This window comes from Xenopus laevis, chromosome 1S, assembly GCF_017654675.1.
Source record: "Xenopus laevis strain J_2021 chromosome 1S, Xenopus_laevis_v10.1, whole genome shotgun sequence".
Classification (NCBI taxonomy): Eukaryota; Metazoa; Chordata; class Amphibia; order Anura; family Pipidae; genus Xenopus; species Xenopus laevis.
The window spans coordinates 103,790,243-103,862,331 of record NC_054372.1 but is presented as its reverse complement, the minus strand read 5'-3'; the positions used below and the strand labels follow the sequence as shown (position 1 = coordinate 103,862,331).

The 72,089-nt window shown below is 39.6% G+C and overlaps 1 protein-coding gene across 10 annotated transcripts; it reads right to left on the bottom strand.

The window, feature by feature from the left end:
• Window positions 1-24,644: 24,644 nt before the first annotated feature.
• On the bottom strand, window positions 24,645-54,599 carry tle1.S (transducin like enhancer of split 1 S homeolog). Of its 10 annotated transcripts, none has more exons than XM_018239842.2 (21): window positions 54,443-54,599; window positions 51,014-51,081; window positions 46,651-46,769; window positions 44,540-44,603; window positions 42,546-42,590; window positions 38,285-38,347; window positions 38,022-38,126; window positions 36,391-36,580; window positions 35,910-35,926; window positions 34,861-34,965; window positions 34,691-34,735; window positions 34,351-34,503; window positions 34,126-34,267; window positions 33,880-34,049; window positions 33,131-33,201; window positions 30,980-31,229; window positions 27,597-27,844; window positions 26,854-27,001; window positions 26,364-26,514; window positions 25,442-25,518; window positions 24,645-24,902 (listed from the first exon to the last, which is right to left on the bottom strand). In XM_018239842.2, exons 2-21 carry the CDS (start codon window positions 51,035-51,037, stop codon window positions 24,795-24,797), a joined length of 2,295 nt encoding a protein of 764 aa, XP_018095331.1. In that variant the 5' UTR covers window positions 51,038-51,081; window positions 54,443-54,599; the 3' UTR covers window positions 24,645-24,794.
• Between the last annotated feature and the right edge of the window lie 17,490 nt (window positions 54,600-72,089).

The following is a 72,089-nucleotide window of genomic DNA, read 5'->3' as shown; positions in this document are numbered from 1 at the left end:
CCTTGAGGAACTCCAACAGAAAGAGGTAGGGGAGAAGATGATACTCCATTGTAGGAGACACTGAAGGAACGATTGGTGATGTAAGAAGAGAACCAGGACAGGGCTGTGTCACGAAAGCCAAGAGACTGGAGGGACTGGAGGAGGAGAGGGTGATCTACAGTGTCAAATGCAGCTGAGAGGTCAAGCAGTATTAGTAGTGAGAAATGATTGTTGGCTTTAGCGGTTAAAAGGTCATTAGTTAGTCGAGTCAGGGCAGTTTCCGTGGAGTGTTGTGGCTTAAAACCAGATTGTAGGGGGTCCAGCAGGTTATTGTCAGAGAGGAATGAGGTAAGTCGGTTGTAGACTAGGCGCTCAAGTAGTTTAGAGATGAAAGGTAGCAGAGAGATAGGTCGGAGGTTGTCAAGATTGGAGGGATCAAGAGAGGGTTTTTTCAGAATGGGGGTGACAAGAGCATGTTTTAGTTGAGAAGGAAACAGTCCAGTTGAGAGCGAAAGATTAAATAGGTGAGTTAAGGCTTTGATTAGACAAGGATTGGTATTGCGGAGAAGTTTCGAGGGAATTGGATCAAGCGGGCAGGTGGTAAGGTGAGAAGAGGCCAGAAGCTTTGAGACTTCCTCATCAGTGACAGGGGTGAAGGAGCACAGGAGAGACTGGGCAGTGTGCAGGGAGGGTGGTGGAAGTCTAGGGGGGTTGAGTAGTGTAATGTCCCTTCTGATAGTGTCAATTTTGTTTTTGAAGTGCTCAGCAATATCTTGAGCAGAGACAGATGTGCATGGAGGGGGTGGAGAAGGGGAAAGGAGAGTGTTAAAGGTGGAGAAAAGTTGTGCTGGTTTTTTAGAAAGGGAGTTAATGAGTGAAGTAAAGTATGTTTGTTTGGCTTGGAAGAGGCTGGTGTTAAAGGAGCGCAGGGCGGATTTGTAGCTAAAATAGTACCTGGCATTTCAGGTACACAGAGGCCCAATCAGCCCACGCAGAGGCCCAAACAGCCCCCACCAGCCCACTAAATACTGACTTTCTATGGGACCTTATAGCAGCCCCTCTGGCATTTGCCAGAACCCACAGATTGCCAGTCCGGGCCTGGCTACCATGCTCTCAGAACTGCAGGGATCAAACTGCCTTTCGCAGCTTGCCAAAGTTTCCCCGTTAAAGGAATAGGAAATACACTGCCTATTTCAGACACAGCATCCCCCCCCTTTTTTGAGGAAAACTATGTCAGGTATGGGAAAGGCATTTGTTGCACCATCACCCTTCCTAAAGTATCTCAGCGGTCAAATTTATGCTGGGTCATAGAAATAAAAAGAAAAGCAGATAAATACTTAAATTCCACTGGAGCAGTAAGATATTGTGTTAGGATACATTTAGTTTACTCTAGTGTTGTCAAAGTGGTGGCCCTCCAAGGATATTCTCTGGCACCTAGTCTGCTTAAATCTCCATTGACTTCTAAGTATGACATTGCTATTTTAATATGAAGTGACCCTCTAAACATGCAATGAGACAAATAACTGGCTTTACTAAATTTTAGAAGAACATCCCTCTTAAAGGGGCCATAGACATCTATATTTTCAGCATGCATCAAATATATCAAATATATAGAACTTATGCAGAAAATACATTCTACCAATTCATGTAATTGTAAAATACATATGCCCAATAAGCAAAAGTTTGCTGTGTAGTGAGAATATCTGTGCACTGGTAACCTTATTATCTAGCTCACAAGCACCAAACATGGAGTAGCTTCGGTTTCCCTGTTTGCCCTGTATAGCTCAAGAAATAACAGAAAACATATTTTTTTTCATGATTAAAACAACAGGCACAAAGTAAGTCCAGCGCAAGTCCTATTCAATGAAATCATGTTGAACAAAAGGTTATACTGTCAATACTGTCTACGATGCTTATTAAAAAAAACATTTCAAGGGTTTCTCTATTTCCACTGCAACCTTGCAGGATTATTATTTAATAAGGGACTTGCATTGATCCCTTTGCTCTTTTTTTGCTATACTGGCCTACACATAGAGGAATATATATTATATTTATATATCATTACTTGTGTAACATGTGCATACAAAGCTGAATATTGTATTTAATATATTCAATAAATGTATCATACACAACACGGAAAGATGAAGGGAACAGTACAAATTAGTGATTTAATCTAATATAAACTGCCAGATGTTCTTCGTGACATCAATACTCTTGACCCTTAGAGCTTACAATCAAAGTGGGTGGATAACATACATTCATAGACAGAAAGTATAAGAACTGTGCCAGTGCCCAGGTATTTCATTTATTTATTTTGTTTTTTACAGCGGAAGAGTGGGACAAGTATGAGTAAGGAGTAGCAAGAGATTGATTTTAAAATTTGATAGTTTGCAATACAAGTGTAACCTTGAGCCAGGCAATCTATGCACTGCAAATATCACTCTTGATACCTTCTTTTAATACATGCTATACTGGGGGCATACTAAGAGTTTTCTGAGGATTTTAAATGCTATCTGTATGGCCCTATATGGTTTAACCTATTGGTAATCCATCGAAATGTAATTGAAATGGCAAATTATTACCACATACTTTTTTATTTCATGAGTGACATAATCTTGTCATCAGATGTATATTCTGGGCCATTCATCACCATTGTTCAAGGTCAGTGTCAGACTGGGACTCCAGGGGCCCACCCAAAAAGCTTAGACCAGAGGCCCACCAAAAAACCTTAGACAAGGGGCCCACTCTCAGTACTACTATTTTTCCTCTCCTCACTCAACCTCTATTCTCCTAGTCTATTTTATTTATATACTATACTATAGTACTATAATCTATTATTCCATCTATTTAGCCTCTTTGTTCTCAATGAAATTGAGAATGACCATGAAATAGGCCAGATGTTTAACAGCATGAGGGTCCACTGACACCTGGGCCCACCGGGAGTTTTCCTGGTATCCCTGTGGGCCAGTCTGACACTATTCAAGGTAGACTGTTCTCATACAATAATGCCAAGTATTAGGACTGGATGACTGGTAATCCATTAGTACTTGTAACGTTCTACTGACATTTCATTTACATGAACTAACTGCTGGTGGTTGTTCCTGGCTGGACCTTTGTTGGTCAAAACACCTCAAATATACAGTAAGTGATACCTTTTACTGGCTGATTTAGTAGATTATAAAATTCAATCTTTTGGGACAACTTAAGTCTCTGCTTCAGGCATTGGTATGAAATCGTGAAATGGATACAAATTAGCAAAGGGTAAAAAAAAGTGACATATGTGTAAAATCCATTCCCGTACAGATATTGATCAGCTCCTCTCAGCTGTGATCCCTCTGCAGAGGTTAATATAATTAACACATAGTTGTGAGGTGACAGCAGTCCTGAGGCAAGTGTCTTCAGAAATGTAAAAAACTCTTTTGTAAGGCTAATGTCAGGAGGGCTGATCTTGGCCTGCAGATAAATACAAGCTGAGAATCAGCCCCTACATTGGCATCAGCCTCTCCCTGTGCTTGCAGCTGGAGCCATTGCATTGGCATAGGTGCAGGCACACGGAGTGGATTTCAATGCTGAAATACAAACTCATGCATTTCAAATCCAAAATCCACTACATGTGTCTGCATCCATGCCAAAGCAATGACTACAGATGCAATCACAGGGAGAGGCTGATGCCAGAGTAGAGGATGGTCCTGCAGGCCATAAATCAGCCCCTTCTGGCATTAATAAAATATGTCCACTAAGCGCAGAACTCAAATCCCCCCCCCCTTGCAGCATTAGTGTTATCATCAGCAATATTCATTGCTGGACATAAAGCTTCTGTCTCTGCTAAGGCTGCATTGTGGGGTATTGAATTTCTGCATGAATTTATATTCTCACTCCTCTTTAAGTTGCATATTAGTATTGATACTGTGGTCACTCGTGTGTAATGTTTTTACACAAATGACACTGGATCTGTGGAAAGACCAGGGGGAAAGTAATTATAATTAGTCTGCCCCTCATACAGTCATGCACAAATCACTTACTGCTTTAGGTTGTGCATGTAATTGTCACAGAGGACTCCCCCATAGTGTAACATTAATGCTGCACTGCTTATCCTTTGTTATTAACACTAAATGTGTTTCAAAGAAAAACTGACTCCTGTGCTTATTATATCCTTTCAGTACTTGAGAAGAAAAGTTGCTTTAACAAATTTCCCTGATTTAACATCATTTTTTCATGGTCACCTAAATTTAAAATGGGGGTTCTACTGTACTAGAAAAGCATATTTTTCTGAAAATGTTTTATTTAGATAAAGTGGTGTTGGACAAAAGGGCTGTTCTATGCCATACATTTTTATAGAGACCTGCAATGTTTAGGGCTATAGTTTCCCTTTAATAATAGGGGCAGGACTGTATACAATATGCTGGGTGAGTTTAGTAGGTTGGCTCGTATGAAAGGGTAGATAATGACAGCTGTTCATAGCAACATAGGCAACGGGCAAAGGCAAGTCCTATAAACAGACTATGTCAGCATGCATAAGGCAAAGCCCAACGTACAGGCCAGAGGTCAAACCAGGGAATCTAATGAAGAAAACAGGAACAAGGCAAAGGGAACACACAGGAACTAGGATATGAGAACAAAGCATGCACAAAACAATGATAAAGTAACTGACTAATCTCAAAGAAGCTGTATGATCATTGGCATTCATGAATACTTCAGAAGAATTAGAAATACTGATATGCATTTCATTGGTAAATGCAAATACAAATGTTTCTGTTTATATAATATAATTATATTATATTGTTAGATTGTAAGCTCTATGGGACAGGGATCTCCTTCCTCATGTATCGATAATACTTAGCTCTTGATCTTTAATGCAACTGTACTTTGCATTTATTTATTTGTGTGTATTTGTAATTATTGTAATGACCCCATCTTTTCTATTAATTTACTGTTTTCTGTATTGTGCTGCTATATAAATAAAATATACATAAATACATATATTGTGGAATTGGGGTCTGGAAAACTTTCTTGTGTTTTCTAACATATTTTGCAAGTGTGAGTTTATTTAGTAATGCTTTGTGCAAATATATTTCATGATATTTCCACCAAAGGTACATGGGGAATTTTTGAACTTTTTTAAGTGATCTCTGTCAAACATTTTCCTTTCATACTGAATATAAATGAATCCTAGACATACAACCATGCAAAGTATGCACATGCAAAAGGACTTTATGTACAAATGCAAGGAACCATAGCTCAGCTGCTCTGTATCCAGAAATCGGATGTTGTGTTTGGCCTACTTGTTCAAACAAAACTGTAATTAGGAAACAAAAAGAGAAAAAACTAACATTACTTAACCAACACATGCATTATTAATTTAGTCAAAGCATGTAAAAGTTGCAAAATTCAGGAAGCTTTAAGGAATATTGCATCTCAAAAGGATTGCATGAAAATGGGCAGAAAAGTTGAAATTTCCCTTTCCTTTTAGTCAATGAGATTTCCTCCCTCCCCCTAATTAGGACAGTAGGACCAATAGCCAAGCTTTAGAAGCCATAAGAACCCTTCCATCGTGTCTTTGCAAGTAATACAACACCAAATGCAGAAATTATTTAATAGGGTGGGTTTACTTGTGCTGCTGATTGGACTAAAAGGAAAGGGAAATTCGTGTAAGTAAAATTTCAACTTTCCTTAACGTCCAACAGCAGCACACACTGAGACATGGCAAGTAACAAAGAAAAAAAGGGGGGATTAGGTTCCAGATTCCTTCACCATTGATTGAAGACTAGATCTCCCAAAGGCCGCATCCTGGGAAGCATTGATGTCCAGTCTATAATGACTAGCAAAAGTATGTGGACTTGCCCACAAGGCTGCTCTACCACCGGTCCTAGGAACTTTTCTGCCCAAGATGCTGCTGTCGCTCTAGTAGAGTGTGCTTTTACAAATATAGTGGAGATCTGTTATCCGCAATATAGCATGTCTGAATAGTATCCTTTATCCATCTGGCTAAAGTCAACCTTGAAGCCCCTTGTCCCTTGTTCTTCCCAAAAGAAACGAAGAGCTTCTTCTTTTAGAACCCTTGTCACGTCCAACAGATGAAGTCTTTTTCTTCTGAAGTTTTTGGTTGAGGAAAAAAAGCAGGAAGACAGATCTCCTGATTAATATTAGCCCAAGAACCTTGGGTCTAAAAAAAGGTACCGTCCTAAGTACCACTTGTTCTTGAAAAAATCTTATGTAAGGCTCTCTAACTGATAGTGCGTGAAGGTCACTTACTCTCTTTGCAGAGGTGATGGCCGTTAGAAACAATGATTTAAAGGAAAGATGTTTAATATCTGTACTCTCCATAAGTTCAAAGGGGGCATCACAGAGTTTTTCCAATACAATATTCAGATCCCACTGTGGACAAGGCTCCAGTACAGTTGGGGACAAATGTATCAAGGGTCGAATATCGAGGGTTAATTAACCGTCGATATTCGACTGGGGAATTAAAATCCTTCGAATATCGAAGTCGAAGGATTTTGCGCAAATAGTTTGATCGAACGATCGAAGGAATAATCATTCGATCGAACGATTAAATCCTTCGAATCGAACGATTCAAAGGATTTTAATCCATCGATCGAAGGATTATCCTTCGACCAAAAAAAGATAGCCAAGCCTATGGGGACCTTCCCCATAGGCTAACATTGACTTCGGTAGCTTTTAGGTGGCGAACTAGGGGGTCGAAGTTTTTTCTTAAAGAGACAGTACTTCGACTATCGAATGGTCGAATAGTCGAACGATTTTTAGTTCGAATCATTCGATTCGAAGTCGTAATAGAAGGTCAAAGTAGCCCATTCGATGGTCGAAGTAGCCAAAAAAACACTTCGAAATTCGAAGTTTTTTTTCTTCTATTCCTTCACTCGAACTTAATGAATGGGCCCCTAGATCTTAATTTGAAGCCATAAGAACCCTTCCATTGTGTCTTTGCAAGTAATACAACAACACCAAATGCAGAAATTATTTAATAGGGTGGGTTTACTTGTGCTGCTGATTGGACTAAAAGGAAAGGGAAATTCGTGTAAGTAAAATTTCAACTTTCCTTAACGTCCAACAGCAGCACACACTGAGACATGGCAAGTAACAAAGAAAAAAAGGGGGGATTAGGTTCCAGATTCCTTAGGTTCCAGACTCTATGTCTCTGTCCCATCTGGAGAGTAATTCCTGCTGTAGAGGCCTCATATGGCCCATTGTACCGACTCTATAGAGGCTGACATTAGGCCCAAAATTTTCATCTTCTGACGAAGAGATATTGCCCCAAAATTCTCTAGAGCTGTAATCTGGTTTTGAAGAGACAAAACTCTCTCCTGAGTTAGAAAAATCTTCATCTTGACTGTATCCAGCCTGTTCCCCAGAAACTGTTTCTGTCTGGATGGGAAGAGGGAAGATTTTTCTTTGTTGACTATACAACCAAGTTTTCCCAGAATCTCCAGAGTCTGAATCTGTTTTACTAGAAGAGAGGCTGAGACTGCTTTCAATAACCAATCGTCCAGATAAGGGACTATGTGTATTCCTTCTCTTCTTAGCACTGCTACCACGGCTACCACCACCTTGGTGAAGACTCGTGGTGCAGAAGTTATCCCAAAAGGCAATGCCTTGAACTGAAAATGATATATCTTCTTTAGAATAACAAATGCTATCCTCAGAAATTTTCTGTGATGATGAAAGATGGGTAGATGTAAATAGGCATCCTATAGATCTAATGTCGCCAGATAATCTCCTTCTTCGAGAATCTGAATAACTGACCTTATTGATTCCATCCGGAAATGCTTTCTCCTTATAAATTTATTCACCAATCTCAGATCAATTATCATGTTAAATGTTCCGTTTGGCTTGGGAACCAAAAAAACGAATGAGTAAGTTCCTTGGCCCCTTTTGCAGTCTGGAACTTCTTTTATGACCTTCATCTGAAGATAATTTCAGATTGATTCTACTAAAAACAGTTGCCTTTGAAGAGAAGAACCCTCTGGGGTGATTAGAAATCGAGGAGGTGGTTCTTAACAATACTCTATTCTGTACCCCTCTCTTATCAGTTGCAGAACCCAGGGATCTGTAACAATTTTTTCCCCACTGAGGGTAGAATAGAGAAGGCCTTCCCCCCACCTCCAAACTTCTGGTATCAGAAATTTGTCTGTCTGCCACCAAATTGAGGTTTACCTCTTCCTCTAAAGGTTGTACATCATTGACCTCTAAAAGGCTGTGTTTGTAGAATCTATCCTGCCTTTTCCTTGGCGAACATCTCCTTTGTCTACGAAAAAAGGATCCTCTCCAGTTCCTTTGTCTGTCCTGTGGAAGTGATTTCCCTTTGTCATCTGATAATTTTTCCATTAATGAATCCAGCTGATCCAAACAATTGACCTGGTTCAAAATCCATGTTACAAAGATTAATTTTTGAAGTTGAATCCGAATCCGCAACCAAATTGCCATTCTAGCTGTAGTAGAGAGGGCTAAATTCTTTGAAGCAAGCTTTAGTGATTCAATGAAAGAATCACAGAGAAACTCAGAGGCCAATTAACCTGTCTTTAGACTTTTCACCAAATCCTCCCTCGGGATCTTGTTCTGAATATCTTCCTCCAACTGAATTAACCAGTTTCTCAAAGCCCCTGACACCTCTGAGGCCGCAATCAATAGCTTACACTGAGAAGCAGAAGCCATACAAATTCTTTTTAAGGATGTCTCCGCCTTCCTGTCCATCACATCCATTAGGCCTGAACCATCTTCCACCGGATCCTCCCATTTATTGGACTCTTCTGATATAGGAAAAAGGGTTTTAAAACGTTTGTTAATTGCTGGTGGCCTGTCCGGATTTTTCCATTCAAACTCAATTAGATCTTTGATCACTGGGTGTAAGGGAAAAGCTCTAGGTATCTTCCTTGAACATCCTTCTCCTGTTCAGGTTCAGAACCCTTCCCCTCCTGATCTTCCATTGCACCTTTAACTGCTTTTATCAATTTCGATATTGATTCAGACTGGAACACTGCCATGTCCACTTCATCCTCTGATGAAGAATTCACCTCATAAATAGTGTAATCCTGTTCATCCACAGATAAGGGTGACTTGTCAGCAGTATTAATCAGGTTCTGAGATAAAGAACTCCTGATTTCTGAAAAAGACTGTTGAATAAAGTCTTTAAACCAACTCATTGCAGTTTCAGCAGATTGAGGGGTTTCATTAGCTTTTGCCAGGCAGGCTTTACAGCGACCTCTCTCATAGTTATCTGGGAGCGGAACATGACATTGTCTGCAGACCAAATGTCTGGTCTTAGACCGATTTTTCCCCTGTCTAGTTTCCAGACTGGACATCTGTAGAGACAGTAATGAGAAACAGGGCCGGATTTACATAGTTGGCGCCCCTAGGCCCACTGCCGTTCCTCGCCCCTGTCCCCTCCTCTTTATTTGTGCAAATTTTCATCATCGGAACTGGAGCAATGGGGATTGGCGCACGGTAAATTTAAAAATAATTGTATCTCCTGAGCATCCCCAGTGTTTTTGAACCAATTTGGGTGTGGTTGGGCAGCATGCCGCCCCCCTAAAATCCTGCCACCCTAGGCCCGGGCCTAGGTGGTCTTTCCACAAATCCTGGCCTGATGAGAAATAATATTTGCACACTGTAAATATTGGGACACATATTGGGCAATAAGAAGACCAGCAATACCTTAATTGCTTCTCCAGCCCTTGTTTGCACCGTGACCGCTTGTACTGAAAAACATTTATGGGCACCTTTTGCACAACACGCTATCCTTTTAAATCCTCAGCTTCTGTACGGTGGGATGACTTCATCGCTGTGCGCCTCCTGAAAGCAACGGTCCGTGAATGCGTGCCTGTCATTTCCCCAAGCGGTCAGCTTAATCCGAATGTGTAGGAGCAATGTCCTCTACCCTCCCCAGGGACCACCACCCGAAGCTGGCTCCCTGAACGTCCCAGAGCTCACTCCCGAGCTCTTCTACAAAAGAAAAAAAGATATCACACTGTCCCAGGTAGGACAGAAAAAACACAATGGAAGGGGAGGATTCTTATGGCTTCTAAAGCTTGGCTATTGGTCCTACTGTCCTAATTAGGGGGAGGGAGGAAATCTCAGTGTGTCCTGCTGTTGGACGTTAAGGAAAATAAGATTATGCCATTTGTTGTGACCACCTGTACAATGAATGATATAAGCTACACCTGAGGATATATTGTGCATCTGGGGCATGTGCCGATCATATTTTTGTCACCCACACATCACTAGTATGATGTATGTATGTATGTATATTTTTATTTGTAAAGCGCTCCTCGAGGGCAAAGCACTGTACAGCAAAACAATAAATTAGTAGTAACAAACAAGGGGTCATTATAATAAGAAGTAACTAAGTGCATTATTAGAAATACAATTCACATAAATATAAAAAATATAATTACAATACAGATTTAAGTGCTCAGTGTCAAGGAAACAAAAGGCTAGAGGACCCTACCCCGTAGGGCTTACAGTCTAAGTGGGAGGGTAACATACAGACACAATTCAGAGGGGTATTAAGATGCTGTGGGTTACAGTTTGTTACACTGTTATATAAGTGCTAGTTCAGGTGTTATCCAGGTTCTCCCAGAGGTAGTCTTTGAGTTTTGTTTTAAAAACATTGAGGGAGGATTCTCTCCTGAGAGATTCAGGAATGGCATTCCAAATATAAGGAGTCGCAAGAGAGAAGGGTTTGATACAGGAAACAGCAGAAGTAGTGGGGGGTACAACCAAGCGGTTGCTCTGAGAGGAGCGGAGGTTTCGGGCAGGAACATATAGAGAGACAAGAGATGAGATGTAGTTAGGTGCAGAGGAATGAAGAGCTTTGAAGGTTATGAGGATGAGTTTATAAGTTATTCTTTGTTTTATAGGAAGCCATGATAAGGACTTCAGCAGCGGAGGGGCCTGTACCCTTTTGGATGAGAGGAGGATAATTCTGGCAGCAGTGTTTAATACAGACTGTAGAGGGGAGAGATGGGAGTTAGGGAGGCCAGTAAGTAGAAGGTTACAGTAATCTAGTCTGGATAGGATGAGATCATGCATGAGCGTCTTGGATGTATCAGGTGAAAGGAAGGGACGGATTTTGGCAATATTGCGTAAGAAAAAGTGACAGGTTTTGACAGTGGTGTTAATATGATCAGAGAAGGAGAGAGAGAGGAGTCAAAGATTACCCCCAGACAGCGAGCTGAGTTGACAGGATTAATGAACATGCCATCAATAGAGATAGTAAATAGGGAAGTAGGACCAGGCTTAGGTGGAAAGATAAGTTCAGTTTTTGTTAGGTTGAGTTTGAGGTGGCGCTGGTTCATCCAATTTGAGATAGCCAGAAGGCAGTTAGAGATTTGAGCCTCTGTTTCAGCTGTTAATGAAGAGGTGAATAAATATATTTGGGTATCATCAGCATACAGATGATAATTAAAGCCAAATGAATGGATGAGATCTCCCAAAGACAGAGTGTACAGGGAGAACAATATCGGACCAAGTACTGAGCCTTGCGGCACCCCCACATTAAGTGGAACTGGAGATGAGGTTTTGTTATCATAGGAGACAGTGAATGATCGGTTACAAAGGTAAGAAGAGAGCCAAGATGCAGCCTGGTTTTGGATGCCAAGCGAATACAGAATCTGCATCAGGAGAGAGTGATCAACTGTATCAAATGCAGGTGATAGGTCAATGAGGATAAGGATGGATAAGTTACCTTTATGATCCCCTAATATGTTTTTACACACAGTAATGATCATATTTTCCTCCATTAACAACTATATCATGTAAACAATTGCAACTCTGCCTATCTTAGGTATCTTTAAATAAATGTCTTTATTATTAATTAAAAAATCAATACCATTTTTGTATTAAAAAAACCCCGCAATCGTCTACACTTCAGTTCCTTCTTGTCTCCACTCGTACTGACTACAGCATGTGCAAAATTATAGGTGGTTGGTGGTGGCTCTACAGGAGTTCTGAGCTACATGTCCACCCAGATTCCCAGTTGTTGGTAGACCTTAGTTTGGAAAAGCAAATTTTTATGGTACTGAATGATGGACCATGTCAAAATCTAAAACAGGCCTATAACTGCCTTTTTAAATATTGGAATTCCATCAACTTTTCTCTGATAAATTGGTACCGTACTATCTAAAATGGAGTCTGAAGGAAGTAATCCTAAAAAAATCCTAAAGCTTGTGTTCCACATATATACTCACTATTATAACTATACATTATGTTTCTGAAACTCAAAATCTATATGTAGGGTTCCATAAATGGACAGTTCTCTCTGTCCATGGAAGGCAAATTAACAATTTACTAGGGATGGCAGAATATGCACCTGGGCCCCCTCTTCCTCCAGATTTACAATACAAATGTGCATGTGCAAACCGGGCCGGCCTGGGAGTAAAAAGCAGCCCTGGCAAAAAAAAAACAAAGCAGCCCACATATAAATGTGCAACACTGGCATTCAGCCCCCACTTCAAGTTAAAAAAACATTGGTGGCCAGCCCACCCCCCCAATTTAAAGTTAAGACCATTATGTTCAGCGGAAACTTAGCTTTAAAATTTAGTAGGCAGTCTTCTTCCTCCTAGTTGACAACAGCTTAGTTCTCCTCTACAGCTTTGTCTTAGTTTCCTCTGGCTTTGGCTCCCATTCTGCTTTGGCTCTCATTCGGCTTTGGCTACCGTTCGGTGATTCTCAACGTCTCAGCCCCTCTTAACCAGAAATGGAGCGGCCCACCAGGCATTTGCCCAAACTGATTGATTGCCAGTCCAGGGCTGTAAACAAACATTTTCCTGCCGTGCCACCTTTTTTAAGCATTATGCTGGCTCTGGTGTGTCTGGGTGCAATTGCAGCCCCTGCAACTTAGATGACCAATTGTATAGCAATTCCACCAGCTCTCTAAATGGACACGTATTAAAGACCATAATAAAAAAATATATACAGTATATGAACCATGAAATCCAGTGCTAATCATTTAGATAGAAAAGATGTATTCTTAGACATATTTACTTGAGCTGTACACCATGTTACAGAGCTGATTTTTTAACTATGGTAAAGAAAAAAAATAGTTTTGTGTACACTGCTCTATTTTGTGATGTAATCAATTACTGCGTATTCCTGAATCTTTAGGCCTTTAAATAACTTGCATTCATTTTTACCAGAGCTCAGCTGCTTTGCGCATAATCTGAGGAATTGACAAATCGATCAAAGCTGTGAATGCTTTAATAAATGTGTCAAACTGTTTAACACTTTCTTGAATGTCAGGAAAATGGAACAAAATGGAAAATGTTGAACTGTTAGGAATTTGTTTGGCTTTCATAACATCCAGAAAATTCCATCAGTCAAATTAAACCATAAAAAATAACACCACCAACTGCCATTGTAAATAGACAAAAACAAAGTCTTGTATACACAAACAAGCCAGGAGAAAAAAAAAAACATTTTGGGAAATGTAGTTACTATGAAAACCACAATGCAAAAACTCAAAGCATAAACAAAGCATGCTCTGCTGCAGGATTGTGTTTTTACTGTATATGGTCATGGATCACTGAAGTGAGGCGAATGTAATACAATATAATATAATGTCACACACCGTCCCATAGGATACAGAACTCCTGCATCCAACTTCACAGTCGGTGAAGAAATTAGAAGGATGAATCCAAATAGTAGTTCTGCATTTCTAGAGATTGAAACAGAAACAATGAACTCAATCATAGAAATCAAACTTCGGAAAGATCCCTTACAAGTATTACTTAATACAACAATCCCAATACTGAATAAATACCATTGTAAATTGGTACAATTTATTTTTATAGCAGCAAAACAGACTATAGCTGCTTCCTGGAAAAAACGTAATTATGTATTTATGTATGTAATTATGTTTTGTCTTAAAATGAACTGGATAATGGTAAATGAGAGAATGTTGAGTATAACTGCAGATAAATATAATATCCATACCAAAATCTGGGCACCTTGAATAACATACACTAGATTATAATAAAGGCATTTTGTGGGGAACTTATGTTATGTCTGCGGTATAAACAGGAATATAAACTAAATAGAAATGTTGGAGAGAGTTGAAACCCCCAAAAAAAGGGAAATAAGGAATAAAAACAGCATAAATTCGAATCTTACGTATATAGACGGTTAAGTGTATTGGTTCAGTTTTTATTGGTATATAATTTTGGTATTAAAAAGGAAAATATGTAGATTACAAAAATATCATTCTTTACTTTGTTACCATAGGTATCAAACTGACTGGGGTCAGAGTTTCACTGCTTAAGTATATGTATATACAGTATGTATAACAGTAGTATGGTATAAGTCTGTACTCAACTATCCCTCTAAAGTGAGACAAACATTTGAGAAAGAAACGTATTACGAGAAACTAGACACAGACTCCCCAGTGGTTGTCTTACATTTCCATGCGTTTTTGAATGTCCAGCCTTCAAGTTATCTTCAATAAAAAAACTAGAGCCTACAGAATCTAGTGTTTGTTTCCCCACATTAAAAGGTGGGTGATAGTGTGAGGGGTTTTACTGTCTTTGTTATGATGTTGGGTTCTATTACTTGCCATAGTTTTCATCTCTTCACCCAGTGTCGGACTGGCCCACCGGGACACCAGGAAAAGTCCCGGTGGGCCAGGTGTCAGTTGGCCCTCATGCTGCTAAACATTTGGCTTATTTCATGGTCATTCCCTATTTCTATGAGAAAAAGAGGCTAAATAGTTGGAATAATGGGTTATAGTATATAAAGAAAAGAGACCAGGAGAATAGAGGTTGAGTGAGGAAAGAAAGAATATTAGTACTGAGAGTGGGCCCCTGGTCTAAGGTTTTTTGGTGGGCCACTGGTGTCCCAGTCCGACACTGTCTTCACCCCCTTCCCCCAGTACGAAATGTAACTGTCAGTAAATGAAAATCCATTCTGAGTAAAATCTCATTTCTACCCTACTGGGAGGGTGAAACATTTAGGACAGTGGTGTCTTGAGCACGGTAATGTTGTATGGCAAGTACCACATTTTCAAACCAGCTCTGGACATCATACAATATAGGATGTGTGGATCAACCACTGCTCAGCAAAAGCAGGGACAGAATAGGGACATAAAATAAAAACAATATAGTGTAGTACTCTCTGTACTTTCTATATATTGTTAACACGTATATGTGGGATGGTGGAACTATAACTAAACAACCTGAATGTTAATATTGTGAATTAAGAGTACTGCATATATAGTTTTTATTTTAAGTCCCTATTCTTTCCCTACTCTTGCTGAGTGCTGGTTGTTCTCATCTTTTGAAGTTTAAAGAACTTTTTCTTGACCAGCTTTTGGAATTGAAAGAAAACAGTTGGCCTGGATTTATTAACTTTGAATTGAAAAAACAATATGGTTCCAAATATTTGGCTGCATGCCAGAGAGCACCTATCTGTTCTTTATTTTATTGGTGCTCTTATTTTAAAACAGCCCTGTGGACCACCATTACTAAAAGTGTGTTAGTTTTATGGATTACCAAATGATTGGCTGTAGTTAGATAAGAGAGAACCTAATACTCTTACAATGTGTGTCTAGGGCACATATAAATAACAATCTCTCTCTTCCTCAATAAACTATTTTTGAATGAAACACTTGGCAACCAGCACTTTTTTGTATATTGTTAGTGGCAAGTTTAACCATTCAGCAGAGGCTTTATGTTGTGTTTCATAGACAGCTTTTTTGTCTGTATATTAATATGATTTTGTTAGACCTGAGGGAATATGTGATTTTTTTTTAATGTTATCATATTAATATAAGCCAGATTTCAAAGTTGTTGCATGCCATCTTGTTTATTTGTAAAATCTTATATGGATTCACAAGATAAATGTGCAATTAAAGTTTTTGAATAATAAAATATAATTATATAATATTCATTCCAATGTGTATAACCATCATAAATACGTGGACAGACAATGCACAACAGTGAAAAGTATTGTATGAAAATCACACAGAAAACTGTCAAGGTGCCAGCCAGAGTTGAAAACAGGTGGTCCTGTGCCTCCTCCCCAATTGCATCACTGCCACTGTATTAAACTCCACTGGTCTACAAACACCATGCCGTTTGGTCACATCACATCTGGTGTCAGACATTACTGAAAAGCGTGGGCACTGGATGATCTAACCATGGATTCTAGCCCGTGGTGGTTGACAACAGAGAGCCCAACACTTTAAGTGATGTATCCAAACACATAGGCACTCCAACCCCGCTACGCAACTTTGTTGACCAGGTACAAGGTCATGCGGTTTTACTCTGTGTTGGTAATATATTTGTGGAGGGGGACGAGGGCCCAGTTTGGGTGGTAACATTTAAAACCAGAAGGTGGGGGTAAATAGTAGACTGTGGGTAAATGGCATTATTGTGGCAATTCAGCTTAATCTCAGGTATTGTTACCTGCCACAGGTAACGTTACTTGGGCTGATTACAAGGTTAGTGTATTACAAGGCATTTTTGGGGAGATTTGGTGATAGTGTTTTTTTAACACAGACGACAAATCTCTCCATGTTAGAGATGTTTTATTCTTCACCCCATTTCATAAGTCTGCAGTGGTGCTGTTCTTAAATGTTATATTCTAATGACTAAAGTATATTGCTTATTACACTTTTTGCTTTGCCAAACTTGAGGGATAAGCTCATTTGCAGTTGTATTTTCGGTCCTTAATGACTGTTTGAAATCAGCTATGTGGTAAAATGAGAGCATACTCAGCTGGTAAGTAGCTCTCTCATGAGGTGTCGCTAGTGTTTTTTGACTTCAGCCCATCCAAACCAATAATTAGGCTTGGCACTTTACCCTGGCTTGAGGTAGGAATGGAAGTTAAATTATACTCTAAAGTCATTGCACACCAACAATAACAACAGGCAGAGGTACGTTAAGTTCCAGTTCCATGGCAGTGGCTCAGTTTGTTTTACCCTGGCAGCTCTGCATCTTAATCAGCCTTATTTGTAGTAGGTGATGTCTGCCAAGAACATTGGACCCCACTGTTGTGATTAAAAGCAGTATCCAGAGACTCAAGAGAGTCCCAGGGATCACTGACCCAAACACACTGAACCATATATTGTAACAGATCACAGACTTTCCATTTAAAGGAATACTTAGTTCAAAATAAAACATCTGTATGACAAAGAACAATGCATAAAGGGGTGTTACAAAAATGTGACGGCTTTCTTTCTACTAATTTCTAATTATTTTCTACTAATTTTCTTTTGACTAATTTTCAGTTGAAATTGTAGCTCAGCCTCACCATAAAATAGAATCCAAGAATCAATAGGGATCACTTTGCTGGACAAAGCTGCCCTATACAAACACACAGCAACCAGTTTGCTTTCAGAATTTACCTATAGCAGCTGCAGATGTTGCCAATCTACTCAGATGAAAAGTAGATCCGCTGAGCAATGAGTGTCTGCAGACAAGTTTGATGCATAATTCAATATTTGCTGTTATCCACTTAGTGAGATGCACACACAGTCCAGTTCACAAAATCCCCACACAATTTTCAAGGAAGCACTGATAATAAAACATCCTGACTCAAAAGGAATGATCTACTACTGAAGACTGATCTTGCTCCAGTGTTTTATTCTTCTCCTCCGATTACTGGCAATCCAAAGCATATCTCTGCAGCAAAACAAATAGCTTGGAATAGTGTGGTACCTGGATAAAACCTGTATAACTAGGTCATCTAACTAATGGAATGGCATATTTTGCTTCTTCTTGGGCAGTTATACCCAAACACCTGCAATTCTTCTCTGCTATTGGCATGTCAATAGGCATCTTTAAGATTAAGGATTGTGTCCCATTCTAACTTTTTTGATATTCAAGCTAGTCTGAGAAAGTCATTGTAAAATCGCTACACTGTGGCACTGCCCTGACATAGATCTGAAGAAGGAAAAGTTATTTCCCGCAAACCCTCATTGGCAGAGTAAAATGGGTTGTTCCATACATTGTTCAGAACAGTGTACTTTTATTAAAAAGTTGATTGGAGAGGAGAAAACATATAGAAGTGCAGAAAATTATAGACTGCTCAGCTAAAATGTTCTGCTTTAAAATTGAGATCAAAACCTGAAAGACATGGAAGAAAATGGAAAACTACCATTCGAATAGCCAAAATGGCAAAGACTCAGCCATTGCCAACTCCAATCAATGATCAGCTCCAGGAAGATGAAAGGAAGTATAAAGTTACCTGTGAGTAATGTTACAATAAGAAGACTCCTATGTGAAGCCAACTATAGGCAAGAAGCCCCTGCAAAGTCCCATTGTTGTAAAAAAAAACCCCCCCCAAAAAAACGACGTGTGCTGAAGAGGTTACACATTGACTGGCCTAAAGAGAAATGGTGCAACAATTTGGGGACTGATGAAAGCAAGATTGTTCTTTTTGGATCTAGGGGCCACAGACAAGTTTGTCAGACGACCCCCCAAACACTGAATTCAAGCCACAGTACACTGTGAAGACAGTGAAGCATGGTGACACAAGCATCATGACATGGGGATGTTTCTTATACTATGGTGTTGGAACTTTTTATCGCATACCAGGGATCATGGATCCCTTTCAATACATCAAAATACTTGGAGGTCATCTAGCCTTATGCTGAAGAGGAAATGCTCTTGAAATGGGTGTTTCAACAAGACAATACAGTGAATGTTTGAGTTTGTAAAGAAGAATGCAGACACTGCTATTTTTAAGAGCCTAATATTCCCTCTTCACTTTCTGTAAATGAATAACACACATTTGATAAATGTTTTGATTTGGAATAGAATGTGCAGTGTTCCCAATGCATTTGCGTGTATGGAAATAAAAAGCTATTACCGGTATACAGATTGAGCTTTATTCACACTGCTATTATTCTGAACACAACTGCATATACATACCAGCAAAATTACTATTTTAGTCTCTGCAGTGTTTTCTCTTCCAAAAAGCTACCATGGGTGGGTAGATTTACAGTTGTGCTTGAAAGTTTGAGAACCCTTTCAATTTTTCTATATTTTTATATGAAAGTGACCTAGAACATGGTTTTTCAAACAAGTCCTAAAAGTAGACGAAAAAAGCCGGAACAAATGAAACAATTTATTTTGTCATGTTTTTATTGAAAAATATGATCCAATAGCATACTGTATATGTGGTCTGTGCTGGTGAACAGCTTGTGAATTGTGGTCTCTTGTGAAAAACCACAATGCATTATGAAATGGGGGGGCATAATGATCTAAACCAAATAGCAATACTGGTGTCCATGGGCTAAGAAACAATGGACTTTTAATTAAAAATGCAACAATATAAATAAAATAAGAGTTATGAATGCAATTATTCTCAGTTTCAAAAGAGAATATTTAAAAAACAACTTGGACAACAAATAGAGAGATTATATGTCCCCACTGAAAGGGTTTACTGCAGTTACAAAACATTATAAATCTCACTGCCAGTTACAGCAGCCAAGGGGCCTATTTCACAGATTCAGTCTGGGGTAAACACATGTGCAGCTTCTTCGCAACAGGAAAAGAATAAAAGTGATACACAGCGCAGCAACATTTATTTTGGCTGTAGAGTCGCCATTCCCTGAGATGCTGCATATAAAAATCCCGATCTCTTCCTGCAAAGCTCCAAATTAAGCATGATGCACTCCAGATTAATTCAGGGTCCAAAAATTACAGATATAAAAGTTTGGGATCTGCTATATGGTAACCCATTATGCTGAAAGCTCTGAATTACAAAAAAGCTTTTTCACACAGTTTGCAATTTTTTTTTTAAAATTCCCCTTTTCTCTAGAATAATAAAAAAGTACCTTGTACATGATCCAAACAAAGATGTAATTAATCTCCTTTGGGTTTATTAAATATTTACGGAAAAATCCGTTATCTGGAAAACCCCAGGTCCCAAGTATTCTGGATAACAGGTCCCATACCTGTATCAAAAACAAAACCACGCATATACCTTAAAAACAAAGCTTTAGATTTTGTCATTGACAAAAGATGACTGTGCTGCTGCCCATTGCCCAAAGTTTAGTATATTGGGGTCATAGTCCGACATTAAAAGTGTGTATTTCTTGGGAAAAACAATTATACGAACTGTTAGTGCCTGAGAGGTTAAGCTGAAATTCCCGAGATTGCAACAGAGAGAGGGTGGGTGGAAAAATAAAGTTATATTGCTAGGTGGATTATTCTTTGCCTCCAACAGGCTTCTATTTTTCCCTTTGTAATTCTGTTACCAAAATAACAGGATTTTTGTGCTCAAATCTGTTTCTCTGTAGTCAAAAGGGGGACACAGGGAATGATGGGGGTTAAGCTCAATCCTCCAGGAGGCAGGACACTTGAATAGTAATTAAGTGGGCATGTCGGGTCAGGCTTAACCCCACCCACAATACAATCCTATTCAGTTTGTTCCAAAGCTACTAACGGAACTTATATACATTAACTCAAAAAAACAGGCATAATTGTAAAACAGGGAAGTATTCAGTAGAGACCAACATGGTCAACGGTCGAAAGCTCGCTGCAGGGTGGGAAGCCCTTTTTCCCCCTTTCGACTAGAGAAACAGATTTAACGGGGAGTACAAAAATCCTGTTTTCTCTGTTGTCTTAGGGGGACACAGGGAACGATGGGGACTTACCAAAGCAGTCCCAAAACATCAGGGTGGCTGCGAGCCTTGAAGAGTGTTGCTTAATTATTTTATTACTGATTGCAACACTCTACGTCCGAGGGAAGCCTCGGCCGACGAAAATGTGTCGACTTTGTAGAATTTGGTAAATGTGTGAATGGAAGACCTTGCAAATCTGCTCCAATGGGACAGAGTTACGCCATGCCCAGGAGGCCCCCACCGCTCTCGTAGAATGAGCCCGAATTCCTTCTGGTGACGCTCTTCCTTTTGCCGTGTAGGCATGTTTGATTGTTTCTCTGATCCATCGAGATATTGATGTTTTAGATGCTGCTTGACCCCTGCGGGGTCCAGAAGGGAGAACAAACAAACAGAGACTGTGAAGTTCTGAATGACTTGGATCAATCAATGTACTACCGAAGAGCTCTCACAACATAGAGTGTTTAAACAGTATCGATAATGCAGACACCTGGACCTTAAGGGAGCAGAGTTTCAGGCACAGTTCTAATCCATGCTGTAGAAAGGACATGGCAAATTGAATTCGGTGAAGGAGGAGTCTTGTTTCCCCGCACCAGTTGGAGTAAGAGCGCCACACTCTTTGGTAGGACGACGATGCTTTGCGTGCCTTCATCATTGTTGGGATGACCTCTTCCGCTAAACCTCTACTCCGCCAGATGGATGTCTCAACAGCCAACCCGTCAAAGCAAATAGTCCTGGGTTGTGATGCACTATTGGTCCTTGACGTAGTAGGTCTGGTCTGAAGTCTAACTGAATCGGAATTACTACTGACAGCTCCTGAAGATCGGAGAACCAGGTTCTCCAGGGCCAAAAACAAAAAGGTGCTACTACTATTACGTTGTTGGAGACTGCTTGATCTTTATGAGTACTCATGGAAGCAAGGGAAAAGGTAGGAATATGTACGTCAGGTCAAACTGCCAGTGTTGTGTCATGGCATCTACCCCTGCCGCCAGTGATGGTGAGCGAGCGAAGGTGGTCATGGCCTTCCGATTGTGTCTGGACGCCATCAAGTCTATGCTTGGCCATCACCAGCTTCTGACGAGTTGCTCGAATTCGACTGGATGTAGTTCCCACTCCCCGGGGTCCAGCTGATTCCGGCTTAGGACGTCTGCCTTTGTGTTGGAGATCCCCGGAATATGTATGGCCGATAACTTTACTGAGTTGAGTTCTGCCCAGTGAAGAATCTGACTGTCCTTCGAAAGGGCCCTTTGACTCCTTGTTCCTCCTTGACGGTTTATGTACGCCACTGTTGTGACGCTGTCGCTTTGGATGCGAACAGATTTTTCTTGAAGACCTTCTGTCCAGTGACAGAGAGCTAGTTTCACTGCCCTGAGTTCAAGGACATTTATTGGTAGTTTGGACTCCTCGAGAGACCATTGACCCTGTGCCGATCGGTTGTCCCATGTAGCCCCCCAGCCTTGGAGGCTGGCATCCGCGGCTATCACATTCCACTCCGGAATTGCCCACGACTGTCCTATGGTTAAGTTGTTCGAGATCAGCCACCATTATCCTTCCTTCTTCCTTTGTCATGCGTGACAATCGAAGTGGTCGAGCTAGTGGTCCCCCTTTCCAAGAGGATAGGATATTGGCTTGAAGTGGGCAGAGGTGTAGCTGAGCAAATGGAACTGCCTCTATGGCAGACACCATTGTCCCTAACACTTGCATTGCTTTGTGCACTGTAGTGGTTTGGTTGATTAGTAGGGATTGAATTTAACTTCTGATCTTGTCTTGTTTGTCTCGGGGGAGACTTACAGTCTGCGTCACTGTGTTGAAGTCGAGGCCTAGAAATGTCATTTGCTGACTAGGGTGAAGGTTGGATTTTTTCCAATTTAATTGTCCACCCGAAATCCTGGAGGAGAAGGACTGCTTTGTCTAGGTCTATCCTGGCCTTCTCTGCTGATCTTGCCTTTATTAGGAGATCGTCGAGGTCTTGTGTCACCAAGATTCCCTGTAGTCTCATTGTCACTGCTGTTATTTACATTAGCTTGGAGAATACCCTGGGGGCTGATGACAAACGGTAGCGCCACAAATTGGTAGTGTTTGTTCTTGAATGCAAAGCGAAGATTACGATGATTAGGAGGCCATATCGGGACATGAAGATATGCATCCTTGATATCTAGTAACATCAACTGTCCTTGTTCCATTCCTCGTATTACTGACCATAGCATTTCCATCTTGAAGCACACTGGTCGTATAAATTTGTTTAGGCCTTTGAGATCTAGTACCGGTCTGACTGCGTCATCCTTCTTTGGAACTGTAAAAAGGTTTGAGTAAAACCCAGAGAATCTCTTTGGAATCGGAACTGGTGTAATCACTCCTGTTCTTTCCATCTTTTCTATGCATTCCAGAAACAGCTTCGCTTTTGTGGGATTGGAAGGTATCCAGGACATGATAAACTTCCTGGGTGGGGTTGCCGTCAAGTCCAAATGGTAACCCCCTGAATTAATTTAGTTAACCCAGGCGTTCGATGAGTAACGGATCCATACTTCCCGGAATCGTACTAGTTTTCCTCCGATTCGTTCTGACAATTCCGGAGGGTGTGCCGTGTCATGCTGACACGGACTTGTCAGCGGGAAACTTGTTATAGGGCTTAGTGTTCTTCCAGGGAGTACAATTTTTGTCGTTTCCCTTTTGTCTGAAGTGAGAACGTTGTGGTGAATTATGTCGCCTTGTGAATTTCCCACTTTGGCCATGAAAAAATTTTCCCCTTCTGCTGTAAGTTGAAGATCACCCTCAAGCTTGTGGCAGGAAGGCACTCTTACCGCCGGTTGCTTGCGAAATGATCTCCGAACAATCTTTGTCCCTTGAATGGAAGGGAAGTCTTAGAGCTAATGTCTGCTGACCAATTCTTTAGCCAGAGTAGCTGCTACAGACAGCGCTGAAGTGCGTGCAGTCATAACTAGATGCCTTTGCAATGCCCTGGTGAAGAGCCCCACTGTCCTACCATCTGCCATTGAGTGTGGGAGAGGTTAAGCCAGACTGCTCCGCCTGAGTACAGAAACTGTTTCTCCAACGGAGAAGAGTATGCTGTGCTGCAGTATGCGCCGCCGAGTCTAAAATGTCAGCTGGAACGCATGCGTTCCACCTACTGCACATGCAACGAACAAACGCCAGCGAAAATTCACTGTCGCGTCTCTGAGGAACGCAGAATGCGTTCCATTAGGCGCGAAAAAGCAATGCGACGAACAGGGCTCCTCTCTCCCTCCCTGGCTAGTCAAACATCCACCTCAAGTGCTGTATGAAGTGCTCCTTTATGTGCTGGGGCTGTGGATGGGAAAGGTATATTAGGCTTGTATAGTAGAATCAGCTCCCAGACTTTGTCAATTTGTGGGTCCTGGTGCACGTACCCTGACTGGCCACCTTCCAATCCTTTTCACAAGTATTGATTGAAGTACAGCACCACAAAAAAATTTTTCTTATAGATAAAAATGCCTTTATTGGAACACTGGCAGGACCTGGATAAGCGACGTTTCAGGCTACACAGAGCCTTTTTTCAAGCTTGAAACCCTGCTTTAGGTCTCACCCCGGGTGTCAGTCTGTGACTGATCGAAGAATGCATCCATGAGATGGTAGTCCATCCTCCCGGTAGCAAGACACTTAAAAACTGAATAGGATTGTACTGTGGGTGGGGTTAAGCCTGACCCGACACACCGACTTAATTACTATTCAAGTGTCCTGCCTCCTGGAGGATGGAGCTTAACACCCATCGTTCCCTGTGTCCCCCTAAGATGACAGAGAAATTTCATTTTTGTTAGACTTCTTCAGTACAGTACTGTTAGCAGCAGATCGTATAGCTGGCATGAGTGTTAGTTGTAATGTTTAATTACATATTTAACTTACAACTAAAAATACTGTGTGGAAATGTAATGCAGATCATTGATGTATCAAAGAAAGTAATGCTACTTTGATTTCTTTCATCGTCACCTGCAAGCATTTCACCACATGCAGCACAACCAGGTCAATCCATTTACATTTAAAAGTACTGCTTGCGGAAAAAATGTGTCACTCACACAGACCACTAGAGTAAGAATATCCCAACACAGGAGGCCAATAAGTTTCTCTGATTTTATTATTAAATACACGCTGCCCAGTACAGATAAAATATACACCTAAAAACAGAACTAACCCAAGGAACTTTGGGGCATCCCCAGAGGGTCCGTGCAATAGAAGGGAAACCCCAAGGGTAGAAAGGTAGGAGACTTCAGTAGATAACCTCATATACTGTTGCCTTCTTGTCTCCAGAACCCGTGACAATGAATTGATCATCAGTGGAAACGTCGCAGCTCAGAACAGAAGAGGATTCTTTTGACTAGAGGGAGAAAAGTGTGGAGTATATTAGAAAATATAACAACCATTTCCAAATGAGTAGAATAAAAACAATAGAACATAGAAAAAGGAAAAATGGACAGCTGAAAAAAATCTAAATAAAGTGAAAGACGAGGAGAAAGTTTAAAAGACAAAATATACCAAAAAGATGTTGGTAATCAGTGAAACCCTTCAGCAGTCACTGAAGGACAAAGATTTATCCCTTTATTCCAACATCAAAGAGGGATAACAAGCTTTGCACAATTCATTCAATCATCTGTTTTCCCTATGGTACCAAGCAAAATAAATAAGCAGCACTCATTCCCAAATAAGAAGTAACAAAGAACTAGATTTAAAATCCCCCTTCCTTGGCTGTATGCACACGTAATAACAGACACAAAATATTCCCGTTTATTGGGCATAGAAATATACTTGCCCTCCAATTCAATATAAATTAAAAGACAGAAGTAACCTACAAAGCATATTCTGGATGGATTCTGAACGGTTAGCATCTTTCTTGCTAGTAGTAAAAAAAGTTCTCACCTGGAATATGCTGGCCCCATATGGTGTCCTCCAAGCATTTAACAAATTGTCCTTCCCAGTACTCACAAACCATTTTCCTGAAAACAAAGATTTAAGGTGAACTTAATTTACTTTATCTCAATGCCTTCTGAAAAGTGACTAAAAGCATGCTATTTAGGTAGGAGTACTCAAGTTTCAAAATATTTAAAAAATTGTGTAAAAATGACTGAGCATAATTTGTTTTAACAAGATAACGTGATTTATGTCCCATCTCCATTAAAGGGATTCTGTTGATTTTTATGGTGTATTTTTTAATTTCTAAATTACACTGTTTACACTGAAAATAATTCACTCTTCTACATAAAATTGTATTCCTAACCCAAAAAGTGCATTTTTTTTTTTACTTGTAATACTGGTGTGTAGGCAGGCATCTCAGGTCATTTTGCCTTGTAGTGTACTTTCAGAAAGGGCCAGTGCTGCACTATGGAACTACTTTCAGGCAGGCTGTTGTTTCTCCTACTCAATGTAACTGAAGGAGTCGCAGTGGGACATGGATTTTTACTATTGAGTGCTGTTCTTATATCTACCAGGGAGCTGTTACCTTGCCATTGTTCTGCAGATGGGCTGTTGGGGGGGGGGGTGATAACTTGCAGTGAAGCAGTATAGAGTGAATAAAGTTTATCAGAAAACAAGCCACATGACTGGGGGCACCTGGGAAACAGGCAATATGTCTATTTCAAAATGAAACCTCTTTTGAAAAAGGTATTTCAGTGCAGAATTCTGCAGGAGCAGCAAGATTTACAGATGCATTGAAAAACATGTTTTCCCATGACAGTATCCCTTTAAGAATTAGGGCTGTGTTCAGATTTTAGCATAACAATTATAAATGTATGTACAATTTCAAAACATAAACAACCCTGACACACTCGCAAAATGTACATACCACAAGATGCAAATTGCAGGGACAGGACACAACTCTCATGAAGATGCAGCTGATATTTATCAGGTTTGGAAACATGCAGAACCTCAACATTGCTGCTCTCCATCCCCACAGCCAGCCATTCTCCAGTGGGGCAGTACCCCAGAGAGAAGATCTATAAATCACAACGTTACAAAGAAACACATATTATAAAATGCAAGAAAGGTCTTGCCCTCAGATATGACAGCAACATTTGGACAAAAATAAGACATTGTTCACAGAGGTCAAAACTCATGGGACTCGAACTCTGGCCACTGTCAGAATGGCTATAGTGTTTTTTGTGATCTAGAATAAAACATTTAAGTCATGCAAGGACTCACCTCAGCTTGTGTATGTACAGGGATTCTATTACTACATTAGGGTATTTGGTTTTCTGGTGACATTTCATTCTGTATAGATGTATATTTTCACTGTCATTCACAGATATACAGCTCTTTTGTATCTACCCCAATACCTGTGAATTGAAGTCATGCTGTTGGAGTTGTCTGCCCTCCCTCAGGTCCCAGCATCGCACCGTATTATCCAATCCCCCAGTCCACAATTTGGTACCATCGTGAGAGATGTCTATGCAACTGGCGCCATCCGTATGGCCCTGGAACTGTCTAAATAAAATGGCCGCATAATAAGGTTAGTAAGAACAACACAAAACAGTGGGGCTCATTTATAAACACTGGGCAAATTTGCACCTGGGCAGTAACCCATAGCAACCAATCAGCGATTAGATTTTTTCAGTCAGCTGTAGTTAAACATCTTTGCAAGACTAAGACCATGCACATGCTCAGTGTGGTCTGGGCTTCAGTTGGGAGGTTAAGCTTAAGGATCGTCATAAATTATCAAAAGAGCACACGTCAAATAATATCTGCAATAGAAGCTGATACAGCAAGACTGATAATCAAAATATGTAGACTGCACTGAGTGTGCAGATACAAATCTCTACATGGTAGCCGGCTGCTTTATATAGAAACAAACAAAGTTGCTCGAGTTCTGGGAAGTATGGTGGGGAGGGCTATCCCTAACGTTTGAAAGAATGATCAGTTTCCCTGCAGAGCAGTTAGGGACCGTTTTCATTAAAGAAAGTAAAAATGGGATTTTCGTTTTTTGCCCTTACATCCCCTTTAAGCATGTGATAAGGCAGAGTTTAAGAACAGTCAATTACATAACCATTAAGCTACCATAATTGTCTTGTTTTTAGCTCACCTAACAAGGGTCTGGTTTTGAAGGTCCCACACTACAATGTTTCCATCAGAGCAGCAAGAGAAGCAAACTTTGGCATCGGGGCTAATGGCAAGAGCATAACAGGCTGGTGCTGAGGATGTAAGCTCTGCCTTTATTCTAGGGGTAGGAGACGCCAAGTCCCAGATGGACAAGGTACTGGCTTCCCCACCGACGATGAGGCTGCGTCCATCAGGCAGAAGTTTACAGGAGCGAATGTAATTGTCACGGTTCTGGTGGGAAAGAAGACAAATTGCATATTAATATCTGCTTTGAAATTTGTTTGGGTCCTGACAAGCGGTTGTTCACCTTCCAAACACTTTTTTACAGTTCAATTATTTTCAGATTGTTGCCCAGAAATAAAGACTTTTTTTCAATTGTTATTTATTTTTTTTACTGTTTTTTTCAAAATCTAAGTTTAAAGTTGAATGTCCCTGTCACTGGTGTTTCAGTCTGGCAGCTCAGTGATCCAGGTGCAGAATCTGAACTGTTACAGTTTTGCAGCAGCATCTCTAGAGTATCAGCAACTACTGTATCAATTCCAAAAGCTGCCTGTAATTAAATTCAGAGATTCTGCTCAACAGGAACAAAGATAAGAACTGTATCAACTAAACGTACCAATAAAGAACAGTTTACAGGGTCAACGACCCCCCCCCCCTCGCCAGAAGGTGAGAAATTACAATTTACACTTCAGTATTAGAAAAACAGTAATGCATAGATAATAGAAAGTAAATGGAAAAAGTCCTTATTTCTGGTGAACCAACTGAAAAAAGTGTTAGAAGGTGAACAACCCTTTTAAGAGCATTTATCTATTACACATAATACTGCCATAAACCCAGCATTCCTTTATCTCTGAATGGATGGACACTAGACCAGAGTCTCTGACCAGAGTCTCTATTTTACTAGACCAGAGTCTCTATTTAGTTTAAGAATGAAAGTATTACTTGTCTCAGTGACGTTTGCCTATGGGACTTTATACTAATTCCTATTATGGGCTAGTGCTGCCCATTTAAAGGGGCAGGATGGGCAGGTTAGGACACTTTTACTTGAAAATACAAATGTGCATTTTTTGCCTGAGTGCGCAGTAATGGGAGAACCCCATCCATGACAGCAGCAGGCAACATTGCCAATTAAAGAGCGGTTATGATAAAGTGTAATTATTTCTACTTTGGCTTGTCAGACAGAGACTGTGATACAGATAGCATGGTTGAAGGAATACAGAGCATTTTCTCTGGCAAAAGCACCTGTCTCATTGACTTTAATGTGAACCAGCTGAAAGAGACAGTACAAACTACAGTGTTTTTAGGCTGGTAATCAGCAGTTCTAGCACTTTCACATAATTTGCTTCACAGCCAAGGATAAAAGCAACATTGAGCACTCTATTGCAAGCTAAAATATACCCCCATGTGCCTTAAAGGAAAACTATACCACTCAAACAATGTAGTTCTCTATAAAAAGATATTGCATAAAACAGCTCATATGTAAAACCCTGCCTCATGTAAATAAACCATTTACCTAATAATATACTTTTTTTTAGCAGTATGTGCCATTGGGTAATCTTAAATAGAAAACAGCCATTTAAAAAAATAAGGGCTACCCCATGGGATTGTACAACTCACGGTGCACACAATACCACACTGATAAGAACAGATTGAATGATATACGGTTCTGATAATATCATACCATTGTATCGAACATAACATTCTTTTCATCTGCATAACATTTGCTGTCATACTGATTCAACTTGTATTATATGAAAATCAAATTAAATATTTTTAAAATAAAATAACAAACATACCAAACAAACCATACGTGTTAGATCACATGAGCCAATTAACAGACAGAGTTCTGTATTTTGCTTCCTGCTGTTACAGTTAAGAGTTGCATTATATCTGGTCAGGTGATCTCTGAGGCATATATATATATATTCCAACTTGATAAGATTCTTTAATATGCCACTTAATTTGATATAAACTGTTGCTCAAGTATTCATTTTGGGGGTATAGTTTTTCTTTAAGGCTGTATATAGAATTCCTGTATATAGAATAGATACATACTAGAATATATTCCTTAAAGTATAACACAAAAAAAATTAGGTTTCTTCCAAGCTTTTTATTTTGTTTTCAAAACACTCAATTCTGGCTACCAGATTCAGGTATAGTTCTGCAGGTACTGCATTAAAGGAACAGTAACACCAAAAAACGTAAGTGTTTTAAAGTAATGAAAATATCATGCACTGTTGCCCTGCACTGGTAAAACTGATCTTTTTGCTTCAGAAAGACTACTATAGTTCATATAACTGTGCTTTAGAGCAATGGCGGAAATTGAAAAACGGCTACATGTCACAGGTTAACTAATGGATAAAAGATAACACCATTAGACAGACAGAGCTTATTTGCCATCTGCTGTGTAACCTGGGCCTTTTCGCCTTTAAGAAGTGTTTCTTCAGCAAACAGCAGTTTTACCAGTGCAGGGCAACACTGCATTATATTTTCATTACTTTAAAACGCTTATTTTTTGAAGTTACTGTTCCTTTAACCACAGAGTCATTGTTAGCCATCTGAGCCATTTTATTGATTGCTCATAACTCAGAAGGTAACTTAATATAGTAAACAACGAAGGGCGTTTTCTGTGCCCCTAAATGTAAATAAAAATGTACTGCAATCTCAATCAGATTCTTAACAATAACGTGGGAATAAAAGAACATTGCATTGATTATTACTGGTCACTTGAACAAACACTGCTCATTCACCCACAGAAGCATTAGTCAAGAACCTCATAAGCTGCAGCTGCCCTAATAGAGCCACAACTCACAATGAAGACTTAATCAGCCTTATTGTTGCTAGTTCTTACGAAGGTTATGTAGCAACACAGGCACAAAACCTGTAACCCTATAGTAACCAATTAGCCTTTAAGCATCCGTTTGGTTGCTAAGGGTTACCTTTTCTGCTGTAACTAAATATCGCTATCGTGTGTGACACTGTGGTAGGAAAAGATGCCATGCAGCAGTAGCTTACTTATTAATTTGCTTTAGGCAGAGTTTTTTTCCATTCCAAGGTCTGTGCACAGTGTTCTAACAAAGGAACATTAACTTTGATGGTGAAGAACGCTGTAGAGGGAACCAACTTAACTGCATTATATGCTACATAACACAGGATTTACAGGTCTGTTTAAAAGGTATCACAGTTGTTCAAAGGTGCAAAGTTCAACAGTGATTTAATGTTAAAAAGAGAACGATTTTAGAAAAATGAAAAACAAAAAATCTGCAACAAAAAAGTGCTTATGTTTAAAAAAAAAACCAAAACAAACCAAACAAACATAGAAATCAGGGTCCGTAACGATGTACAGAGTAGTTAAGATATTCTCACCAGGCAATCAAGCTGTGCCACAGGAGTCTTTGTACCCGGCTGGCCAACATCCCACACTTTAACACAGCCTTTGCCTCCAGTATAGACATGGCGTGTGGAGTTGCTAATAGTCACCGCACAGACTACTTCTCCATGGTTTAGTACATGGAGCTGACGTGCGTGCCGTGGAATTCCTGAGCCAATAAGAGCATCTGGGGGAAATGGAACTGGCTGCATCTGTCCATCTGCGCTGACATGAAAAGAGTATGCCCTGATATAGGAAGGGTGACATTATTAGTGTACACAACAAATTTCTCTTCTATTTGTCCCTTTATAGTTCAAAAGGTAGCCCATCCCAGTAAAAACTTAAAGCAGTGTTTGTATGAATTTTCTGGTTTAAGTCACTTCAGACAACCAATGTTTTACAGGACCTGACGTAGCTCATTATAAGGTTACAGATTTATGAAGCTCCTGGTGTATACTGTAGCATTAGTTCCAAAAACATATAGGACAGAAAAGATGTTCACCCCAAATCTCACTGGACTTGTAGCTGGGCTTTCAGATGTATCTAGGAGATCATATAGGAATTGTCCCCAAATCTCACAGTAATTGTCTTTCAGGCTGAGAAGCTCTACTGCTATTCTAATTCTAATTCTGGTAGGCTCTCCCTACATAAACAATTTGGTAAAAAAGTCTCTTAGGTATTTCTTGCCGATCCCTTCACAGTCCCTCAGCTGTAAAAAAAGTCCAGAGCAAATGTATATGTATTCCCTAGGGAATATATATATAAGGAGATCAGCGCCTGTGGCAACAGAAATTAGAAACAAGCATAGCGTAATACGTTCATTTAGAGGGGATATCACCCTGTGTGTGTGAAAAATTATTTATAGATGTGCTCCCCTTTTCTTTGGGAAGCTATTAATTAACAGAAGAAATATAAATCAAGGTGAATACAAGGAGAGAAGGTGTTCTTCATATACAGCAAAGGTGCAATCCGAGAGTAAAGTGCCTCCACACTCTGTGTAAATTGCCTACTTACAAACCACTGCTGTGGCGTTATGCATATAAAGAAAAATCCTTTCTGATCCCGCTGGAACGCATTGATTGGAACGCATGGACCGGAAACAGAAGCAGGAGCCATGATACAGCACCGGAACAAACCTTTAAAAGGAAAAACAGGAACCCACACGGACTATACCTCTGAGGAAGCTGACTACAACCACAGCGAAACGCGTTAGGTACGGTTGGGGTACGCATTGGACCCAAGAAAGGCACCACGAGGGAGTCTGGAAAAAGCAGGCAGGACCGCCCTCAGGGACCACACACAAACATTTTGGGACTGAATGCGTATTACCCAAGAGGGTAAATGTGAGTGTATTTTTTATCTGATTTTAATTATATTTTAATAAAAACTGTATTACACTATCCTTGGTTCCTATTTCTGGTCCGGAGTTTGGCAGGAGCGGTGACCTGGAGGAGGGATCAGAAAGGATTTTTCTTTATATGCATAACGCCACAGCAGTGGTTTGTAAGTAGGCAATTTACACAGAGTGTGGAGGCACTTTACTCTCGGATTGCACCTTTGCTGTATATGAACACCTTCTCTCCTTGTATTCACCTTGATTTATCTTTCTTCTGTTAATTAATAGCTGCCCAAAGAAAAGGGGAGCACATCTATAAATAATTTTTCACACACACAGGGTGATATCCCCTCTAAATGAACATATTACGCTATGCTTGTTTCTAATTTCTGTTGCCACAGGCGCTGATCTCCTTATATATATTCTCTAGGGAATACATATACATTTGCTCTCCCTACATAAACAATTAGGTGAAAATGGCTAAAAGTACCCATTAGATCACAGATGAAATGTCCTATGTTTACTCACTGGAAAGACACATTTGACCTAAATTAGAGACATTTACCTTAAAATTAACTTAAGTTGACCACACAAAGGACTTTTTTGAAAAGCTATAAAATTATTAACGGGTTGTCACTATATCCCTTAACTAAATTTTGTATAGATGTTAAGATCAGGAAGTTAAGCAATATATTAAAAAGTAATCTTGCTAATTTTGTCCAGAAAAATCACCCAATATTTCTATTAAAAAAACAAAAGCAATCGATTTAGCATAGTAAAATATTTTACATAGTATTTTTGCACTACTTACGGTTTTCCTGATGCAGACCCTGGAATTGCAGCACCCAAACCTCGCATGTGAGCATGGGGATCATAACTGACCTGAGTTGAGAGACAATGGCATTAAGTAACACAGCACACTCGGCCTACTTTGCAGAAAGCATTAAAGATAATGGAATTAAAGATAAGTAACAACAAAAAAATGAAAGCAATGACTATAATGTACTGTTGCCCTGCACTGGTAAAACTGGTGTGTTTGCTATAGAAACACAACTATAGTTTATGTAATCAAGCTGCTATGTGGCCATGGGGGCAGCCATTCAAGCACAGGATACACAGTAGATAACAGATAATTTCTGAAGAATCCCATTGTATACTACAGAGCTTATCTATTATCTGCTGTGTGTCCTGTGCCTTTTCTGATTTTTTCAGCTTTGAATGGCTGACCCCATGGCTACAAAACAGCTTGTTTATTTAACATATAGTAGAGTTTCTGAAGCAAACACGCCAGTTGTACCAGTGCAGTGCAACAGTAAATTATATTTTCAAACACTCATTTTTTGATGTTCCTTTCCTGTAATCGTTTGTCAATTGGTTAAAAAACCAGAAAGCAGCAACATACACATACAAGTCATTCGCACTGTACATGGTACAAAATGGCCATACCAACAGAATATGCTAAAGGAATATGGAACTTTATAAGTATTTACATGTACTCTTTCATTTCACCACACAATAATCCTTCATTGAATAGCCATGCAAGGTATTGGTGGTACTCACTAATGGTGATCGTCCATAGGTTCCAGCAGCAGTGGCGCCATTCATTTGTGGAGACATTAGGTGCAACCCAGCATAGGCCCCAGCACCATCTGCATTTACAGATGGGTGAGCAATGCTAAATGCAGCAGGATAACCCCCCTGCCCCCCTAATGGAGTCCTAAGTCCAAGAGCTGTAGAGAGATAAGAATGTTGAGTTTAGGCTTACGTCTCAAACAGTGGGCTTAATCTTTTTTTTCTACTACTTACCTAAGGAGTCAATGGCTGGTTTGGTGGTGATAGACCTAAATTGGGATGCACTGGACCCACTGGGGCCTGGTGTATTCAGATCGCTTTGTGAATTAGGAGTGCTTGACTTCAAGCCAGGGGTCCCTGCCTTCTCCACTTGCTGCTAAAGAAAGAAACAATGTAGCTATATTTAAAGTGCAAATGAAGCTGTGTACTGCTCTTTTCCCCAAATTGCTCCCAACTTACTGAAGGAATGTCTTTGCTCCTGGAGGGAGACACGCTACTGGATGAGGTCATGGAGTTTGGGCTTGCAGGTGGAGGTTCTTTTCTCTGCAGAGATTTGTCTACACCATTTTCCCGAGAAGAGTAAGAATGGACACTATGAGGAGAGGCAGGATCCTGAGAAAAAATGGTAATTACAGTATTTCAAACTTTTGCTGATACATACAAGAATGTGGAACATCATTGCCTTAGCAGTACTATTAATTAAATATTCTTCCCGATTTCAAGCAGCGTAATAAAGTTCAGAAGGCTACTTTCATTTCTACAGCATTTGGCCTCCCAGCTTCTTTATGAAACAACCCACCTCATCAACCACCAAATTATCTTCACTGCGATCAGCATCACTACCCTAAAAGAGATCAAATCCAAGTTAAATGAGAGAGTTGTGAAAGGAGAAGTAAAGGAGAAAGAATGAAGTCAAATGGAAGACAGGTTGGAGAGAGGAAATCGCGCTGATGCAGGGATAATACTCACATAGTCTGTGCCAAAATCCTTTTCCTCTGTTTTTCGCTTCTTGTTGCTGTTGAGATAATCTGACAGGGTGCGCACCCGCTCACCATTTGGAAGAGTTACACAGCTCTGCAATGCAATATGAAAGAGAGGGTAAAAAAAGTGTACAAAGGAAAGGTTTGAAACCCACAAGAATCATGTAAAAGCTTGCAGCAAATAGCAGTGGGCAAATTAACACAGCTTATTGGTGCACTGATCAAGCACATGATCAGCCATATTTAGATTGCTAGCTCTTGTGAGCAGTGTTCTTACTGCCAGCTGCAACCATTTGCCATTTTTTTGCCATTATTTGTGATTATACCATATTATTATTTGCAAATTTTTTAAGAGCCCGCGACACCAAGAAGTGAAAATGTTCTGAATGGATATACAAACAATCTAGGCTTACTCTAAACCTTCAATATTCCTTATTTCCAAAATTCATTTTTAAATTCATTCATTAAAAAAAAAAAAAAAAAAAAAAAAAAGCAGGTTTTAATTAAACGCAAACCCTGCATAAGAATAGGGATCTGCTCATTTATGAGGGAGGGTTAATGAGTAGCAAACAAATTAAAAAAGTGATCATGAGAACAGCACACAAAACCTACTAATCAATTCTGACACAGCGCACTGGTTTTTATGCAGCCATGCAAAATCTGAATATTATGAATTTTATTCTTTTCTCCTGGAGGTTTTGTGCCTGATGGAAAATGGTGTATGGCATGTCAGATATGCGAGTTCATAACAAAGTAATATTGTATCTGTGTTCCAATATGCCGTCATATTGGAGCAGCCTGAATTGCTTTCACTGATAAATCACCTCTTTAGTTCTCCCTACAACAAATTGTTTAGCTTCCTATGTAAATTAGCACTTCCAAAACAAGGTGAAAATTAAAACAGATTTAAATCATTGTGGTAGCATACAGGAGAGTATCCCAAAATATACTTTATTAGGGATCCTCAAAATTTAATAACAGGAGAAATTATCACACAATCCAACCTCCCCCCATATTGCAGCGTAACATTGTACTTACAGGCCCTGGGTCTCTCTCTGTCTCCATAGAAACGACCGAGCAGGAAGAAGAGAAAGAGCTGGTAAATTTTAGTGCAGAATATTAATCATCATCTCCCCCGTTTCCATTGAGACCTCTCACTCTTTTCCCTTTGCTTATCAACACCTTTATTACTTTTAATTTCCCACCCACTGCAGACTGAAATTTTAAGCCATCTTGTCCAAAGTAACAGAGAATGTGCATTTAATGAAACTACACCCCCAGCAGCTGATTGTGAAACACCCCAAGACATCAGTAACATTTAATTCCACGTTGCATTCAAAAAGCATGCTGAACTTCGTAACACCACTAGCCAATTTTGGCATTGAGCACATTAAACGGAAAGCACCCTGACGCCTCATTTTGTTAACAGCTATCATCACAACAGGGTCTAGAAATCTGACGTGAGGAACCTGAAATATTACATTTGTACTTAGCAACGTTGCTCGCTTCAGGGAAATACCTCTGTGTTCTGCATCCGCAAGGCTCTCTTTTGCAGCAAGTTGCGTCTGAAGGCCAAGAACACCAGAAAGTGCCAACAGGCTTGAGGCACTGGTTGCGGCAGCAAGTCCAGGGTGTTGCAGACTGGATGGATGTGGGGTTAAAGGGATTGGAGGTGCATGGTGTGAGAGGTGCTGCGCCTGAAGTTGGTGCTGTATGTGAGAGGAAAGTAGTGAAAGGAGGGGAGGGAAAAAAACCCCCCAAAAAAACAACACAAAAACACAAATTTCTTTTCACATTTACTGCATAGTTTATTAAATGAATTCTTTTTAGGCAATGTGCAAATAAGTTAAACAAATTCAGCATAAAAGCATAAGCCACTATTGGCCACACATACACAGATTTTGTTTGTCTATTCAATTTCCAACTGTACAAAGATCTTTGCATTTGTGCAGGTTTTACCAGCATAAGTCAAAAGTCATTAGTTAATCCCTCAAGTGCACAACAATTTTTCTGGCCAGCCTCAGATGCTGCCCTATGGCTGGCATTGCAAACTGAGAACTCTGGGGTCATTTGCTTCCCAAAGGGCCAACCAATTGCATTTCTGTGAGCAATGATTAAAGGTCCAGCTGCAACTCTTTTAAGTCTATTTGACTTAAACTGGGACAGGTTTCTGGTACCTCTTATTACAACCTAATGGCATCATGACACACCCATTCCTGGTTTCATGTCTTATGACTATTATTATAATAGAATAGAATGCAAATGGAAGGTGATACAGCTTGTAAACACTGAGAAATATTAGCAGGGTGGGCAGGGCTTAAAAACATGTTTAAATCAAGCATTAAAGAAACAAACTAAAAAAATCTCTCATGATAAGATACCAACCGTGGCTACTAGATATTCATAATTGGAGACAAAATAACAAAAAAATAAAAGTAACGTTCCATAATCAAAACTTACTTAGTGGGGGAAAAAACGTTTTGGATTTATCTGAACTTCATAGATATATAAAAAAAACAAAAAAAACAACAAAACCAAGGAAGGATTTATTTGAACAAATGTTTCAATTTGACCGACATAAGATTTTTTCACATCAACTATTTTTTAACTGTACTAAATCTCTTTTGCACAATAGCCAGTTTGGATGTGAATAAACATGTCCCGTGTTCGGCCATTAAACTTAATATATTACATTCCCTTTACTGTACTCAAAAAGACAGCACACAACATATACAGGGAGGAATATTCCAGTGTTCAACAGTACTAGCCCAGACCATCATTCTAAACATAAGCAATGCATTTTTGCTGGCACTCTCGATAAGATGCAGTAAGTTGCCTGGGTGCAAGACCAACAAACATCTCCATACAATCGCAAAAAGGGGATCAGCACTACTCAGGTCTTAAAAATGAAACAGAATTATAGCAACAGACTGACGTTTCGGCTGACTCGGCCTCTCACTTTGAGAAAGGCTGAGTCAGCCGAAACGTCAGTCTGCTGCTATTTTTATTTATATATATATATATATATATATATATATATATATATATATATATATATATATATATATATATATATATATATATATATATATATATATATATATATTCTAAAGGTGGGTTATATTGGGAGGGAGTGGGAAGTATACACACCACAGTCAGCTGAGGGGGAATGAAACGTACCCCGATGGCTGCATTCAGTTCTGCCATAGTCACCTGCTTAGCTCGTTCTACAGCCTGGACGACCTGTTGTTGGTGCTAGAGTGGAGGTAAAGTACAGAGATCTAAGATGAAGAAATGCAGAAAGACCTACTGCTTAGGTAATAGAAGGAAGAGTGAAAAGGTGAAACATAATGAACAGAATGAAAAGAGATACAGAAGCACAAGCTGTAACGCTGCAACATAATTTTACTCACCTCCTGAGAGAGGAAGGGTACCAGTTGGGCACAGATTACATTCAGCCGCTTGGCAATCTCTGTCTGAAATGATACGAAATACATACAAATGAATTTGAAAAATAAAAAAAAATGTACAAAGATTTATTATTAATTTATTTTTTTACAGCAAGGACAAGACACTGTCACTTGAAGGATGGGGGGGGGGGGGAGTAGTACCTTCATCTCTCTCCTCTAAAGGCATTTTGATCTGCTCTGCCATTAGTCAGCCCCAGTACACGTGTGTGACAACTCCCTGGCTTCATTACATGCTATCATTAAGAGCAGGAGAGAAAACCCACAGGGGTGCAGTAGCACTAGACAAGCCAGATCACACACCTGCCTTTAGGGTAATTAGCAAGAACACAGAGGCAGAGGAAATAAGCAGTATCAGCTCTCAGACACTGTCACATAGAAATAGAAGTGATGCTTCAGATTTAAAACGAATGTAGGATTCTGGAAGGTCATACAGGGTCCTGAGTGAGCTACATACAGGTTTAATATTGAGCAAGTTGTATAACTATGGGGGTGCAAATAGGAAGCAGTGCCAACAACTGCTTCTGGCAGACAAGCCTACTATATGTTGAAACACAGGGGGTTTTATGTGGTTATATCGGGCAATAACATGAACATAAAAGGTATTAATGCTGAAAATCAATTAGCATCACTAATTCCCACTGCTGGGGTCGGTTTTGTCTGCTCCTTTAATTCCCTCCCTATCCTTCTGTGTCTGCTCTCCAACAGTGTTCTCCCTTCTGCTGCCACTATGCTAATTACATCTCTTATGGCTGATCATTCAGTCTTACGGAAAAGGAAGGCAGGAAATATTGAGGGTAAACAGCATAGAGGAAGAAGAGGGGGTCAGGAGAAAGAGCAACAGTCGCTTCCTTTTTAGCACTGCTTGGGGAGGGTAACTTTTCTCATTTCTATTCCTTTTAACAGCACTATATACCCTCCTTGCTAGCTGCCAGGTCTGAATAGTTCTGGCACAGAGTGAGCTGCCTCAAGGGGCCATGATGGATTTTCCCTCTAAATGGGGTGGGCTCGTTAATGTGCAATTTACTGCTACTTCAACTCTCACAGAATGAGGAATGAGCAAGCTGTTACCAGAGGGACACACACATTTTGAAAGAAAATACAAGGCCAAACACAGGTGGGGTCTGGAAGCAGAGAAATGTGGGTGTATAAAAACATCAAAATGACTTTTTATACAAAAACTTACATTAGGTCTGAAGGGGGAGAACATTGGGGCAGCAGGGAAGTAATGGAAGGGGAGAAAGAAAATGGACGACAAGGAAGAAAATGGGATAAGGAGCAAAGGAGAAAAACTGAGGAAACAGGCAAAAAAGAAGGTGTGGCAATAAGTTCATTGTGCAAAAGTAGACATGTAAGAAACTGTAATAAAGGTAGATATGCGTTTAAATTGCAAGGATAAGAACATTGAAATTGCCAATGGTTATCACTGGACAGTCCTTTCAATTCCTTTTAATGAAGTCTGTGCCTAGAAAGTCACAAACACTGACTCCAGTCACATATTTGGAGCAGGTACTAAACGGCATTGCAGCAGCACAGTTAACGCTGACTTTTCTGGGCCTTGTAGCATGTAATATGGTCAGTGCCACTTGCCTACCATGAGTTTCCTGGGCCATTTACCAAAGGACTTACAAAATAGTGCTATGAAGTCACAGCTACAAAGTACATTCCTGCCAGGCTGACAAAAACAGATTTACAGCCTCAATTATAAACTGTTCAAAAAAAAAAAAAAAATGCATCTCTAAGTGCATGGCAAAATGTATGATTAAAATTGCTAAACCCAAAACCGGGGAAAGATGAACTACTATGCTCCTCCTATCGCCCAATCTCATTACTGAATATGGAGGTTAAAATCCTAGCCAAAGTGTTAGCTAACCGGCTGTACAGGGTAGTATCGACCTTGGTGGAACCTGACCAATCTGGATTCATGCCTGCCAAATCTACCTCATTTAACCTTAGGAGGTTATTCCGCAATTTACAATTGTCTCATGAGAATATAGGATCCAGATTGGTAGTTTCCCTTGATACGGCCAAAGCCTTCGATTCTATTGAGTGGCCCTATCTCTGGGAAGTTTTGCTTAGAATGGGATTTGGTCCCACTTTTATTAAATGGGTCCAATTACTGTACAGTGCACCCCAAGCAGCCATTAGAGTTAATGGGATTCTTTCTCCCGCCTTTCACTTATCTCGGGGCACCCGGCAGGGCTGCCCACTTTCCCCACTCCTTTTCGCTCTGGCCATTGAGCCTATGGCCATTGAGATTCGGCATTCCCCCCTAGTGAGAGGGCTTCTCTATAAAACAGTTGAGGAAAAAATTTCAATGTACGCAGACGACACACTACTCTATCTCGCTGACCACCGCACCTCTTTGCAGTCCTCATTGGGTATTGTCAAGCGCTTTGGTAACTTCTCCGGCCTCCAAATAAATTGGGATAAGTCCGTGATTTTTCCTTTGGACGATCTAACCCCAGATATGTTAGACCCTCACTGTGAACTGCAAATTGTCCACTCATTCAAATACTTAGGATTACACATTCATAGGCATCCGTCTACACAATCTCCAGCCACTTCTACACAAATTCAAAATGACCTTGGATCATTGGACAAACCTACCCCTCACTCTCATCGGCAGAATTAATATCTGCAAGATGGTTTTCCTGCCGAAATTTTTGTACATTCTGGGCAACACACCGTGTCATATCCCAAAAAAAACCTTACTAGAGCTCGATCGTATCCAATCCGCATTCATTTGGGGGAACAAAACCCCGACACTCTCTCGTGCTACTCTGAATGCCTCGCCTGAACATCTAGGCCTAGCATCCCCTAACTATGAGTTGTACTACTTAGCTTCACAGAGTACTCACGTAGCTAATTGGTGGTGCTTTGACACTGAAAACCCTGCATCGACCTTGGAAGCTCTCTACCTTACCTCAATAGAAAGCCTTAAGAATGCCTTATATAGGAGCAGGAAGGATATAAGCCCTTTACCACCGGTACTTGACGCTACTAAGAGAGCTTGGGATGCCATGTTACACCTAACAGATAAAACGGGGTGCATTTCTCCGGAAATGCCACTGTGGGGCAATAGCGATCTAGTACATTTTTCTACTTTTATGGAGGCAGGGACATGGGCTAGACTTGGAGTTAAACGAATTAGGCACCTGTACACCGACAATGTTTTGCATACTCTTCCCCCTCCTGCAGCAGGTCACCTCCCGTCCCAACCTCTCTGAGTTTAGGTACCTGCAGATTGCACATTTGTGTTCTACCCAATTCCCCACGCCCCCGCTTGTGCAGCATACTGACATTGAGGACCTGATATCTCGCCCACTTAAGACGAAGCTCCTTTCGAAGACTTACAAATTACTTCTGTCTCGGAAATATGATCCACGACCTAGGGTTAAATATAAGTGGGAAGCCAGTGGGATTCAGCTAGTTCAGGATGACTGGGACGAAATTATCGAATCTTTGTACAAACCTCTTGTTAGCACTAGGGATAAACTTGTTCAGTTTAAAATTGTGCATCAGACCTATCTTACCCCACAAAAACTGCATGCTATGGGTAAACGTGATTTACCTCATTGTCCGAGATGTAGTGAACAGCTAGCCGACTTTATTCATATGTTGTGGCACTGCCCAGTTGTGCAACGGTTTTGGCACCAGGTCACTCAATTTATGGGAACGGAACTAGCCTTGCCCCAGGTACTTAACCCGGCCACTTGTTTGTTGGGACTAGTAGATTCCATGGTACCTAGAGCCCGAACTAGAACCTTAATGAGACTGCTCTTGTTCTACGGGAAAAAGACTATTGCACTACACTGGATGGGACCGTCACCCCCGACTTTGCGGCACTGGATTGCTCTTGTTAATTCTCAACTGGAACTTTACAAGCTTACTTATGTGGCAAGAGGGTGTCCAGGGAAATTTGAAGACGTCTGGTCTCCATGGACTGAATCTCTAGCGACTTCGCCATAACTGTCACTTATTTCTCCAGCCACCTTATTGCTGTCTATTGTTTTCTTTCTTTCTTTCCTATCCTCCTTTTTTTTGTTGTTGGAAAATCAATAAAAAGCATTCTTTAAAAAAAATAAAAATTTGCTAAACAAGAGCAAAGGTAACAAGGGTGAAGAACAGGAGAAAGGCCAAGTCAATAATAGAGAAGGTGAAAAGGAAGAGAGATTGAGGAGATCGGTGAGCATGCAATACTTACTTGTTTGTGCATTTCTATATTCAGACCATAAGACATTTCATAGTACTGTTAATAAAAACAGGAAAAAGTTAGTAACTGTGAATTACATAGTTTAAAAAAGGGGTCACTTTCCTTATTACAGAAAATTCGGATACTAAAATAAGTTAGTCATGTTATATGTGTGAATCCACAGGCAAGGCCTCTATCGGGGGGAAGGGGTACTGCTGTCCTGGATGGTTTGGGGTGTTAAGGGGGGCCCGACCGTGCTGCAGTTACTTGCATTGCCAGGCCCCTGCCGTCTGAGCTGCAGACTTCTGAAGGGAGGGTGGGCTAGAGCTCCGGTGCCTGTATCTTGCCTCCACTGCTTTGATTCGCCAGTGAAGTGTAAGTCCAGGTAAAGCTGCATAGGAATTGGATGGGTAAAGTTTGATCCTCCCCTCCAGCTTATCCAATCGCCATGCAGCTTTACCAGGACTTAAATTTTACTGGCGATTTAGAGCACGGGAAACTGAAGATACAGGCACCTGAGCTCCCTAGCTAAAGTAAGTGCAGTGTTCTTTTTTTCTTACATCTTGCAGGGATCCTGGCCACATATGATTATTTTTTATTTTTTTTATTTTTTTTAATAACTTGTAGGGGCCCTGGCACCAATATTTTTTTTATAACTTGTAGGGGGTCCGTTGCCAACAATATTTATTTTCTTTAACTTGTAGGGGGCCCAGACCACCAAAACTTGTAGGGGGACCCTGGGCACCAAAGTTCTTTTTTAAACTTGTAATGTTTTAACGCTTGTGTCGCCTTCGTACTGATGTGTGAGGGAGAATCGGCAAGGGGGGCCCAGAAAAGTTGATATGCTCTGCCCCATGATTTCTGATGGCAGCCCTGTCCACAGGAAAACCTGTAAGTTTCAACAACTTTAGAAATCAAATAAGCAGACTATTTATAAATCCTGCACCAGTTTCCTCAATGTTGCCTTTGCTACTATCCCCTCTGTCCAAACTATGTCAGAGATGTGAATAATAATACATTGAAATCTAATTGCACAGTGTGCATAACAGATTACCTTTTGGGTCTAAATACCTGGCTTGTTGGTATGCCCCAGTACTCAACAAAAACAGTGTAAATCACCATAAAATTACCTTCCCAAATAGCTGGACATAACCTTACCATTACATACACAAATAAACCAAACTTATCCCATTTAACACTCCGTTTACTGTAAAATTGGCTAACAAATTCTCTCCATGCCCTTTAAATTTTAAAGGACCAGTAACATCAAATTTAAAAAAAAAATTAAAAAAAAATCGTTAGTATACATTGAAAAAAACAAGACAAATTAAACTTTAAAATTTCAAAGTCTTTATTAAGAAAGACTGCTCTTCAGAAAAGGCGATCGCAATCCATAGTGCAGTGCTCGATTTCTCCTCCCTGTCTTCCTTATAGGAGGTTTTTTTTTTTTCAATGTATACTAGATACTGGTCCTTTAAATTCCTTCGCACTTAAGCTTTCATCATATACTCGGTTGATTCTGCAACTCAGAGACCAGTACCCTGATCATCACTTTTCACAGGAATTAAAAAAAGAAAAAAACTTTTAGGTTTCTTCACTTCCCAGTCCTGGCTCCTTCCTCAGACACTCGTGGTACTAAATACCTAGCCTGTTGGGTCCTACTAGGATGTTTTTATCCACTGCTGTAAAGTAGCTTACTTACATAAATGGTATTAGGCATATAGCCTACGGGTACGTTTTGGATGCCAATTTGGGTCAGGCAAAAACCATTGGGTTCTTAATGCTCTAAATTTCCTGTCATCACTTGCTACAATAAAGCATGGCAAATGTCCTGCATAGAACGAGCCAGCAGTTGACAGTTAACACAAGCGCAGCCAAAAGCCCAAAGCTTTTCCCAATCTTCTTTTCACATCTGTTTGTTTACATGTATCTAGACAGTGGAACCAGTATAAATCATTTTAAGAACAAAAGGTTTCAATGATGAGATCCATCAGTGTTCAACTTACCATGACATAATGACGCTGGATCTCAGTTTTCTCTGTTGCCAGTTTTTCACACTCCAGCTTTAAACTGAAGACAATGATCAAGTCAATGATTACAGGAACCTATACACAAGTTTATTTGCAATATCTGATACACAACAATGTATCAGGGGGAAAACATTTTTTTTTTACATGCAACTATCAGCATCTGGTAAATCTGGTCATTCTCGTGTGCAGTGGCAGGTATTTGCCTAATCTGTGCTAGTTTCAGTGAGAGTCACAGAGTCACTACATAATCGGCTGGTGGGGGCCGTTTGAAATGCCAGGGCCTGTTTTGAATCAGTGCGGACCTATATCTTAGTGATATTATTATGCACTAAGTTAGTTTATTATGCACCAATTCAATCACATGTGCATCCTATACCCAGTGAAACAATACTGCATCTTTCATTTTTCTTTAAAAAAATCCACACTCATCAGAATACCATTTTCACATGCAGTCACCTTTTCTATAGATGCAAGTAAAATTATCGAAGTCTTTATAAAACAGCATATGTTTTTGTACTATATACAGCAGACAATGGGGGAGCATTAAATTGCTCTCATTGGCTCCTGCTGTGTGTTTCCATAATAGTGTATTATAGGATAATGATTTGGAAATAAAGAATGCAAAGAAAACGCTTTCCCCTCAGTGGCTGAAACAGAATGACAAATACATTCTAAGAAGATTTAGCAACTCATACAAAATTACTAGAATTAATTTAATAAAGGAACAACTTTTATTATTCTGAAAATCTCTTTGCCAGTTTTTAATGAAGGTTATCATTTTAATCTTTTTATCATTTGTTTTTGGTCACAGTTTTAACCATCTAACCACTTTTAATGAAAATTAGAGACAGTAGGGGTCATTTATGACCACAACCACAGTTATGGTGGCACAAAAATGGTTGAAGTTGTTGCACAATTGGCACTAAAGGCAGTAACATCTAAGTCCTCTCTTTGCACGTCTGCATCCTTCATGCCTCCTACTGCAAATTTTGCATGTACACCAACACTGGGGAGCCCTGGAGCAACCGCCACCTCAAAGGTATCATTTTGACATCAAGTTCGGAAATCAAGCAATTCCCACTATGAAACTATTCATTGCAGTACAGTGTAGACAATTTATGTCAAAACACAAGTGCAATTTACTTGACACATTTGCATTACATGCATCTCCTTCTAATACAGGGATGCACTGAATCCACTATTTGGGATTCGCCCGAATCCTTCGTGAAAGATTCAGCCGAATACCAAACCCTAATTTGTATATGTAAATTAGGGGTAGGAAAGGAAAAAGTGGAAAAAATCCTTCTTTTGTGACGAAAAGTCAGGTGATTTTCCTACCGCACCTAATTTACATATGCAAATTAGGATTTGGTTCGGCCAGGCACAAGGATTTGGCCGAATCCTGCTGAAAAAGTCTGAATCCTGGATTCGGTGCATCCCTACTCTAATAGTCATAATTATACTGAAATTATGGGGGGAAAAAGCACTTTGTTGTGGGTAAAAAGACATAGTGGGGGTCATTTATCAACACTGGGCAAATTTGCCCATGGGCAGTAACCCATAGCAACCAATCAGATTGCTGCATTCTTTGTTCTACTTGCAGCTGGCTTCAAAAAGCTAATCACTGATTGGTTGCTATAGGTAACTGGCCATGGGCAAATTTGCCCAGTGTTGATAAATGAGCCCCAGTGACTTGCATCTGAATCTTCACTAGGTTTGTTTTTTCTCTTCTTCCTCAACAGTAATCAAAAACACTAACCCTTTTCCCCAGGTCTTCTATTTGAAAAAAACAAACAAACAGTAGCCCCGGATAGACGGAAGACCGATATTACTCTCCTCAGCTATTCCCTGTAAAGAATAGGTGGTGGCACATGCACAGTACGATACATGAGGTCCAAACCCATATGCTAAGTATCCCTGGGAACTCAACAGCCGACAAGGATAGTCAGCCACAGAAGGTCCTTGGCAAACAGTGCGTTTCTGTTATGAAAATGCTGCATGTCTAAAACCGAGAAAACAAAAAGTCAGCTTTATTAGAAAGATGGGTGCAACAAAAGACAATGCCAATCTTTGGCTGAGCCCCTCACCTGTGGTACTGACTCTGCAGAAACTGAAATTCCTCCTTGATACGGTCCAAAGTCTCAGGGTAGGTCAGTTTGAGGCTCTGAGGGGGGCCAGATGCTGCCCCTGCTGCCTGTAGGTGAGTCTAAAATAAGAGAAAGGAAACTTAGTATCCACCGAAGGTAGAATACATACTATATGTATCCAGATGCAATATTATGTGTGTGCTACGCTACAGCTTTTCTATTACACACTGAATGATATATCAACACAGGTTTAAGCAAATTCTTGCAGGTATAACCTTTAATTACAAAGCTTTAACTAAACATTCCCATCCTAAATCCCACCCACCCCTTTTTCCCCCCCCCCACTCACTGGCTCTCCTTTCTACTTCATAGAAGTTTGCACAGGTTTATGGTAAGCCACATGAACACAATGGATACAACCTTTAAATATGTTTTAAGGCATTGACTATTTCCGATATGGAACGGTTTGGAAGTATGATTATCAGTGATATACAAAACAAAATGTGCTGCACGATTCTAACTTCCCACTCATTTAAAAAAAGGTGCGAAACTATGCCCTTCAGATTTATTTTGTTCTGGTATAATTTCTGAACACAAACAACTGAAAAGAATAATAAATACTGCAAATGTCACGATTCCCTCAAACTGAAACCATGTTTAGTGCAGTATCCATTACAACTCATCATCCTCATGTTTTGTCTATACAAACATTTTCATTCCCTTACTCTTTGTTCTTCTATTTATCCTTACTTTCTTTTGGAGCTGACTTAATGGTTTGTTTATTTTTTTCAAATAAAAAAAAGTTGCATAAAAACACACCAATACAAAGTGATTTGTGGAACATGTCTAACACCGCAAATCTAGAGCATACAATGCTAGTGCAACTGCCTAAACCAAACTATGCTTATGCTGGATCTTCCACTGGTCTCAAATATAATTACAGTTATGGGATCCGTTATCTGGAATCCTGTTATCTAGTAAGCTCTGAATTATGGAAAGCCCATCTTCTGTAGACTTTTTCTCTGTAATAATAAAACAGTACCTTGTACTTGATTCAAACTAAGATATCATTAATCTTTACTGGAAGCAAAAAGAGCCTAATGAGATTGTTTAGTTTTTACATAATTCTTTTTGTGGACTTAAGGTATGAAGATCCAGATTACAGTAAGATCCGTTATCCAGAAAACCCCAGGTCCCGAACCTTCTGGATAACAGGTCTCAAACCTGTACAATAGAACCTAATGTATGCAGGTGCACCTCAAAATTTAGTACAGAAATTTGGTTTGACTGCAGGCTGCCCAACTCCTTTACAGCGAACAAGCTGAAACACACAACATCGCTAAAGTGCTTTGTTTTAGTTTTTGGCTCTAGTGTACATGAGATTGCTATGCATAAGCAAGCCAAACTTGAGGAGTCTTCCCCTAAACCGTTCAGTGTCACATGGATGTATAAACAAATTGTTGTGTGCCTTCCATCTGACTTACAGAAATATTTCAGAGGCCACATGTAGGTAGTGCAGGAGTGCTAAATAAAATCACGCCAGGAAACCTTTATTCCAAACAAAGTTCAGAACTGCCTTATTTCCGGATAATAAAAGTAACGGCTTCCTAGCAGTGTCAAGTTGCCTTATGCAGTAGCAGCTAAAATCAAGACAACAAAGCAATGTACATTTAATATCAGTCACAATACTCAAAACATATAAGGCTGTGACCTTGTGTGACTGGAAACAGGGTGATATTCATACGTGTGGACACCATATGCAGAAATTACCACAGATTATAACTGGATAAGATAAGCATACATTGTATAATTTGAATAGATGCCCATGCTCCACGCTTGCAGCAAAGTAAGAAAAACATAGCGTTACAGCACTGCATGGTTCTGACAGGAATTACACGTTTGTGGAGTAAAGCAAATATGTACATGTAAAGGATCAGTTAGCCTGAGGGCCCAACACATGACTTCACACACTTAATACACAAAACGTATAAGGCCTCAGGCTAGCTGAACATTAATTGCACATATATACATTACACTGTAGAGCAGTAATGGCAAACCATAGTTATTGAGTGAATGCTATGTACAGTAGATGTAACTCTGCAGCACTGGCCTCTTCCTGACTGTATGCACGTCTCTACCTTTGTCATTGTTGGTTTCTCTTAAAGGGAAACAGAATTGCTAGGAAACAAGTGGTTTCCAAAAAATCTGGTCCCTCCTCCTTTCCAGTCAAACACGTGCCATATACACTACAAAAAGGACTTCCTCATACTGGCAGGACGCCAACTGTTTGTTCTAGTAGGATGTGGCCAGGATCCCAGACAATCAGGAAATGCTACATTAAGGACAACGGACGTGATCAATAGCAAGGGGATAATGTGCCCACTATAACACTTCTCTGCCACACTGATGGAAACGCTTACTGTTATAGCTTCCACACAAATGTATCTGGTTTCAAAATGGAGTAGCTACAATGTTCAACACTTGAAAGTTGGCTTTTTTTGATCTGCTTGCAATTAATTTATGTTCTTATTGCAACATAGACAAGAGCCAAACTGCACATTTGTGGCATTCAGTAAAACTAGGTAGTAAAAGTCAACTTCAAATCTTTCGCTACCTTTCACGTCATTCGCCACTTCCTTCCAACCATGTTCTACTTAATCGAAAATAAATAACACAATGCTTTTAAAAAGAGATCATTTCCCTTTATCGATTCAATCACACTGGCACTATGTCAATCATGCAACAAAGGTTTTTTTTGCAAGTTACACATTGGTTAAGAGATCCTACTTTACCCAGAAAAAAACCTGGGTGACTCATGGGAAATATTTGATTGCATCCACTGTTGACAGGTTTTATACTACATCACACTCAGAACTACACCCGTCATATAATTCATTGAGCATGGATAGAAGCTTGAATGATGGCAACTCATGCCAACTATTTCAAGTGTTATGTGCCTAAATTGCAACAGAAGTGGATTCTGGATGTGTTACAGGTATGTGCACAAATAAGAATGGCAAGATTCTTAAAACAAGAAGTCTGTACCCAATAAACACCCAAACAGTGCAAGATTTATGACCGAAAAGGCCTGCATGTGCCTAATAAGCCAGCCTGGAGTGTATTTGCAGCTGGTCAGTGCCATTCCAGGGATGCCACATTGGAAATGCAGTAATCATTCATTTTCTAAACACTGTGGAGAACCATCAACCTTGCATGTGGAGAAGCCCAATGTGGCTAGGAGAGAGAGAGAGTGAAACACAACCACACAAAATGTTTTGGTCTCCCAGCTCAACCACATGCACCATATAAAGTCATTTACCAGGAGTCAAATGCTAAGTTACAGCCTTTACTGCACTTCATTATTTTACATATGTTTTTAAAACACAAGTGAAATGAATAACCTGGTATTTGGTACAATTTACTCAAATGTTTTAGATTACAAAAAAATAAAACACATCACTCAATTAACAAGCAAATGTATCCCTTGAAAAAGCCATACAAATCAATGCAAAACTACTGAAGATTGTGGTCCTAAATGGGTGGCAATGCATTGCAGATGCCACATCTAATGCTTTCATGATGAAAGAGGCCTCATGCCCTAATTGTACTATGAAAAAAGTACAGCAAACCAATTATTATGTAAAAAGTAAATACCACAGAAACAAATGACATATGTCTGACTTCTGAACTCTCCGTTATTGATGTCATCTAAATGCTAAACTAGCACTTTTTTCAAAATAAAACCTTATAGATTATATTTCAAAGGAAGTGGGGCCTCTTGCATCCTATACTGTCAATGAACTGCATACCGCCTAATACCATTTTAGGACATTTAACAATAAAATGCTTATACATACCCAGAACCCACAAGCTCTCAAACAGTCCAATAATGTTAGACATGTCACCCCAGTAGCCATTTCCTTGGGCTTTGAATAGTGAACCAGAGTTCACCTGTAGGAGAACACATCCCCACTGCATTCCATACATTTTAAAAAACAGAAGTAGCTTGTCCTTCCATAAAATATATGGCTCACAGTGGGCCCAAGAGTGCAGCCATTAGATCAAGGCTTACTCAGGACCAGAGGAGACAGCTGCTTAGAGCAGAATTTTACCCCACGGCAGCTGCACAGTGCTCCTCATTAAAAGGTCAAGTCCGCCCTTAGTGGGTTACCTGTTTACAGAAAAGCACTCCTCTATTAACAGCACTCCATTATACACAAGTCATGCACTATTTACATTGTTCATACAAAACAAATTGATGTATGTGTAGGCATGCATACAGATAAAGAGGAAAAAATGTCATACCAACAGTGTGATAATCTTTTCATAGTTAGAAAAAAAGGCAGTCACAGGACACACTTACCGGAGGTCTGTTTTGAGGGAACATCTTTGAGGGAGGTAGTGGGACTGTCTCGTTTTGTGCAATCGGTCCTGAAAAAGAGAGTAGATTAAGGTTTGGTAACAATAGCAGCCGCTTAACCATTTAACCTTCGCACACATCCCTGACACAGAACTAGGGGTAGAATGCAGAAGAGCACTCAAACACAAAATAGAACATGGGTGTCTAATTTCATGCAAATAGAGGGGGGAGGTTTAGACTCTTTTTTTTGCAAGTCTACAAAGCAAAATATTACATTCCATCGGGTTTCTAGGACTATTAACCCTAGTAACCAGAAGTGGAACGATTTCTGGTTGTTTTTCTAACACCCGTCTCTCTATATTGATGTTCCTTCTCAGGTCTCACAAAGCAAACAGGTCTGATTGATAAAATAGTTCTTAGCAACCACACAACAGTTTAAATATTAGATCGTTGAAATAAAATTTAAAATCCATTAAAAAAAACAACAACAAAAAAATTCAAATACAACTAAAGACCAATTGTGAACAGGAATGGTCCCCACTACAAGCGGTCATAAAAAAAAGTAGTCCATAGCTAGTAGTGGAGGTAGTATCAAAATTCCTTGTGTGCCATAGAATGTAATTGCCCACATTCTACTTATAGTTAACAAAAAGGTGAATGTCTCCTTTAAACAGTGCAAGAACATACATAAACTGAATGTTAATTAGGATATGGGTGAATGTAGCGCATGTGCAAGCTAGAGGGCGGAATTAATGGTTAAAGAACAAAAAAAAATAGGCAAGAGATAAGAGGAAGCAAAAGATTGCAAATAAAAACAAAGAGGTGTGTGTGCCTTTGAAGGGGGAGCTTATTATGCCTGGAAGGCAGGGAGGACACTGTAAGTGATTTGAAATGTGTTGAGATGCCAAGATACTGATTTAAGGAGGCAATGAAAATAGAACAATCTGGTAAGAGGGGGAATGACATTATTGCATTCAAATTGGTCTGATAGAGTACTTATGACAAGAAAGAACCAAAGTCAGGCTAAGTGAGTCTTCATTTGTGTTTCTTTTATCTGATAGAAAGGTCCAGCTCAATTCCAAGTTTAAAAACATCCCACAGGAAGATTTTGAGCATCTGCCTTTTTAAAGGAACAGTAACATAAAAAAATTGAAAATTAAAGTAATGAAAATATCATGTAGTGTTGCCCTACACTGGTAAAACGGATGTGTTTGCTTCAGAAACACTACTATAGTTCATATAAACATGCTGCTGAGTAGCAATGGCGGAAGTTGAAAAAGGCTATATGGCACAGGATAATTAGTGGATAACATAACATTATGTTCTACAGGGCTTATCTGCTATCTGCTGTGTAACCTGAGCCTTTTCTCCTTTGAACAGCTGCCCCCATGGCTACACAGCAGCTTAATTATATAAACTATAGTAGTGTTTCTGAAGCAAACACAACAGTGTTATCAGTGCAGGGCAAAACTGCATTATATTTATTTCTTTAAAACAATTTAATTTTTTGATGTTACTAGACCTTTAATATTTAACAAAACACACACACAACTCAAACTACCAATTCAAAAAATGTTTATTTATATTCTGTACATTGGCCTGATAACACTCTTTTGAACTGCACATACAGACTGGTACAGTTATACTAAGTCCCTGAAGGGTTATGGCATGCCACATGAAATTTCCAGCTTGACAGATCAGCAAAATGCTATCAACTGCCTCTCCATACACTTACATATAATGGATCTGGTCAGGCATTTATTGATCAGAAACACTCACTGCTGGATAACAGGTATGGTTTATGTAATTTGGCCAATTTATACTTGCAGATGAATACACTAAGCCACTTTTTTGCAATTAAATAAAAAGATAGTATATCAGCACTGTATATTTGTGGTCAGCCATATATCTGATCAACTTCACTGCAAATATAATTGTATTTCTGCACTCAAAGCACTTTCCCTTGTTAGCACCCATAGAAGTGGTGACCAGCAGACTTCCAGACACTTAGCACCTGTCCCCAGCCTTTGGCAGTCAGTGAAATTCTAGGAATTGTAGTTCAACAACAGCTGGAGGGCAGCAGAGTGGGCAACCCTGCTATAAATGTCTGCCAGCCCCTAAACCTATGTTCTCAGCCGAAGATCGCTTCTTCCTGTAAGGCACTCATGCCATGAACTGACCACTCTTTATAGAACTGCAACCCCATAAACCTGGAGTTAAATTTAAGCATACTTCTGGCATAAAAGTTCCAACCTATCAATACAAACAAAAACATATCCATCCTTTCCAGTAACCTGACTAATCATGTAATACTTAAATTTGACCCCTCATTTTGACAGATCAGAACACCCCAACACTGATAAGGACAAAAGCAAATTTGACACAGGATCCAAAGTTCTCCATCCAGCTGCCATGTAAATTAAAAACGAAAAGACAGGTTAGGAGCGGGAACTGTGGTTCCTAACATTTTCCAAGATTGTTTGTGGGTCTACATAAATTTGGTCTCCAGGACACTTTATATGCACATACATCATTTACATTTCCACATCAAAGAATGATGCATGGCACAGTGACTATTATAATTATTTACTTGCTCAGAGCCACCCACCATGCTACATAGAGAGAGCACAGGTTTTTCTACAAGAGATGCACAAAATAATGTATTTAACTGCATAGCCTTTGACACACAGGCAACATCCCATGTAAAGACGCCCCTAAATCAGATCCCCACACACATCCTGTGTACAACCAAAATCCCCCCACAACCTAAACACCAAAGCAAGAACACACACATGCATGCTCCCACACAGCACCACATCTAACCAAACACACCCCACAATTCCATCCAAGCCGCCCATTGCAACCCACAGAGAAACAAACACACATCAGTCCCAGCAGTACATGTAAGCAAGTACACCCACAAAATCGAACGTCCCTTGTAAGCTGGGCTAAGCAAACACAGCACAATACTTAGCCTTCCCTTCCACATCACTTTATCCAAAAGGCAAACACCTAAAAGTGTCCCCACGATTTCAGCTGCTACATTAACACTCGGCACCCACGCCAGATGCACTTTGGCTCCACATAACTGACACACTCACTCCCCTAATCCCCAGTCTCAGTCTTTTCCCGTCCCACCACCTGCACTTAATGTTGGCTCTTTCATTCTCAGTTTTCCCCATGTAAACAACTCACCCACCCAGGGCCTTTACACCAGCATCAATGTCCCTAATGGCTTCTTCTGGGCCCCTTTTCACAGATCTCTCATGTGTCTGCTCTCCCTATCCCACCCAGCAGGCCTCCCCAGTGCAATGCCCCTGCCCCATGTCCTGCTCCTCTCCTTCATCTCATCTCTCCAGCTCTCTGTCAGGCCTCTTCGACACCCTGCTTAGAGCATCCAATGCACTGCGCCTCCCCCCTCTCTTACCGTACCCCGAGGGTAGGAGGAGCCGATCTCCAGTCGGGCCCAGTCTCCCGGTGCTCGGTGCAGCCCCTCCCTCCGGCTCAATCAGCGGCCGCCACCTCCACGTGGGTTCAGACTCCTGCAAGCAGCTCCAGCTCCGCCCGGCCAATCGCAAACTGGCTTACCCCACGTGGGGGCCGGCCACTGCTATACGATTGGCTGTATGCAATAGGGTTGTCAATCAATTGGAAACTCAGAGCTTCTTCGTCACTTAACCCATGCAGCCTGGTGCCTGCTGGGTGGCTGCTTCTATTAACTCCTTAGTCTCCTCTTCTGATCCGGGGCGAATGCTACTTGTAGTGGGAAAGGCGATGACGGACCCCGGAGGGACAATAAGAACTAAGATAAAGGCCAAAATAGTAGAGGCACAATACAGTTAATATAATTAGCCTGGATGTGCCTCATTGCTATTATACATAAAACATTCCACAACTTACTGGTATAGATCTGCATTTTATATACCATGGATACAGACTCGGGTTTATTATATCTAAATGCTCAGCAACTGTGGCTGGAAGTATTCCCATCTTTTTCCTCAATGAATGAATCTTCTCATTAACCCTATCACACCTAACGCTGAGCAAAATCATTGGCTATTTCTGCTCAATTGTGTTTTCATATACTGCTTAAATACAGTCAAAATATCTAACCCTTTATCTATCTATCTATTGCCATCATCATTATTTCTCTCTCTTTCTGTTACATGGTCTGTCTGATCCTGTATTCTTTGTGTTTGTGCAGTATCTATCTATCTATCTATCTATCTATCTATCTATCTATCTATCTATCATCTATCTATCTATCTATCTATCTATCTATCTATCTATCTATCTGTATATCATCTATCTATCTATTATCTATCATCTATCTATCTGTCAATCTATCTATCTATCTATCTATCTATCTATCTATCTATCATCTATTTATCTAATTATCTGTCTGTCTATCTACCTTCTATCTAATCTATCTATCTATCTATCTATCTATCTATCTATCTATCTATCTATCTATCTGTCTATCATCTATCTATCTATTATCTATCATCTATCTATCTATCTATCTATCTATCTATCTATCTATCATCTATTTATCTGTCTGTCTATCTACCTTCTATCTAATCTATCTATCTATCTATCTATCTATCTATCTATCTATCTATCTATCTATCTATCTATCTATCTATCTATCTATCTATCTATCTATCTGTCCATCTTTCTGTCTGTCTGTCTGTCTATCAAATCTATCTATCTATCTATCTATCATCTATTTATCTAATTATCTGTCTGTCTATCTACCTTCTATCTAATCTATCTATCTATCTATCTATCTATCTATCTATCTATCTATCTGTCTATCATCTATCTATCTATTATCTATCATCTATCTATCTGTCCATCTATTTATCTATCTATCTATCTATCTATCTATCTATCTATCTATCTATCTATCTATCTATCATCTATTTATCTAATTATCTGTCTGTCTATCTACCTTCTATCTAATCTATCTATCTATCTATCTATCTATCTATCTATCTATCTATCTATCTATCTTCTATCTATCTATCTATCTATCTATCTATCTATCTATCTATCTGTCCATCTTTCTGTCTGTCTGTCTATCAAATCTATCTATCTATCTATCTATCTATCTATCTATCTATCTATTGTCTATCTATCCTTATAGTCTAAGTTATCATCTATCTATCTCTCTATGTTACATGGTTTGTCTACTGATCTTGTATTCTTTGTGAGTGTCTGTGCATGCAATATCTCTTAATCTATCAATCTATCTATCTATCTATCTATCTATCTATCTATCTATCTATCTATCTATCTATCTATCTATCTATCGTCTATCATAATCTGCCTGCCCTTCAATCCTATCTATTAAGGGTTGTCTGTATAATATTTATCAATCTTTCTGTCAATCATAAGCTATCAATCTTTTTTCTAGTTAAGGAGATTCCTTGACTGGTGGCTGGGGGATGGACGCTTTCCATCATTTGTCCAACGGTATTTTGTAAGGGAGATATGAGCCAATCAGAGTTAAAGAAGGCGAGGGAGATGGGAGGGCTGCTCTTCAATGTGGTACCCAAGCACTGTGATGATTATGCCACATCTCCAGCATCCAGACCTGATATCTCCCCCTTTATCCCTCAAGGGACAACTAACAGGGGAGGGAGAGGAGGGGCTGCTCTTTTTATTGCTTAACCCCTAATCCTTCACACTCCCACCATCCAATTCCTAAACCCCCCTCCTCAAGCTCATTTCTTGTTTGCCTTGAATACTCAAGGGTGGGGGATCAGCCCTGCAGAAGGAAAACAAGATTAATACAATGGAGTGCCTCCCTCCTCTGCTAGCCACATTCTCCCTCATCCCCTCCCACTATTCTACCCCCCTTCCTTCCTTTCTCTCCTCTTTTGTTTCCTTTTTCTTGGCCTCTGCCCTCCTCCTCCTCATAATAACAAGGTTCTTCTAATTACATCCTAAGGACCTAAGGATGCCTGGACATTTAACCCTTCCTGTGCTTTCAGTTACATATTTTATCCCAACTGCATGCTGTTGAGAGTGTTCCATTGTGCATTTCTATATAGTCATGGGGTTATTTTGCTTTTTGTGCAATTAAATCATCCTGCATCTCCTTAAATCAGTCTGTAAGCCTTTATATATCCCTGTGAGTGTTATTATAGTTTTGCATGTTAGTCTAGTACTCTGCATGCTTTTATATCTCAGGGTATGTCATTATAGCTATAAATATGTTATAAAATCAATTTGTATATTATAATAATATAAAAACACACACACACACACTTATCTATTTACATAATTTGGAATGAAGCATCCCTGGACCAGCACTTTCCTTTGTAAAATCATCGATTTTTAAATACACATATTAGTGTTGCAATGTTTCGAAAATTTTTCATCCTTGAATTTGCCTGTATGTTTTTAAAGTGCAGGAGAAAACCCACTCAGACATGGGTTGAACAAGTCCTTGAAGATAGTGTTCAGGCCAGAATTAAACCAAGCTCCATAGCTTTACGAACCACAGAAGTTAGGAGTTTATATTTAGACATATGTACAAATGAGTTATGTAAATGCATGTAAACTAGATTATAAGTGTACAAATAAATTCCCAATTTATGTACATGACTGGCTTAATTCTATAAGCACACATCACTCTCGGTTTAGTATAGTACGGTATTCTAAATGTTACTTTAGCTGTGTAGACTTACATTGCTTGCATATATTACATGTTGTTTTGTCAACATGTTGCAGTTTGGTGCTCACCCGCTGTGGAGCCTCAGTGGAAAACTGCATTTTTGCCTGTATTTCTGTGTTTTTCAAGAATGCATGAATGTGTTCCTAAGCAATTTAACCAGCAGCAACTGGTGATAGTACCCAGTGTGTTTACAACAGACCCAGCTTGTACTTGAAACAGGTCATCTTGCTTACATTTTGGAAGCTAGATAGGTCTCCTAAAAACTTTGCTTTGGGGCCCAGTTATTTTTAGTTAAGACGCTGAAAACAAACTATAACCAACAGTGTTTGACATAAAGGAGGACTCCCATGAAATATTCTGGACTGTTGTCCCTAAGATACAAAATGCAGACAAACCAGGATGGATAGATAGAGGTGCTTGAACTGTTTGGGAAAAAATGTGTGTGCTTTGACAGTTTAGGTGAAAGAGATATCTGTGTGACATCAATGTGGTGGGTTAGTAAATGAGCCTGAAAAGTAATACATTTCAGAATACCACTAACTTTGTTGCTGGTGCTCTGCTATCCCTAGCTGCTCCCTGCAAACCTCTGCCCGGTAACACACACATTCGAAAAGGGCACATAGGTTTGTACTTGAAATATAGGTGCAGCTGACCAAACGCATTGCCCCTAAAATTCATGCTATCATTTTCTTTGGTTAATAAATGATGTAGGGCAATAGCCCACGTGTCGTGCCCTTACTAGAATTATAAGCCCATCTGAGCTTAAGATACTGTATGATATTGCATTATCCAATCTCTAGGCTTGCCGTGCAGCAATACCAAATTATAATTCTCATGCTGGATACTTGCTTTAAATCCCCGCGCCTTCTCCATGTGACCTTGAACTATGTTACCATGTATTCTGCTGTACCAGTATACAAACTGCTATGTTCCCAAAGGAGGCCTCCCCTGGCTGCTAAAAAAATACTTTAATTGTATATTTTGCTTAGTTTATCATTATTGTGCCAGTTTAAGTCAAATTAAAATCTCAACATTCCCTTATGGACCTGTGCTACTGCCTAAAAATAACGATGCCTCAAAAGGATTTACTCACAGTTGAGGGGGTCCTGCAGTAACAGGATGCTGTGAAATCAAAAAGAGAGGGAGCAAGAGCAGCGGGTTTGAAATTAGCAGCAGTTTGATGACTGCCGTTTGATCTTGCAGAGGGCATAATGGTGGGGCACCCAGCCAGATGGCATTGCCTTTGGCAGCAATACTGCTTGGCCTGGCTCTGCCTGTGTCACACCCATGATATTTTGACTGCCATGATCGTCTTGGGAATAATGGCAGTCAAAATATAATTTCCTAACTTCAACTGCTTTCTATTACTTTTATTTTTTTAATATCCTCTATTTATATAACGACAACATACAGTCATTATTCTTTATTCACACCAGTTGCTGTGCCAGCAGAGCTTACAATCTAAGGTCCCTATCACATTCACACACACAACATGGCAATTTTATCAGGAGCCAAATAACCTGATTTTATGTTTTTGGAGTGTGAGAGGAAAAGGGAGCACTTGGAGGCAGCAATGCTAACCACTGTGCTTTCAACAAGAACATTCACATTGGATCCCCATTTGAATAATTTAGCATCTGCCACAGGCAATGTGTTTCCTATCAATACAATCAGTGTTCACTTGGTCTATAGTTGGCAATTTTTAAGCCTGTATAAGCTGTGGTACCTTCACTTTGAGTCAGTTGCTTATTGTCATTTGTAATTGGCCAGATATATATTGGGCAGATTTCATAGGTTTGTTGATGCAGTACTCTGCCTGTGGGTCTGGATAGACCCCATAATGAACTGACAGCTGGCCCAGGGGATACATAGTCAGATGAGCTCAATTTGGGATCCACCTTTTTGGTTAACGAAAAAAAAGGTCTGATTGATTGCCAATCTTCCACTGAAAACAACCAGATGGGGTTTTGTTTAGACAAAAGATAACTAAATTCCTCAGACCTGATATCAAACACACTGCAATGAAACCAGAACTTATGCCTCAAACAGTTTAGTATGTTTAGGTAAGGCATTTTTCAGTAGCAGTATGCACAAAATGTCTCTGTCTTAAATATATCAATAATGGGTTGAGTGCAGAGGACTCTTGTATTTGTGTATATGTATTTTGTGGTCACAGCTTCATTGCACCCCCGCCTAATGGTTTTAAAAATTAGTGGTGAGCACAACTTTCCCTTGTTTGTTATAGTTATACAGGAGCAGTGACCAGCTCCATGTTGTAGCTCCCACCCCTCCCAGCTATAGTCACATGATCCCACTGGTGTCTAATAAAAGGGCAGCCAAGTTTGGGAATTTTACTTTGAAAACAGCAAGTAAGTTGCAGGTAAAACTTAGTCCCTTTGTAAAATGTATAATGAAGCAATAGAATTCTTAATGAATCAGATGAAAATTAAGCGTAGGACTGGCCAGATATGGGATGACTCTGACGTAGTTGGCCAGCTTAAATATATTGCAATATATGGACAAACAATCCCTGTTTTGTTTAAAGGGTAAGGCATTTTTCAGTATCAGTATGCACAAAATGTCTCTGTCTTAAATATATCGATAATGGGTTGAGTGCAGAGGACTCTTGTATTTGTCTATATATATATATATATATATATATATATATATATATATATATATATATATATATATATATATATATATATATATATACTATGATCATCATCAGGGGTGGTCCTTTCATGAAGATAAGGAAATAGTTTGATTCAGATAGAAATATTTAGTGGACAGTGGACAGTATACTATATAATATTAATAAATATAATATTAATATATGTATAATATAATATTAATATATATAATCAGACAGACTCTGTTTTCACTGTAAATTTAGTGAGTGTATGCGTTCCACATCCACCATGCAAAAAGAAATGAAAGCCTTTTTGGGAAAAAACTGATCTTTGTGCATTAGGTAACACCCTTAATCACTGGAGCTTTACAGCTTGGTTACACTGTATCAGTTTTACTTTGTCCTGGTTTTATATTTCACAAGGCTCCTGTAGTTGGGGAATTATATAACTGTACTATACAATGGCACCAACACACAAGATGTTTGTGTGGAGCTTTACTTCAATTTGAAATATTATTATACTTTGGAATATATGTTAACTACAGAGTGCATCTGTTCTGTTATTATTCTTTATGTAGCAGTGCCAGTTTTGTACGCGGTTGCACAGAAGCACTTTCATTTCCTGCCCAATCAATGCTTGTTCAAAGTGATAGGGAATGTCCCACCAAATTCCCCATTAGGTAATTCATAGACCCCCAATAAGTAATTCCGTTGGGGGGGTATACAACTACAGCAGAATACAGCCCCTAAAACAATGGTCTATACAAAAATGATATTACTGCGTGCACTGAAATTAAACATGTTAGTTTTCATAAATTAAAATATAGGTGATTCTTAAATAAAGCAGTCTGATAAGATAATAGTTTTTGTTTGACTTTCTAGAATACCTTAAAGGGTTTGTTCCCTTTCAAACACCTAGTTGTTTTCAGATAGTTCACGAGAACTAAAGACATTTTCTAATTACTCTCAATTTTTATGTGTGACCGTATTTGTAATATTTAAGCATAAAGTATCATTTTCACCTTCTAAAGCAGCTCTGGGAGGGGGGGGGGGTCGCCGACCGTGTAAACTGTTCTAAATGGATACATTTAGTTGATACATTTGTTATCTTTGTCCCTGCTGAGCAGAATCTAGGTTTCATTAAAGGCAGCTGTTAGAATTGATACAATAGTTGCTGATACTCCAGAGATGCTGCTGAGAAATGTATCAACTAAATGTTGCAAAACTGTAACAGTTCAGAATCTGCACCTGAATTACTGAGCTGCCAGACTCAAACACCAGAGACAGGGACATTCAACTTTAAACTTAGATTTTGGAAAAACTGTAAGAAATAAATAATGGAAAGTAATTGAAAAAAGTATTTATTTCTGGGGAATGATCTGAAAACATCTGAACTGCAAAAAGAGTTTGGAAGGTGAACAAATTCAGCTTTATGAAGAGGTGCAGAAACACTAAACATTCATAAATAATTTTTTTTACACAAACATAACTGAGTCCACAGTTTGACTGCGCTAAACAGGATTTATTAGGGACTAATATCCTTTAACCCTAATATCTGTAACCAGGACTCATTTATCTAACCCAATCCATCATTCTTTCTTAACTGCTTTGGTAAAGCTAAAACACATTTGGTCCTGCCAATAAAGTTTGATTTTATTTTGACTGAAAGGAAGTCACGGTATCATGTATCATAAGATCCATTTGCCAGAACCCACTATGCTAACAGTGTAATACCTTGTTTCTTGAGAAGTGATGGATTCTGGAACTTGAAGTCTCTCTCTACTTTGAGAATCTGTGCACCAACCAGAGCAGAGGGACTTTAAGTCACTTCGCAATGGAACATGTTGAGAACAGGGTTGTCTGGCAGCCTATGGATAAGGAGAAGTTGTCCCTGCAGCACTACCTTAATACAGCCACCCAGTAGTTTTGATACTGCTGACAGACTATCGTGGTCCCCCTTTAATCTGTGGAATCTTGACTGCATAAAAATAAAAAAAGAATACTTTGAGGAAGGCTAGTTAATGCACAAAGGGGTATCATTTTCCTTTAAACATTAACTACACTGCCAAATAGTGACTAGAAAACTAAACAGGGCATCTGACCTGTAGTTAAGTCAGTACTAATAAGACGTCAGTATGAGCAGTCAGGGCGTGCATTTCTATTACACAACACCAGGGCATACAAACCCAAACACTAGAGAGACACAGGGTGGCCGTGACCTGCCTGTACCAGCCAGTGCCAAGAACAGTTCGATCACCAGTCTCCAGCATTCGCAATAGAAGGCGGAGCTAACGCAACCAAAACAAGAAAAAAACAAAACACAAGTCCAGTTGTTTTGAGTTATTTCTACAGATATACCATGACCTGGATGAATGAAAATTTTCACAAACAAGAACCTTTTGGCAGCATCACCGGAAGTGATGTAAATCCCAACTACTCCACTCGGTGGAACGCATTGCTTTGCTGCCACCCAGTGGCGCGTTGGTATATACACACTTTGTATGTCTGTCTACAATAATATCTGCACAATTTACGAAACAAAGTCTATTATAAGGCTACAACAGTGCCAAAGAAACACTATTTTAATTTGTTTATCATTATAGTAAACAGTTTACTGAAGCAGGCATCTAAAACAATTTACTTACTTACAAAGTGCTATCAATGCTCATGTGAAATCCAATAACCTTAAATATAGGAAATTAAATGCTCCTTGATATGTTATTTAAAGCATTCGATGGTAGTTAAATCAGTATAGCCAATTGTCGTTGAGCAGCTGATAACACTTTTAAAGGAACAGTTCAGTATTACAATAAAAACTAGGTAATAGGCTGTGCAAAATAGAAAATGTTTCTAATATAATTAGCCAAAAATGTAATGTATAAAGGCTGGAGTGACTGATGTCTAACAGAACACAACTTTTATTAGGGACTAATAACAGTTATGACCCATGTGGCTCCCCCCCCCCTCAAGTCACTGATTGGTTACGAGCAGTAGTGTTCTGGCTATTGTGTTACACATCCAGTCACTCCAGCCTTTATACATTACATTTTTGGCTAGCTAACTATATTGAAAATGTTTTTTATTTTGCACAGCCTATCTATTTACCCAGTTTTTATTTTTATACTGAACTGCTCCTTTAAAACGTAAAAAGGTATTGCAGAATGTATGCTAAGCAACATTTCATCTGGTCTTCATTTGGTTCTTGAAGAGGTCCCTGAGCAGATCCCCTGCCAGGCACCACTCTTGGGTCAGTGGGGCCCATGAGGGCAAGGGCCCACCAGGTTTTCTCCCCAGTCTTTCCTTATTTCAGTCAATAGTTCTATTTATTGGTCATAGGTGAAAGACCTGGGCAATGCCTTCATTATAGGCTAGGATGATAATTGCGCTGATCTAGATGGTGCACTTACGGCTCAGGTGATTATTGCTCAAAATGTGATAGAATAATTGTATTGTGTAGGTTCCCTCTATAGCTTGGCATAGTGGCTTTTTATAGTTCTACACTGGTCCAATTAGAAGCCTTTTGTCGGTAGCCTTGAAAGCCTCCTCAAACAGAAAATAATTTTTGTTTGCATGTACACACTTATTACCACATTCCCTAGATAACAACAGGGTCAGTAAGACCAAATAATGAAAAGGCTTTATATACATTTAAATATCTTGTAGTCTTACCCTACACTAATGCAAAGTGTGTGTTTGCTTCAGAAGCTCCTATATTGTTTATAACATACCACCCATTTTTCTCATCGGCTGTAGGGGTCATATTGTACATTCATGCCCTATATGCAGTAGCGTATAGGGCATATTTTCTGCTAGTGGTTTTCAGCCAGCACTAGGGGAATAAGGTAATATTTTTTGTTTGAGGAGGCTACCAACAAAAGGTTTCTAATTGGACCAGTGTAAAACTATAAAATTCCTGATGGGCGAAATGCGCAACGTCGCCAGTGTCATGACATCATTGTGCAATGGCGTGAGTTTTAAAGGTATTAAAAGGGCCTTTTCATTCAAACTCACTGCCCGTTGTTTGGTTCTAATTGTTAGTTTCCGGGATGCTATATTCTGTATTTGATTCCTGTTTTTGACTCCTGCCTGCCTGACTATTGACCCTTGCCTGCTGTCTCACTATTCTGAACTCTGTTATCCTGACCCGTGCCTGCCTGACCATTCTGATTGATCTCCTGGTTTCTGAACCTTGCCTGTCTGACTCTGATTGAACTCTGCCTGCACCGACCCGGCCTGTTTGACTACACTTTGTCTATTCCAAGAACTGTGTTTTCCATCCTAATCCTCGCTAACGATCGTGCCCCATTGCTCGTTCACTTTGCTCCTTTATTAATAAGACCTGGCGCGGCATCCGATTAGTCGAGGGCTCCTCCCAAGGTGAAAGGCGGCTGTTAAAGGCGGAAGCCGTGACCAGGGGAGCCTAGCATTGGTTCTGGATTCTGGGTGCCATTTGTGACAGTCTGATAGCACATTGTATGTTTATGACCAACATATTTCAGCCAGGGGAGTAGAAACTACAGCTGTCCAGCTGCCTTACATTCATCAGACCTTAATTTTTTTCAGGCTAACAACACTCACTGTGTACTTGTGCCTCACGTATGCTATTCACCTTAGTATTTGATACAGCAAAGTGGTAATCAAGAATTCCCTGGATTCAACTCACCTCTATAAAGAATTTCCACAACAACTATTGTCCATTCTAAACAGACACAAAGAGCTTGTTTACTACAGACCTGGGGATAATGTGCAGACCAATAAGGACCCCAAGAGTATGTCCTGTACTGCTCAATAAGGAATAATTTCTCTCCCAATCTTGTGTCAGATTTAAAAATCCGCTTAAGTTTGAAAAGAGTATGATCAAATTATGGGCTGTCACATAATAGTCACACCCCTGATTCACCACCGCACTCCCTGTCTGGAATGTCCAAGATCAAATATGAAAACTCTACTGCCGAATGCAGGAAGCATTGCATTCAAGCGAGTAGTTGCAATGCTGTAAAAGAGGAATGCATTGTGTAAAGTGGATACCTGTTACTAGTATGCTCCCAGCACTGGCACCATGCAGGCCTCTGCTGTAAGAAGTAGGCATTGCACACTTTGATATGATAATAAAAGGCAGACTTCTTACAGGTTCACAGGGGCAGACTGAAGCCAATTGACCAGCAATTTTCATAGTATAAAAAGTTGTCTCAAGAGTGCCTCTTAAGCAGCTCTCTGCATTTGTACCCACAATTAATATTAATTGCCACCTAGGCCAATCACCTGCTGTCCACACCCAGCTCAAATAACAAAATACATTTTATTTTACAATTTCATGAATTCACCAATTCATTCATTCCCCCCATACCATAAATTCATTCACCATATTAGAATCCTTTGGTCCCAGGGGACCTAAAAAACTTGGAGATAAAAGTTTGTGCCTGGCTTTTACCGATTGTAGCCCAGATGGAGGGCTTTTAAATCAAAATATCAGTTGGCGAGTACTGAGGAATTTGGAAACTAATTGCATGGCCAGGTCTCTATGTTAAACAACAAAGGATTTGAAGTTTAACAGTCCCAACAAATACAAAATGGATGAAAAGTGTGGTTGCTGAACTTTAATTAGAGCCTAATCACCCCTCTAATATGAGGCTGTGTATAAACAAGTTCAAATGTATAACTGTAGCAGTCTCAAAAATTTTGTATCATGACCAGAAATTTTCAGTTACACATTTTACTTTGCAGAGGTTCCTCTCTCGTTTATTTTTCTCTCACATACACACAGAGTGTCTTCTCTGAAGCCTCTAGGACCCTGTCATGTGGAAGTGCACTGGCAGATTGCCATTAGCCCTTGAGGGAGACTCCACTGCCAATAAACTGTCCCTCTCTGTCGTGTCCAGCATAAAGTGGCCCAAGCTTCTCTTGAGCTGTCTCACTACAGCTCCACTAGGATGCCACCAACCCAGTCCTACATGTACTTAAAAGGAACTATCACGAAAATGAAGATGTAATATAAGCTTCATCATATTGAAGTAATAGGTTTCTGAGATAATCAAATTTATTTCCACTATTCCTCTCTCAGCATCTGTTTCTCTTCATTCTCTCTTCATGCAGGAGTTGGGTGTCAGATATCCATTGACAAATCCAATATATCTTATAGGGAACTCAATCACTCTGGGTCTCGACCCTAATTTCTCACTCCTCGTTGGGCTGTCCTTGCTGGCTACCTACCTCTTGGGCTGTCCGTGCTGGCTATCTACCTCTCACTCCTAAAGTGAGCTGGTAATAATCTTGCTATCTAGGCCGAAAAAGGAACAGGCACCTATCTGACTCAGTATTGCCTGCTGATGAAGTTAGGCCCAAAAGGAAGTGCATGATTGTTGGATTTCCTTACATAGGCTCCTGATGGGGAATCCTCCTCCAAGCCAACCTTACTGACTGTTGCCTCCTGGTGGCTGTAGTAAAAATTGCCTGAACTATTTATATTTTGAAATAAAATTATTTGACTTACTTACAAGTTTGTGATAATATATAGTTTGTGTAATATATTGTAGAGTTATCTACCCTTGTCTTTTTTTAATTTTTTTTTATATAAGTAATGTGTTATTTTTAAAGTTTTAATTCCATTCATTTCATTGGCATATATATGGCTTAGGTAACTGCTTGCTGATATTTATATTTATTTATTCATTCATTCATTTCATTCAGGTTTTGTACAAATCAAGTTTTTGTAGGGGGGTTGCTTTTAAAGGAAAACTATACTACCCAAACAATGTAGGTCTCTATAAAAAGATTTTGCATAAAACCCTGCTTCATGTAAATAAACCATTTTCATAATAATAATACACTTTTCTAGCAGTATGTGTCATTGGGTAATCATAAATAGACTATTGCCATTTTAAAAAATAAGGGCCACCCCCTGGGATCGTAGGATTCACTGTGCACACAAACAAACCAAACAAACTATACTTCTTAGGTCACATGAGCCAATTAACAGACATAGTTCTGTCTTTTGCTTCCATGGCGGGGGGCAGCATTACGGTCGCCGCCTCAGGCGGCATAACAGCCTGAAATGGCCCTGGTTAGAGCTACAGTATTTCTAGTCAGGTGATCTCTGAGGCAGCACACAGACCATCACAAATGGTGGCTCAAGGCAGGAGATGTAAAAGGGCAATATTTACTTAAATATATATTCCAGTTTCGTAAGATTCTTTAATATGCCACTTAATTGATATAAACTGTTGCTTAAGTATTCATTTTGGGGGTATAGTTTTCCTTTAATAAAGCCACCCTTGTTTACATTATAATCTTTGGAGGGTTTCTGTTTTTCTTTCTTTACTCTTCTGGATATTCCAGTGGTGCTGTCATGATGAGTTTCTATGACGAGGACCAAGGAAGCTTATTCATAAACGTTAAACATTTTAGCATAGTCACGTAATAGCCATAGAGTGCCCTTGCTACAAAATGAAAGGGTGATTTTACCCTCTAATAAATAAATAGAATTAAATAATGTCCACAGAATCAACCTTTTATTTTTTTTTTATGGTAGTTGTGAATGTTTTGCTGCAAGACAAAGAACTGAAGAGTTTGAAATTCTAAATGTCTAGTCAATAACAGATCAGTTACAGTCAAATTATGACTACACATCTAGCAAATCATAGACTGAATAATCACACATTTTGGACTCAGTAATAATTCTGGCTTTTTCATAGTTATGAAAGCAAATATAACTTAAAAGGGGAACTGGTACTGATTCAAGCAATCGCTCAAACTCTAGTAGTTGTCTATTGTTGGATTTTTTCACAAATAGGTTTTGTCATATTTTATTGGTTTTGAGATATACACGTCCAACCTTAAAACTATTTCTTAATACAAAGCTCTGGCTCATGTCTGAATCAGCCAATTAAAGTACAGTATGAGTGTGTTGCCTGCAGATGAAAAAAAAAAATCAGTTGAGAAACTTAACAAATATATACATTTTTATCTTTACATTGCTCGTGTTTGTTCATCTCAGGTTATGACAGGTGTGTGCAATTCTGTCAGATGATGGCTCCCATTAGCAGACACATGTGAATTTGACCATGCCTTTGTCTGATGTGTGATTGATTTTCCTATTACCTGGGTTTAAATTGATCCAGTGTGGCCATGTTCCTGAGGGCCAACTCATTTGATGAAGAGGATATAACACATGCGGCCAGCTTTAGAAACAGATGAAAGGTGAGACAAAGAGATAAAATAAAAAATACCTTATCTTCATGCTATTATCTATGCAGTAGGACTTTTCTTAAAGGAAAACTATACCCCCAAAATGAACACTTAAGCAACAGATAGTTCATATCATATTAAGTGGCATATTAAAGAATCTTCCCAAACTGGAATATATATTTAAGTAAATATTGCCCTTTTACATCTCTTGCCATTTCGTGATGGTCTCTGTGCTGTCTCAGAGATCACCTGACCAGAAATACTACAACTCTAACTGTAACAGGAAGAAGTGTGGAAGCAAAAGACACAACTCTGTCTGTTAATTGGCTCATGTGACCTAACATGTATGGTTTGTTGGTTTGTATGTGTGCACAGTGAATCCTACGATCCCAGGGGGCGGCCCTTATTTTTTAAAATGGCAATTTTCTATTTATGATTACCCAATGGCACATACTACTAGAAAAGTATATTATTATGAAAATGGTTTATTTACATGAAGCAGGATTTTACATATGAGCTGTTTTATGCAATATCTTTTTATAGAGACCTACATTGTTTGGGGGGGTATAGTTTTCCTTTAAGTTAAACTACTGCAGTGGCCCATAAAAGGTGTCAACTTGGCACAATTGAGTATACTGGGTATAGGGAGACTAGCTTTGGGTCATAGAGGAAATTAATTTAAAGGACAAGGAAAGCTACTGCAGCACTTTATTATTATAATAAGTTATAAATTAGCACAATTGTGCAAGCAATAATGCTATATTTATTCTTTAGAATGCTTTACCATAAGTAGACAGCTCTAGAAGGTCTATTTGTTTAGGATAGTAGCTGCCATATTAGCTTGGTGTGACATCACTTCCTGCCTGAGATTCTCCATACTCACTCGCTAGCTCTGGGCTCAGATTACAGCAGGGATGGGAGGAGGGAGAATGGAGTGGGAGAGGAGCAAACTGAGCATGCTCAAGTCTGTGCCCTGGAGGTTAAACTGAGAGAAGGAAGTCTGATACAGAAGCCCATGTGTACAAAATAGAAAGAAAGAAATGTGGCAGTGTCGGACTGGGCCGGCGGGACACCGGGAAAAACCCAGTGGGCCCCGGCCCTCGTGGGCCCCTGCCAGGCCAGCCCCCCTTCCCCTGATCTCTGGGTCCCCAAATAAAATTAATTGAGGCACAGATTGTTCATCGTTTGTACCACGCGTTTGGTGCACGTGCGCCGGCATTCGTGTCATGCTGTCTCATTCGCGCATGTGCACAGGCATGCACGCCGATGTTTATGCATCTGGAGGTTAGTGACCTGCCGGCCCCCCATGTCCAGTCCAACCCTGAAATGTGGTATTTCTTTTAACTGAGGACTCAGAGCAGCATTACTTTGAGGGTTTATTGGTGTTTTTACATACACCTTTCTGATAAAGCTTACTTAGTTTTAACCTTTCCTTCTCCTTTAACAAAAATAAAAGTACTAAAACAAATTCAGATTTTGATGTTACCTGATATGTTCTCATATTTTATGTTACATTTCTTTGAGAACATGGGTTTCTTTAATAATGTGCTTTTTTTGTGATTTTTGGTTTGCCCTTTAAATATCCACCTTGTTTGTGATGTAACTGGTTGCACTAAACGTGTAAGGCTGTATAAGGATGTTTTGTCAGCAGTTTAAAAGTTCATTATTACTATTGGACTGAGTGGCTTCATGCATTTAAGATTTTGCAATTATAGATACGGTTCCTAAAGTCTAGCTGTTCCTGACAAAATGTAACCGAAATTTAAAAAAGAGCTATGCTTTGTTTAACATCATGTGGACCAATATTCTTTTCCGATATTTCTTCACACAGACTAAAGACACTAAGTGATATTTTACCATCTCTGTTGCTACTGGTGGTCTGTATATGTGTTTTCCTTAGCTGTATGTGTAATTCACTAGTGCGTGTGAAAGAACATTCTCCAGACATAACAAGTTAGTGCCTGTAGAGGATATTCTTGATTGCTCTTAATGAATGTGAAGCATGTCTTTGTTCTTGAGGACAATGGCATATACACTTAGGAAGGGAGTTTTTTTTATTCAGATTTCATAAAACGCCACATTGTGGACACCTGGTGACCTTATTTCTGTTCTTGACCTTTACTGATCATTTCGGTCAACCAGCCTGATTCCAAACTGAACTATGTCATATTTATTCACAGTCCTGGTAGAAGAATCTTAAATTGCCAGTAAAATTAGTCTCCCATATTATAAGAAATATGGTTATAATTTACAGAAGGTTTCTTATTTTATTTTTCTGTATTTGAACCATTAAGAAAATATGATAATTTGCTATGAGGACCTATTCAGATGGAAAAAGATGCTGATAGGTGTTCCTATTGTTATGATCCTATATGTACAGTATATTGTGGTAGGATCATGCAGCACAGTGAATAGTCTTATCATCTTCATATCAGCAATAAGTAGGAATCTGTGGTTTTCTTCTGTTTATATTTGTTTTCTATTTTAAATACTTCATACTGCTACTAAAATAGCCTTTTGAAATGCAAAGAGCACTGCACCCAGTTGCACAGAATAAGGCTTTGGCTTACATAGCAAACAATAGCTCAGCTTGAAAAATGGTTTGTTGTATGACCGCTAAAGCTAATATTTGAAATAGTTCAGCTCCCATAGTTTCTCTGCTGTGCCTACGATTTAATCAGGAATATAACAATAGAGAAAACAGATCCTGGAACCTACAGGGGCATCAGTAGTTTTAGAAGGCCCAGCAGGTTCCTGACTGATGAGCAATATCAATGTACAGTATGTTGGTTAAATATTTTCCTGAGGTTTTGAGGTCCATTAAAAATGGGGCCCAGCAACAGCTAAGTTTACAGTGTCTTTAAGGTACAGGTATGGGACCTGTTTTCCAGAATGCTTGGGACCTGTGGTTTTCCAGAATGGATCTTTCCATAATTTGGATCTTCATAGCTCGAAAATAATGTAAACATCTAATAAATCCAATAGGCTGTTTTATTATTACAAAGCAAAAGGAAATAATTTCTAAAAATCTGTATTATTTGATAATGGAGTCTATGGGAGACAGCCTTTCTGTAATTCAGAGCTTTCTGGATAATGGGTTTCCGGATAATGGATCCCATACCTGTAGTGCTGTGTACTACTTCTTTGTGGCATGTCTATTCAATATTCCACATGCTTGGAACACAAATTATAATAAAACAAAGAAGCCTTCCCAATGCTGACTGTGATTAAAAGTCTTTTTATGTAAAACTGCCTGAAAATCACAATACATACCACTTGAAGAATTTTAGTTTTAGTGCGTACACAGAAAAATGTAATTGTTTAAAATCCTCCTCTGTATCTGCCATAGGGCAGGCGGCAAGTAGGGTCCCTGTTGTGGCCTATGCCCACATAGCTCTCTAACTTGTGCATCTGAATAATGCTTATGCACCCACCTCCCCTTTCATAAATACAGTGCTGTTGTACAGAGGCAGCACTGTATTCATTCTGAGTGCAGAGACCTGTATTTATTTTGAAAGTGTAGAAAATGTGCATTTTGTAATGTTTCGCACCCTGCCCTGAATTTAATAGATTACAAC

Excerpts from the sequence above, each read along its gene's own strand:
- tle1.S (XM_018239842.2), bottom strand. The coding sequence starts at position 51,037 with ATGTTCCCTCAAAACAGACCTCCG. Across the intron at positions 38,127-38,284 it reads TACCCTTCCTCTCTCAGGAG|CACCAACAACAGGTCGTCCA; the intron begins GTGAGTAAAATT and ends CCTCCACTCTAG. Across the intron at positions 27,002-27,596 it reads CAAAACCAGACCCTTGTTAG|ACAGTTCCAGGGCCATACGG; the intron begins GTGAGCTAAAAA and ends CATTTTATTTAG.